The sequence below is a fragment of the Agelaius phoeniceus genome, chromosome 23 (assembly GCF_051311805.1).
Source record: "Agelaius phoeniceus isolate bAgePho1 chromosome 23, bAgePho1.hap1, whole genome shotgun sequence".
Taxonomy (NCBI): domain Eukaryota; kingdom Metazoa; phylum Chordata; class Aves; order Passeriformes; family Icteridae; genus Agelaius; species Agelaius phoeniceus.
This window is the reverse complement of record NC_135287.1, coordinates 4,928,384-4,983,419: the sequence shown is the minus strand read 5'-3', so window position 1 is coordinate 4,983,419 and position 55,036 is coordinate 4,928,384. Positions and strand designations below refer to the sequence as shown.

The following is a 55,036-nucleotide window of genomic DNA, read 5'->3' as shown; positions in this document are numbered from 1 at the left end:
CGGCCCCAGCTGCCTCTGAACAACTCTCACCTCCTGCCACAGCTCCTCTCACAGCCACAATCCCCACGGGAAGCTGCCCTGCAGGGAGACGAGGCTGGTGCTGGAGGTACCGAAATCAGCTCCAGCAAAATTCCCGACCAAAAAAAAAATAATTTCTGAGCATGAAGAAAATGAAAATCTTCCCCAAAGCCCAGGGAGATTCATTTCCTCAAACTGCAGTGGGAACTGGCAGCCGAGAGCTGCGTGGAAAATCAAATCAAAACACGCAAAACAGGAATGAACACAAAACTCTCCCGCTGCCCATTTACTCAACTGCAAGGCAGGCAGCAATGTTAGAATTCTCCAGGGCACAGTTTTTGCCTGGAGAAGGCAATTCATCCAAATTGTCATCCAATATTCTCACAAAGTGTTTTATCTGCCTTAGAATGGCTGGAGAGGAAAAGCACATTTTACTGCCAGCCTGTGAAATGAGCTGGGAGAAGAGAGAGTGAAATTTCATTTTAGTAACCTCTGCCAGGCCAGGTCTGGGGGTTTTTTTTCAAAAGTTTCATTTCTGAATAAAAAAGCCTCATTTTTAGAGGTGTTGGGAAATCATTCACTGCTCAGTCACACACGGAGCAAATGGGACACAAAATCAGAGACAGTTTGGGTTGGAAGGGACCTTAAATATTATTCAGTTCTCATCATGGGATAAGTGAAAATTGAATGTTTGTGTTTAAATCCAGGGAGAGAGTGCATGAGATGGATCTGCTTCAGTTCTGTATTGGCTAACAGGGAAATACTTTCTTGGCTAATGACTAAAACTGGTTTAGTAATTACATCTGGTCATTAAATTAGTAATTAGTTAGGTAATTAAATGCTGGCAGGTGGAGATCCCAAAGCTTTGTCACACAGGTGACCTGTCCAATGACAATAATTGATTTATATCCCTACAACCATACTGGCAATGTAGAAGTATTAAAAAACCATTGCAAAAAAAAAAAGGAAAATTAACACATTACTCTGTGCAAAATGTCCCTGCTTTGCTTCATGTCACAATTTCCAGTTTGTTTTTCCCCCTGCTGTGTGGCAGGGGGGTTTCCAGGGGCTGCCAGCGACTCTGTGGCTCTGAAGGAAGGAGAAAATCTGAACCTCAACTGCACCTTCAGCACCCTCAGCAGCAGCAACTTCACCCTGCAGTGGTTAAACCCTCGGAATTTCACCATTTTCCTCAATGCCCAGCAGGGTGAGTGTGGAACCCAGAGCGGCGGCGCTGCCCAGCAGGGCTGGGGACGCTGGGCTGGCCCCGCTGCCACCCGGGCCAGGGCGGTGCCCAAAGTGCCAATGGGGGGGTGTGGCAGGGTCCAGAGGGTCCTTTGTGGTCACCAAAATTGGTGCCTTTTGGGGCCACCCCAAAACAGAGGCCAGACAAAATTAAAAGAATACAAAACACTGGGTTTCTGTCTATTGAAGGGCCTTCAGGTACACTTAGGGCAGACAAAACCCACCCAAAAATGGACAATGGGTCACAGGTTTCACACTTTTATAAGTTTGGTCCATTTGCATTTTGGGGGTGAATCTGCCAATTCCAGCTGCAGCTGATGAAGTCATTGACCCCAAGTTTGCTGCCCCCAGCTCCCTTTTGTTCCCATCTCTGGGGCCTGAGGCAGTGAGGTGTCCTTGATTGCCAGGCCTGGAGAGGAATTGTTGTGTCTGCCCCAAATGGGGAAGCAGCAGCTCCCACTGTGTGTGGAGTTGAGAGTTCTACACTAAAGAACTGCAGGGCTACAAATAGATGGAAAATATAATAATATACTATTATTAAATACAATTTATTATTATTGGTAGTAGTAGTAGTAGTATTAACATTAGTATTAGTATTAAATATAATATCATCTCTTTCAAATAGATGGAAAATAGAAAAGCCGAAATCCTGGAGAGGAATTGTTGTGTCTGCCCCAAATGGGGAAGCAGCAGCTCCCATTGGGTGTGGAGTTCAGAGTTCTACACTAAAGAACTGCAGGGCTACAAATATGTGAAAATATAATAATATACAATTATTAAATACAATTTATTATTATTGGTAGTAGTAGTAGTAGTATTAACATTAGTATTAGTATTAAATATAATATCATCTCTTTCAAATAGATGGAAAATAGAAAAGCTGAAATCCTGGAGAGGAATTGTTGTGCCTGCCCCAAATGGGGAAGCAGCAGCTCCCACTGTGTGTGGAGTTCAGAGTTCTAAAGAACTGCATTAATTTAATTCTAAATTAAATAAATGAATTCAAAAATTAAATAAATTAAATAAATTAATTAAATCTTAATCATAAAATTAAAATAAATTAAATAAATTATTAAATTGCATTTATCTCAAATACATTTAATTATTTATTAATTAAATTTATTGAATAAATTTAGTTATAAAATTAAATAAATTTAGGTATAATATTAAAATTATTTGGATTCGCCCAAATTGCTGGGATTTCCTTCCAGCTCAGTATTCTGTCAAAACCTCAGCTAAAAAAAAAAAATTAAGATAAAAAGAGAAGTTTTGAGGTCTCTTTCCCCCTGATGTTTGTACAAAGCCCCAGTTTCAGTTCAATTTAAGGGCAGAAAGTTGCATTTTCTGTGCTGCAGCTGTGGGAAAAGTTCATGGACTTGCTGGGCTGACCCTGAGGGCTCCTGCAAATTGTGCAGCAGGAGGGAAGAATTAAAGATCAGAAAGTCAAGAGAAAGGAGAGCAGAGATGCCCTAGGAGATGCTTTCATTTACAAACCTGAACTTTTCCAATCCCATACAATAAAAACCCTCCCCAAGCTTTCTCCCTGTGCTGAACCAAGCCCTGTGGGTGCTGCATTTTCTGCTCCTGGCAGTTTTACGGGACCAGAGGTACAAACTGCTGCGCTATTCCAAGGAGGAATTGTCCATCCAGCTGTCCAACCTGAGCCAGCAGGACGAGGGGATTTACAGGTGCTTCTGCTACACCAGGCACGTCAAAACCAAGAGCCAGAAGGTTGAGATTGTGGGTAAGTGCCCTCACCTGCTCTGGCTTTTTACCTAGAGCAGGACAGAGCCAGCTCCTCAAATCCACACCTGAATTTTTCCATCCATTTCTCCATCAATTTTCCCATCAATTTTTCCATCAATTTTTCCACCAATTTTTCCACCAATTTTCCCACCAATTTTTCCATCAATTTTTCCATCAATTTTTCCATCAATTTTTCCATCAATTTTTCCACCAATTTTTCCATCAATTTTTCCATCAATTTCCCCACCAATTTTCCCACCAATTTTTCCATCAATTTTTCCACCAATTTTCCATCAATTTTTCCATCAATTTTTCCACCAATTTTTCCATTTTGTTTTTAGCTCAGCCCCCTCCTGTGGCAGCAGCTCCCTGGCCACAGACACCAAGCACAGACTTTGCCAGAAAAACCCTGGGAAGCTGTGGGAAACTTAGAGGAAAAGAATTCAAACAATTATTGTCTCTCTTTCTGTAGCCATTTCTTACAGATATTGCTCTCTAAAATTCAAAGAATTCAAACAATTCAAACAATTTAAAAAAATATTATCTCTCTGTAACCATTGATCATAGAGCTGGTTCTCTAAAATTCAAAGAATTCAAACAATTCAAACAATTAAAGAAATTTATTATCTCTCTGTAGCCATTGTTCATAGAGCTGGTTCTCTAAAATTCAAAGAATTCAAACAATTCAAACAATTAAAGAAATTTATTATCTCTCTGTAACCATTGTTCATAGAGCTGGTTCTCTAAAATTCAAAGAATTCAAACAATTCAAACAATTAAAAAATTATTATCTCTCTGTAACCGTTGTTCATAGATGTGGTTCTCTAAAAATCAAACAATTCAAAGAATTCAAAGAATTCAAACAATTTATTATCTCTCTGTAACCATTGCTCATAGATCTGGTTCTCTAAAATTCAAACAATTCAAACAATTCAAACAATTAAAAAAAATTATTATCCCTCTGTAGCCATTGTTCATAGAGCTGGTTCTCTAAAATTCAAAGAATTCAAACAATTCAAACAATTAAAGAAATTTATTATCTCTCTGTAACCATTGTTCATAGAGCTGGTTCTCTAAAATTAAAAGAATTGAATTAATTCAAACAATTAAAGAAATTGATTATCTCTCTGTAACCATTGTTCATAGATGTGGTTCTCTAAAATTCAAAGAATTCAAACAATTCAAACAATTAAAAAAATTATTATCTCTCTGTAGCCGTTGCTCATAGATGTGGTTCTCTAAAATTCAAAGAATTCAAACAATTCAAAGAATTCAAACAATTAAAAAAAATTATTATCTCTCTGTAACCATTGTTCATAGAGCTGGTTCTCTAAAATTCAAAGAATTCAATGAATTCAAACAATTATTATCTCTCTTTCTGTAGCCATTTCTTACAGATATTGTTCTCTAAAATTCAAAGAATTCAAACAATTCAAAGAATTATTATCTCTCTTTCTGTGACCATTATTTATAAATAAGGTTCTCTAGGGTGTGTTTTTGAGAGCCACCAATAATGTGGGAGAGGTTTTCACTTTGAGGCCAATCAAGTCTTAGGTCCACCATCGTTTCTACAAAAACTGTCGATTTCTAACAATAAAATCTTAGGTTTTCCATTGTTTCCATTAGAACTATAGATTTCTAATAATAAAGTCTCAGGTTTTCTATAAGAACTGTAGATTTCTAATCACAAATTCTTAGGTTTTCCATTGTTTCTATAAGATCTGTAAATTTCTAACAATAAAATCTAAGGTTTTAATTGTTTCCATTAGAACTGTAGATTTCTAATAATAAAGTCTTGGATTTTCCATTGTTTCTAGAAGAACTGTAGATTTCTAACAGTAAAATCATAGGTTTTTCCATTGTTTCTAGAAGAACTGTAGATTTCTAATAGTAAAGTCTTAGGTCCACCATTGTTTCTATAAGAGCTGTAATAATAAATTATTTCTAATAAGTTAATAATAATTTAATAATTTAATAGTTATTATTTCTAATAATAAAGTGTCTTCCATGCCTTCTGGATCATGGAGTCAATGCTAATTATTACCCCCTCCTTTTAATTATTACCTTTTAATCATGCTGATTAAAAGGAAAAGAAGAAATAACGCTGATGAAAAAAAGAAATAATGCTGATAAAAAAAAGAAATAATGCTGATTAAAAAAAGAAATAATGCTGATGAAAAAAAGAAATAATGCTGATAAAAAAAAAGAAATAATGCTGATAAAAAAAGAAATAATGCTGATAAAAAAAAGAAATAATGCTGATAAAAAAAAAGAAATATTGCTGATGAAAAGGAGTAGAAAATGCCCCTAAACTGATCCTAAACCTTCCTGCTGCAGCTGCTCCATCCCAGCCGGTGCTGGAAATGTCCCAGGATGAGGAAAGAGGCCTCAACCTCTCCTGCCTCACGCAGGGGGGCAGACCCCAGCCCCAGATTTCCTGGCTGTTGGACAACGGCATTGAGCTCCCAGGTAAGAGCTCAAAGCTGCTTTGAGGATTAAAATTCTTATTTTTGGTCAGTTTTGGGTGGTTTGGAGATGCTGGAGGGGGAAATCTCAGCTGGGCTGTAATTCATGGCTGCAGCTTGGGGCAGGTGTGGGGAACAGGCAGGACGGGGATAAAATAAACCCCAAATCCTGGGATTGCAGCACTGAACTGGGATGAAATAAACCCCAAATCCTGGGATTGCAGCACTGAATTGGGATGAAATGAACCCCAAATCCTGGGATTGCAGCACTGAATTGGGAAGAAATGAACCCCAAATCCTGGGATTGCAGCATTGAATTGGGAAGAAATGAACCCCAAATCCTGGGATTTCAGCACTGAATTGCACTGGGATGAAATGAACCCCAAATCCTGGGATTGCAGCACTGAATTGGGAAGAAATGAACCCCAAATCCTGGGATTGCAGCACTGAATTGGGATGAAATGAACCCCAAATCCTGGGATTTCAGCACTGAATTGCACTGGGATGAAATGAACCCCAAATCCTGGGATTGCAGCACTGAATTGGGAAGAAATGAACCCCAAATCCTGGGATTGCAGCACTGAATTGGGAAAAAATGAACCCCAAATCCTGGGATTGCAGCACTGAATTGGGATGAAATGAACCCCAAATCCTGGGATTGCAGCACTGAATTGGGAAGAAATGAACCCCAAATCCTGGGATTGCAGCACTGAATTGGGATGAAATGAAGCAAAACCCTTGGAATTTCAGCATTGAATTGGGAAGAAATGAACCCCAAATCCTGGGATTGCAGCACTGAATTGCACTGGGATGAAATGAACCCCAAATCCTGGGATTGCAGCACTGAATTGGGAAGAAATGAAGCAAAACCCTTGGAATTTCAGCATGGAATTGCACTGGGATAAAATGAAGCAAAACCCTTGGAATTTCAGCATTGAATTGCATTGAGATGAAATGAAGCAAAACCCTTGGAATTTCAGCACTAAATTCCACTGGGGTAAAACAAATTCACACCCCTGGAATTTCAGCACTAAATTCAACAGGGATAAAATGAATCCAGAATCTTGGAATTTCAGCACTGAATTCCACAGAGATAAAATGACTCCAGAATCCTGGAATTTCAGCACTGAATTCCACTGGGATAAAATAAAGCAAAAAATCTTGGAATTTCAGCACTGAATTGCAGTGGGATAAAATGAACCCAGAATCCTGGAATTTCAGCATGAAATTCCACAGGGATAAAATGAGCCCAAACCCCTGGGACCTCAGCTCTAAATTCCCATGGGATAAAATGAACCCAGAATCCTGGAGTTTCAATAGGAAATTCCACAGGGATAAAATGAACCCAGAATCTTGGAACCTCAGCACTGAATTCCACTGGGCTAAAATAAAAAGCCAGAATCCTGGAAACTCAGCTCTAAGTGTCAGTGGAATAAAATAAACCCAAAATCCTGGAAGTTCAGCACTGAATTCCACTGGGATAAAATGAACCCAGAATCTTCAAACTTCAGCACAAAATTCCACTGGGATAAAAAAAAAAAAAAAAGCCAAAATCCTGGAGCCTATTTTAAACCAATTTCATTGGAATCTAATAACCCCAAATCTCTGTAATTTCAGCATTAAATTCCACAAGGATGAAATGAACCCAGAATTTTGCAACCTCAGCACAAAATTCCACTGGGATAAAATAACCCAAAACTCCTGAAACCTCAGCATTGAATTCTACTGGGATAAACTGAACCCAAAATTTTGGAACCTCAGCACAAAATTCCACTGGGATAAAATAAACCCAGAATCCTGGAACCTCAGCTCTAAGTGTCAGTGGAATAAAATAAACCCAAACCCCTGGAATTTCAATAGGAAATTCCACAGGGATAAAATTAATCTAGAATCTTGGAATTTCAGCACTGGATTCCACTGGGATAAAATAAACCCAAACCCCTGGAATTTCAGCAAAAAATTCCACTGGAATCAATTAAATATTAAATTAAATTCCACTGGGATAAATTAAACCCAGAATCATGGAACCTCAGCACTGAATTCCACTGGGATAAAAACAAAAAAAAAGCCAAAATCCTGGAGCCTATTTTAAACCAATTTCATTGGAATCTAATAACCCCAAATATCTGTAATTTCAGCATTAAATTCCACTGGGATAAAATAAACCCAAAATCCTGGAATTTCAGCATTAAATTCCACAAGGAATTTAATAATATGAACCCAGAATCTTGGAACCTCAGCACAAAACTCCACTGGGGTAAAATAAACCCAAACCCCTGGAATTTCAGCATTAAATTCAACAGGGATAAAAGAAACCCAAAATTTTGGAACCTCAGCACTGAATTCCAGTGGAATAAAATAACCCAAAACTCCTGAAACCTCAGCATTGAATTCTACTGGGATAAACTGAACTCAAAATTTTGGAACCTCAGCACTGAATTCCACTGGGGTAAAATGAACCCAAACCCCTGGAATTTCAGCATTGAATTCCACAGGGATAAAACAAACCCAAAAATTTGGAACCTCAGCACTGAATTCCAGTGGAATAAAATAAACCCAAAATCCTGGAATTTCCAACCCCCTAAATTCTACAGGGACAAAATGAACCGAGAATCTTGGGAATTTTGTACTGGATTCCACTGGGATAAAATGAACCCAAACCCCTGGAATTTCAGCGCTGAACTCCACTTATTTGGGATAATTCCACTTTATTTGGGATTGAAAAACCCCCAAAATCCTGGAGCCGTGGTTTTCAAAGCCTTTCTTCTCCTTCAACCTGTCTGCTGCTCAAATAACTGCCATTCTGGCAGGGCTATAAATAACATTATTCTACAAATCACTGCCTTTAGCAGCTCCAGTGCACATCTGCACAAAAAATGTGAGAAAAACACGAATGGTTTTTTTTCTTTCACGCACCAACAAGCTCTGAGTTGTGTTTTGCATCATCCAGAAATGCATTTAAAGCTGAACCTGGCCCTAAGATGGTTTATTTTTAAGTAAGAGCTCTAGAAAACAGCAGGGAATTGTGTGTTCTGGCCTGAGTATGGATGGAAATTGGAGTTAACAACGAGAATGAATCGGGTCTGAATAAAGTAAAAAACGAAATAAATCTTAATAAGAAGAGTAAATCGGGTTGGCAGATGAAATCTGGAGGGTTTGAATGTACAAATAAAAAGGTGTTCTGGAGTAATGCATGGTGGAAAAGCAGGTTTGTAAATGCTGCCTGTGTCTGGAAGAGCTGGGCCGAGTGTGAGGGCCTGGCAATACCAGCTGGGAAGTCACAAAAACCCCAATATTTCTAGAAACTGATATTTTATCCCCATGGTTTTTTATCTCTGTCCCTCACAGTGTTTTTCCCAAAATTAGGGCGTTCCCCAAGCCTGAGATCACCCTGATAAAGTGAATTATTTGTGACTTCACAGCACGCAGTTCAGACACTATAAACACCTCCTGCAAGCCAGAGCTGCATTTTTCAAATATTTTAACAAATATCCAATATTTTAACAAATATCCAATATTTTAACAAATATCCAATATTTTAACCAATATTTTAACCAAAAATCTCTCCTTGCCTTTGGAGCAGAGGGAAGACCTGAGCTGGCACCTCCCAGCCCCAGGAAAGCCCCTCAGAGCTGGGGCTGCTGCCTTGGTTCACCTGGGGCCGCCCTTCAGAGCAGCCACTTTTACATGAAAAGATGAGAGGCACAAATTTCATTGTCTGAAATATAAAAATTCATTGCCCTAATTCACTATTGCTCCAATTCCTGTGTTTTTCTCCATTTTTTTTTTTTTTGAAGGCTTGGAGTGACTCTCCTTCCTCCCCCTTCCATCCCCAGCTTTAATCACTTCCTGCAAATATTTACACTAATCAGAAAACAGCTAATAAATCTTAATTACTGACAGCACCAGGGCTCAGCAGGGGCAAAGCAGCTGTGATTACTGACAAAGATGATTTCTGAAACCCTTTTGGAGCTCTCACCTGGCCCTGCTGGGGAGGCAAAAGAGGCTGAGAAAGGCTGGTCTGGAAAGGTTCGTTTGGGAAGGTTTATTTGGAAAGGTCCATTTGGAAAGGTTCCTTTGGAAAGGTTCATTTGGGAAGGTTCATTTGGAAAGGTCCATTTGGAAAGGTCCATTTGGAAAGGTTCATTTGGGAAGGTCCATTTGGAAAGGTTCCTTTGGAAATTGGGAATTTCTTTCAATCCAGGGCAGCAGAGCAAGGGGCGCATCAGAGGCTCTGCATTGTAAACAGGGATATTTGTGTCCTTCAGGAAATATCTGAAACACCTTCCCCTCCACCAGGGCTGTTCAAACACATCTCTGCTTACATCAAATACAAATTTATTTTTCATTTCACCAGCATTGCCTGCAGGCCTGGGAATCCCACCTGACTCCCCCTAATTCCTTGTGGCAAAGCAAGGAATCCTCTGGGTAAATTCCAACAGCTGGAAAAGGGGAAGAGTCAAACCTGTGCTGTAGGAGAACATGATTTCAGGGGGATAGAAATGATTTTATTTTATTTTATTCTTTATTTTATTGTATTGTATTGTATTGTATTTTTATTTTATTTATTTATTTTATTGTATTGTATTTTGTTGTATTTTATTTTTATTTTATTTTATTTTATTTTGTTCTTTTTTATTTTATTTTATTTTTATTTTATTTTAATTTTATTCATTTTTATTCCTTTTTTCCTTTTTTTAAATTCTTTTTTATTTTATTTTATTTTATATTATTATTTTATTTTATTATTTTTTATTTTATTATTTTATTTTATTTTATTCTTTATTCTTTATTCTTTATTCTTTATTCTTTATTCTTCATTCTTTATTCTTTATTTTATTTTATTATTTTTTATTTTATTTTATTGTTTTATTATTTTATTTTATTTTTATTTTATTTTTATTTTATTCATTTCTATTCTTTTTTTTTCCTTTTTTAAAATTCTTTGTTATTTTATTTTATATTATTATTTTATTTTATTATTTTTTATTTTATTATTTTATTTTATTTTATTCTTTATTCTTTATCCTTTATTTTATTTTATTTTATTATTTTTATTTTATTTTATTATTTTATTTTATTTTTTTATTTTATTTTATTCTTTATTCTTTATTTTATTCTTTTTTTATTTTATTTTATTTATTTTATTTTATTCTATTTTATTTCATTTTATTTCATTTTATTTTATTCTATTTTATTTTATTTCATTTAATTTTATTTCATTTCATTCTTTTTTCTCCCCACGGACTCGCAGGTGACACCAGGCACCAGCTGGGAGCTGATGGCAAGAAATGGATCAGCAGGAGCACGCTGAGGATCCTCAGCTACAGCCCCGGAGCGACAGCCACGTGCATGGTGCAGCACCCTGCACTCGGGCCACAGCGCCTGGGGGCCTCTTTCCCCCTCCAGGGCCTCCCCAGCTCGGGTACTGCAGCTCTGCCTCTCCAGTTTCACTGCCCTGAGATGGTGAAAATGATACAGACCCCAGGAATTGTGGGGTCTGCTTTAAAATGAGGAACCTGGGGCAAAAAATGGGTTTGGAGCTGCCCCTCAGTGGCAGAGCTGAGCAGCAGCTCCTGCCCCAAGCTCCCCACGGCCGAGTGTTTCATTTTATTCCTCATTTCAGAGCAGCAAGGGCGGGAAAGGGCTGGAAAAATATTCTGAGGGCAGGAAAGGTGAGGGTGGGACTGGAAGGGAGACCCTTGATCAGCCAGAAAACCCAGTGAAAAATCCAGAGCATGGAGCAGGGCAGAAAACCCAAATAATCCAGAGTATGGAGCAGGGCAGAAAATCCAATAAATAATCCAGAGCATGGAGCAAGGCAGAAAATCCAAATAATCCAGAGCATGGAGCAGGGCAGAAAATCCAATAAACAATCCAGAGTATGGAGCAGGGCAGAAAATCCAAACAATCCAGGGCATGGAGCAGGGCAGAAAATCCAAACAATGCAGAGCATGGAGCAGGACAGAAAACCCAAACAATCCAGAGCATTGAGCAAGGCAGAAAACCCAAATAATCCAGAGTATGGAGCAGGGCAGAAAATCCGAACAATCCAGAGCATGCAGCAAGGCAGAAAATCCGAACAATGCAGAGCATGGAGCAGGGCAGAAAACCCAATAAAAAATCCAGAGTATGGAGCAGGACAGAAAACCCAATAAAAAATCCAGAGCATGGAGCAGGGCAGAAAACCCAATTAAAAATCCAGAGTATGGAGCAAGGCAGAAAACCCAAATAATCCAGAGTATGGAGCAGGGCAGAAAATCCGAACAATGCAGAGCATGGAGCAGGGCAGGGTGGTTTTTCAAGGATCTGCTCGGTGGCAAAGCTTCTTCTGATTTTTGTCATTTTTTGGGGGTTTCTTCAGGCTGCAAACAAGCAACCAGACTTGCAGAGGACGCACAAGTTCCCAGCCCTTCAGAGAATCCAGCAGGTTCCAGTTGTCCAGGGAATCCAGAAGGTGCCAGCCCCTCTGCATCCCCAGAGAATCCAGAAGCTTCCAGCCCTTCTGCATCTCCAAAAGATCCAGAAATTTCCAGCAGCCCTTCTGCATCCCCAGAGAATCCAGAAGTTTCCAGCAGCCCCTCTGGACCCCCAGAAAATCCAGAATTCTCCAGCCCCTCCGCATCCCCAGATGATCCAGGAGCTTCCAACCCTTCTGCATCCCCAGAGAACCCAAAATTCTCCAGCCCTTCTGCATCCCCAAGTGATCCAGGAGTTTCCAGCCCTTCTGCATCCCCAGAGAACCCAGAATTCTCCAGCCCTTCTGCATCCCCAAATGATCCAGGAGCTTCCAACCCTTCTGCATCCCCAGAATTTTCCAGCCCTTCTGCATCTCCAAAAGATCCAGGAGTTTCCAGCCCCTCTGCATCCCCAGGGATTCCAGCAGTTCCCAGCTCAGCACCAGCCCAGCCAAACCTCACCGGTGTCACTCTGAAGGGTGAGTTTGGTCTCAGCCACCTGAGTTTATCAAATCTGAAATGACAATTGCAGAAATGCTGCCGGGCACAGAGCTCCATCCCACATCCCAGAGCAGTGTGGGACCCAGCACGGCGTTTCCTGCTTGTTCTCCCTTTTTCCCGGCCAAAATTCCTCTCCTTGGAGGAAGAAAGGCGGGAGCAGGGTGGGGAGCCAGGCTGGGATGCTCTGGATGGGCTGCACTAGATGGCACTGTGCAACAACTGTTCACAGAACTCACAGAATCACAGAACTCACAGAATTACAGAATTCACAAAATCACAGAATCACAGCATTCACAGAATTACAGAATTACAGAATCACAGAATTACAGAATTACAGAATCACAAAATTACAGAATCACAGAATTACAGAATTCACAGAATCACAGAATCACAGAATCACAGAATTACAGAATTACAGAATCACAAAATTACAGAATCACAGAATTACAGAATTCACAGAATTCACAAAATCACAGAATCACAGAATGACCAGGTTGGAAGAGACCCTAAAGGTCACCCAGTCCAACCCAGCCCCAACCCCTCAACTCAACCCTGGCACCCAGTGCCACATCCAGGCTTTGTTAAACACACCCAGGCATGGGGACTCCACCACCTCCCTGGGCAGAACATTCCAGAACTTTATCACCCTTGCTGGAAAAATCTTCTTCCTGCTATCCACCCTGTATTTCCCTTGTGCAGCTCGAGGCTGTGTGCTCTGGTTGTGTCAGTTCCTGGAGAAAGAGAGAAATTCAAGCAGCAGCAGAAGAGGATGATTTTAGAAAATCCCAGAGAATGGAATGGGGTAGCAGGGAGGAAATTCTGGGAAGCACAGCTGGAAAAATCAATCTCTTCTAGCGACCAGTGTAACTGGTGAAAAGGACCACTGGAAAATTTTGGAAAGGGAAAAGTACAGATAACTAAAGGAAAGGAAAAGGAAATATATATATATATATATAATATATATAAATAAATATATATAAATATATAAATATATATATATAATATATATAAATAAATATATATAAATATATATATATAAGGAAATCTATAAATATATCCTTTTATATATAAATAATATAAGTAAATAATATATAAAAAAAGGAAATATATAAAAGGAAAAGGAAATATATAAGGAATATATATATATGTATACATTTTCCTTTTATATATTTCCTTTTATATATATTTATATATATATAAAAGGAAATATATAAAAGGAAAATGTATACATAATTGCAAAATGTCTCTTTGCTCCAATCAGATTTCCCCTGCAGGAAAGAAACTTGATTTTTCAGGAATGCATCCTTGGGGTGAAATCATCCCTGTTTGAATTCCCAGAAATTCCCAGCACGTTTAACAGCACCAACCTGTGTTACAGAGCAAAATCCCGAATCCAAAGGACCCCTGAGGAAGGAGAAGAATCTCCTGCTGCCCATCCTGGTGGCTGCTCTGATCCTGGTGCTGCTCATCATCGTGCTGCTGTTCATGGTGAAGCTGAAGAAAGCTCACGGGGTGTGGAAGAGAGGTGGGGAGCGGGAACTGGGGGCTCGAGGCCATCCCTGGGGTGCTCAGAATGAGAAATCGACGCTTTGTAACTCCTCTCTTGGGATTTTGGGGGGATGATGGTGTATGGGATGATGGTCATCTCTCTCAGGCTGAGAAATCCCCAATTTCTAACTCTTCTCTCAGGATTTCTGGGAGATGATGGTGTATGGGATGATGGTGATCTCTCTCAGGCTGAGAAATCCCCCTTTTCTAACTTTTCTCTCAGGATTTTTGAGAGATGATGGTGATCTCTGTCAGGGTGAGAAATCCTCAATTTCTAACTCTTCTCACAGGATATTTATGAGATGATGGTGATCTCTGTCAGGCTGATAAAATCCCCATTTTCTAACTTTTCTTCTCAGGATTTTTGGGAGATGATGGTGATCTCAGGCTGATGAGATCCCCATTTAGTGACTCTTAGGATTTTTGTGAGATGATGGTGTATGAGATGATTGTGTATGAGATGATGGTGATCTCTGTCAGGCTGATGAGATCCCCAATTTGTGACTTCTCTCAGGATTTTTGGGAGATGATGCTGTATGAGATGATGGTGATCTCTCTCAGGCTGATGAGGTCCCCATTTTGTAACTCTTCTCTCAGGATTTTTGGGAGATGATGGTGATCTCTCTCAGGCTGAGAAATCCCCAAATTGTGACTCAGAATTTTTATGAGATGATGGTGATCTCTCTCAGGATGAGAAATCCCCATTTTCTCACTCTTCTCTCAGGATTTTTGTGAGGTGATGGTGATCTCTGTCAGGCTGATAAAATCCCCATTTTGTGACTCTTCTCTCACTATTTTTCTGAGGTGATACTGATCTCTCTCAGGCTGATGAGATCCCCAATTTGTGACTCTCAGGATTTTTGGGAGATGATGGTGATCTCTCTGAGGATGATAAATCCTCAATTTGTGGCTCTTTTAGGACTTTTATGAGATGATGGTGTATGAGATGATGCTGATCTTTGTCAGGCTGATGAGATCCCCATTTTCTAACTCTTCTCTCAGGATTTTGGGGAGGTGATGGTGATCTCTCTCAGGCTGATGAGATCCCCATTTTCTCACTGTTCTCTCTGGATTTTTATGAGGTGATGGTGATCTCTGTCAGGCTGAGAAATCCCCATTTTCTAACTCTTCTCTCAGGATTTTCTGCTCAAGGCAGAGGGTGAGAAGGAATAATGGAAAAAAAAAATCTCGTTCTCATAATTCAATTTTGTGGTGTTTTAATTGTTTAAAAATTCATTTATATTTTTTTGTTATTTAATTTTTTTAACATTTTATTTAATTAAATTTAAATAATTTAATAATTTAAATTAAATTTTGTGGGTTTTTTCCACAGAAAATGATGTTTCAGAACAAACACTGGAGAGTTATAAATCCAGATCTAACGAAGACAGTCCAGGCCATGAGAAGAATGGACAAGGTCAAAAACTTTAATTAACATATTCTTGTAAATATGTTCTTGTTTTCAACAACAACTAATCCTTGTTTTATTTAATTATAAAAAATAACTATCACAATAATATTATAAATGTTACAGTATTATAATATTCAATTAGTATTAAAATACTTAATTATAATAAGTATTTAAGTTTATTTAATTAACTATAAATAATTATCATAATAATATTATAAATGTTATAATAATTATCATAGTCTAGTAATATTATACTATTTAATTATCATAAATAATTCTTGTTTATTTACTTATAATAAATAATTCTTGTTTTATTTAATTGCTGCTGACCATGGCCAGAGCAGGTGGGAACCATAAATACTAAATACTAAATACTAAATAATACTAATACTAATGCTACTACTACTAATAATTTATTAATAATAAATTATAATTTATTATTATATATAAATAAATTTATTATTTGTATTATAAATAATAAATTATTAATAATAAATAACACATCATAAATATGTGTTGTGTTTTAGCTGGAAATCCCAAATCCAACATGCAATATGTAACAGAAGGACACACAGAAACCCCAAAGAAGGATCTGGAAACCCCAGAAAAAAATCCTGAAAGGCCAGAGAAGAGCCCAGGTGACAAAACCACGGCAATAAATGAGGAGATGTTCACGTGTGGAAGGGAGACAGATGTGTAACGATGGCAGAGCTGCAGGAAACTGCAATTTCCTGATATTTACAAGAAACTTTTCGGGGATCTTGATTTGAGGGAGCAGGGGGGACAGGGAGCTCCATCCCAAAGCCACCTGGGGGTGCTTTGGTCCTGGAGACCTGGCCTGGGTCACCTGGGACCTTCTGAGCACATCAGGAACCTCTGCCATGAACAGCTCAGCACCTCAGGTGTCCCTGGAGACCTGGCCTGGGTCACCTGGAACCTTCAGAACCTGTCATGAACCTCTGCCTTGAACAGCTCAGCACCTCAGGTGCTCATGGGACCCCAAATCTGGGTCACCTGGGACCTTCTGACCATGTCAGGAATCTCTGCCACCAACAGCTCAGCACCTCAGGTGCTCCTGGAGACCTGGCCTGGGTCACCTGGGACCTTCTGAGCACATCAGGAACCTCTGCCATGAACAGCTCAGCACCTCAGGAAACCTGGCCAGAGTCACCTGGGACCTTCTGACCATGGCAGGAGCCTCTGTCACCAACAGCTCAGCACCCTCAGCGCCCTGGCAGGACATCCAGACCCAAATCAGGATATTTATTATTGATTTTGTCACCTCCTCTGTGACCACAGGTGCTACAAACCCACTGTGACTTTTCTTTTCTCCCTGGGACTCCAAACCTGTCACCCAGCAGGGCAGGGAGGTGGGGCTGGAGCTCCTGGAGACCTGGCCTGGGTCACCTGGGACCTTCAGAACCTGTCATGAACCTCTGCCTTGAACAGCTCAGCACCTCAGGAAACCTGGCCTGGGTCACCTGGGACCTTCTGAGCACATCAGAAACCTCTGTCATGAACAGCTCAGCACCTCAGGTGTCCCTATAAACCTGGCCTGGGTCACCTGGGACCTTCAGAACCTGTCATGAACCTTGAACATCTCAGCACCTCATGTGCTCATGGGACCCCAAACCTGGGTCACCTGGGACCTTCAGAGCACATCAGGAACCTCTGCCATGAACAGCTCAGCACCCTCAGCGCCCTGGCAGGACATCCAGACCCAAATCAGGATATTTGTGGTTGATTTTGTCACCTCCTCTGTCACCACAAGTGCTACAAACCCACTGTGACTTTTCTCCCTGGGACCCCAAACCTGGACTTGCAGCTGGGTTTAACCAAGCTGGGAAGCAGCCTGATGGTCAAAGGGTTAAAAATAAAAAATAACAGAAATCTAAGCCAAATGGTTTGATGGTTCTGTGAAGGGGATGTTCCCCATGGGACGGCCCAAATGGGGCAGCAGAAGAGCTGGGACTCCTGCAGGGCTTTACAGGAGCCCTTCCTGCTCCAGGAGGGTAAAAGCCAACCCCTAAAATAAAGAAAATGTGAATTACAAATATTTTTTGTCATTTGCACAATCACAGAATAGTGATTTGTTTAGTTAATGTGAATGACAATGATTTTTGCCATTTGCAGAATCACAGAATAGGGATTTCTTTATTTAAATTACAACGATTTCTGCCATTTGCAGAATCACAGAATAGGGATTTCTTTATTTAAATTACAATGATTTTTGCCATTTGCAGAATCACAGAATAGGGATTTCTTTATTAAAATTACAATGCTTTTTGCCATTTGCGGAATCACAGAATGGTGATTAATTCATTTAAATGTGAATTACAATGATTTTTGCCATTTGCAGAATCACAGAATAGTGATTTATATTTAAATGTGAATTACACCGATTTTTGTCAGAATCACAGATTAGCGATTTACATTGAAATGTGAATTACAATGATTTTTGCCATTTGCAGAATCCCAGAATAGTGATTTCCATTGAAATGTGAATTACGATGATTTTTGCCATTTGCAGAATCCCAGAATAGGGATTTCCATTGAAATGTGAATTACAATGATTTTTGCCATTTGCAGAATCCCAGAATATTGATTTATTCATTTAAATGCGAATTACAATGATTTTTGCCATTCGCAGAATCCCAGAATATTGATTTACATTGAAATGTGAATGACAATGATTTTTGCCACTTACAGAATATGAAAAATGCGTTTTTCTCACAGAGTCCCAGAGCGTTTGGGGTGGGAAGGGAGCTCTGGAGAGGGCCCAGCCCAACGGCCCTGGCCGGGCAGGGTCACCTGGAGCAGGGACACGGGGACACAGCCAGGTGGGGCTGGGGTGGCTCCAGCACAGGGGGAACCAAAACCTCCCTGGGCTGTTCAGGCTCTGCCGCCTCCACGTGGGGAATTCTTCCCTGCACTGAGAAGCCCAGAACGGGACGCTGTGAATCTCATGAAATAAAACTCATTCAGGACTGTTCATTCTCACTGGAAATAGGAAAAAAATGTGGAAACTGGGGTTTGAATACCCAGTGAGATAAAAGGGCCTGTGTGTTCCGTTCCAATGGAAATAATGTCATATTTCAATGGAAGCAATTCCATATTTCAATGGAAACAATTCCATATTTCAGTGGAAATAATTCCATGTTTCCAATGGGAATAATTCCGTTTTTCAATGAAAATAATTCCATGTTTCAGTGGAAATAATTCCATTTTCCAATGGAAATAATTCCATGTTTCAGTGGAAATAATTCCGTTTTCCAATGGAAATAACAATTCCACGTTTCAGTGGAAATAATTCCGTTTTCCAATGGAAATAATTCCATGTTTCAGTGGAAATAATTCCCTTTTCCAATGGCAATAACAATTCCAGGTTTCAGTGGAGCGCGGCGGCTCCCGGGCGCTACCACAGCGCCCGCGGGGGGGGGGGGGGAACCGCGCTCCCCCCGCCCCGGTGGGTGCGGCCGGCGTCCGCGGGGTTGCCGTGGCAACGGGGACAGCGCGGCACGGCCCGAACCGGGCCCGGCCCGGAACGGCGGGGACAGGGACAGGGACACGGGACAGGAACACGGGACACGGACACGGGAACGGCGGTGAGAGGGACACGGGACAGGGACACGGGACACGGGACAGGGACACGGGATACGGGAAACAGGAACGGCGGTGAGAGAGACATGGGACAGGGACAGGGACATGGAACAGGGACACGGGACAGGGACACGGGAACGGCGGTGAGAGGGACACGGGACAGGGACACGGGAACGGCGGTGAGAGGGACACGGGACAGGGACACGGGACACGGGACAGGGACACAGGACACGGGGACGGCGGTGAGAGGGACACGGGACAGGGACACGGGACGGGGACACGGACACGGGATGGGGACACGGGAATGGCAGTGACAGGGACAGGGACACGGGACAGGGACACAGGACACAGGAACGGCTGTGAGAGGGACAGGGACACGGGAATGGGCCGGGAACAGCAGGGTGAGGGACAGGGACATGGGACAGGAACATAGGACAAGGACACGGGAAAAGCAGTGACAGGGACAGGGACACAGGACAGGGATGGGAACACAGAATAGGAGAGAGGGACACAGGAGCAGAGAGGGTGACAGGGACAGGGACATGGGAGGGGACGAAGGACAGGGACATGGGACACAGGAGAGGGGATGGAGGACACGGACATGGGACAGGGGCACAGGACAGGGCACCAGGGGATGGGGGACTGGGAGAGGGGACAGTGGTGAGGGGACAGGGAGGCAGGATCGGGGACAACCGACCAGATAAGGGACAGGGAAGAGGGGACCAGGGCCAGGGGAGTGGGATGAAAAGGGCTGTGACAGAGGACATGGGAGAGTGAACAGGGATGGAGAGAGGGAACAGTGACAGGGGACAGGGAACTGGGACAGGGAACTGGGACAGGGGACAGGAGAGAGGAGATGGGGATGGGGGACCAAGACAGGAGATCAGGGACAGGGAGTGGCACAGGGGACCAGGTGAGGGCACAGGGAATGTGGGGTTAAGGGTGGGTGAGGACACTGGGGACAGGGGACAGGACTGGGTGAGGGACATGGCAAAAGGGACACAGGAGAGGGGACGGGGGCTGGGAGGAGGCAGGGACAGGGAGCTGGGGACAGGGGAGGCCTTGGGGACACGGTGGCTTTCCTCTGGGGCTGAGGTCCTGCTCCAGGCCAGGATTCCCCATTCCCTGCCCATCCCAGGGCTGCCCTGGTCACTGCTGGGAGCAGGGGACACAGGGGACAGTCCAGGTGTCAGAGCTGCCTGCAGGGTGATCTCAGGGTAAAATATCCAAAATTCTTTATCCCCAGGTGCTGAGGTGACACTGCCTGCGCACCTCTGACCGTGCTGGTGCCAGGTGTGCTGGCACTGGAGCACATCTGAGAGCAGAACAGCTCAGCACAGACAGCTCAGCACTGAAATCTCAGCACAGACAGCTCAGCACTGAAATCTCAGCACTGAAATCCCAGCACTGAAATCTCAGCTCTGAAATCTCAGCACTGAACAGCTCAGCTCTGAACAGCTCAGCACAGAACAGCTCAGCAGAGAAATCTCAGCACAGAAATCTCAGCTCTGAAATCTCAGCTCTGAAATCCCAGCTCTGAAATCTCAGCTCTGAAGTCTCAGCACTGAAATCTCAGCTCTGAAATCTCAGCACTGAAATCTCAGCACGGAAATCTCAGCTCTGAAATCTCAGCACTGAAATCTCAGCTCTGAAATCTCAGCTCTGAAATCTCAGCTCTGAAATCTCAGCACTGAAATCTCAGCACTGAAATCCCAGCACTGAAGTCTCAGCACTGAAGTCTCCTTTTCCTCCCTCCCACCTCACCTGGGGAATATCTGGAAGTGCAAACAACTTCTGAGCACTTCAGCTGAGTGTAAAGAAATTCTCATCCTAATTTAGACAGAGCTCCAGTTCTCCCTGTGCTCCCTGTCCCATCTTCTGCTGATTTTACGTGGCCAGAGGGTCTAAAGTTGCATGAAGAGAATAAACAGAATTCATTTTAACTCTCAGAATTAACATATAACAGATGCTTTGCCTCAGTTTAAGTTTCTTTGGCACAAGCTGGTTTTGCATTATTTATTACCACCAATAGTTGAGATTTCATAGCAGTAAATTCTCAGATCTTGACATTATTGCTTAAAGGAAAATCAGTGGGAAGAAAGGAAAATCAGATGAGAGTAGAGAATTGTTTGAACAATAGAAGGTGAAATTCTGAGCCTAAGCCAATGGTAGCAGCTTTTAAATATTATTAAAATGTTTTATGTGTTCTCCAAACAAAATGCAGCTTTTAAATATTATAAGAATTTTTTATGTGTTCTCCAAATAAAATACAGTTTTAAAATAGTAATAGAATGTTTTATGTGTTCTCCAAACGAGGTGCAGCTTTTAAATATCATTAGAATGTTTTATGTGTTCTCCAAATAAAATGCAGTTTTTAAATATTATTAGAATGCATTTTATGTGTTCTCCAAACAAAATGCAGCTTTTAAATACTATTAGAATGTTTTGTGTTCTCCAAAAGAAATGCAGTTTTTAAGTATTATTAAAATGCATTTTGTGTTCTCCAAACAAAATGCAGCTTTTAAATAATATTAGAATGTTTTATGTGTTCTCCAAAAGAAATGCAGCTTTTAAGTGTTATTAAAATGCATTTTATGTGTTCTCCAAACAAAATACAGCTTTTAAATAATATTAGAATCTTTTATGCGTTCTCCAAAAGAAACACAGTTTTTAAATACTATTAGAATCTTTTATGTGTTCTCCAAAAGAAATGCAGTTTTTAAGTATTATTAAAATATTCTCTGTGTTCTCCAAACAAAATGCAACTTTTAAATATTAGAATGTTCTCTGTGTTCTCCAAAAGAAATGCAGTTTTTAAGTGTTACTAAACTGTTCTCTGTGTTCCCCAAATGCAGGGCTGCTGTGAACCATCGGTGCAAAGCAGGGCATGAACCCTTCAGCCATGAAATTCATTTCAGTCTCCTCCCCACACACCCTCCCCTCCACCAACATCCACGTCCCTCCAAAAACCCTCGTGCCCCCCGTTTTCCAAGCTGCCAGCTGGGACAGGGAGAGGAGCTCAGCCTCCAGTGCTGAGGATTCCCAGGATTCTGGCTCCGAGAGCCTGGAGAAGCAGAGGCAGCACCTGCAAACTCAGGAGCTGGTAGGGCAGGAGGTTGGTGACATCCTGGAGGGTGACAGCCTGGATGGGGACAGCTTGGAGGGGATGAGTTCTGAAGAGGAAGGAGCTGAGTACAGCACAAAGAAGGAAAGGAAACCAAAGATTTGTGGCAGTGGAAGGTAAGGCAAAAACTCGAGTGGAGTGGAATAATTCTGACACTTTTAACCTGATGTTCCTCAAGGCCACGTTTAGACATCCTTCAGAAAGTATTAACTGGGTACATAAAATAAAATTGAATATCCTGTCATATGCATGGGAGGTTTAACCCTGGATAAATAATTGGGAATAATTCTTGAGTTTAAAGGGATTACATTAAACCCCAAGTAATAGCAACGTGCAGTTTCAATTTAATAGTCTACTTAAAATAAAATGACAAACAAATGAAGGCTAAATGATTAATAGCATGCTTTTATTCACCTCCTCAACAAGCAAAATGGCCAGTTATTGAATATTTTATTGTGAGTGCAAATGATGTTAATTGTACTAGAAACATGCTCTAATTTTTAGTAATTTTTTTGGACTGAATACTGTGCTGAATGTGAGGCTCTTCATTAAATGGAAATTTGATTTTATTTTGTTTGAACTCAGCCCAGTGAGTACTCCAGTGCAGCCCATTAAGCAGAGCAAATATCACAGCACATCCATATGAAACCCCCTCTCTACATCCATTACCAACCTCGGAATCTGAAGAGGAAATGCTGCAGCTGCTCTCTGCTCCCCACACTTTTGTTGAGGAGCACTGAGTCCATGCAGCCTCCCCCTGGAGCTGGGGGCAGCAATAAAAGGTGCCCTTTTTGTCTGGGGATGATTGGGGATGAAGGAGCTCTTCACACTCATCCTCTCCCCGTGCAGTGACCCGGGCTGAGCCCCGCTGCTGGGTTCTGAGCACACATTTCAGCACAAAGGGGCTCCCCAGCCTCATCCTCTGCCATTTCAATCACTGCAATCAGCTCAAATATTTCTGTACTCGCTGCAGAGCAGCCTCACCTCGTGCTGTTTACCTGCAGCCCCTTGGCCAGCTGGCAATAATGATACTGTCCCAGGTGGGAATCAGCTCCAAGAGACCATGGCAGCCATGCTCACCTGGAAAGCAAGGAAAACCTGATTATTTTCTTATTTGGAGCCACTTGAAATATAGGCAGAGGCATGTTGCTCGTTGAGAAAGGATGAATAAATGATTTAATTTTTTTTTTAATATCATTAGGTTGGGGAATCCAGCAGATTTGTGTAACAGGAGCTGAAGAACCAACCAGGTTTCAGTGGCTGTAAATGTCCCCAGGCAGAGTCACCCAGAAACCAGGGCTGTACTGCAGGTCCAGGGAAGAAAAAACTGTGTAAAAATAAATAGAAATATAGGCAGAGGCATGTAGCTTGTTAAAAAAGGATGAATAAATTAATTATTATCTTTTTAATATCATTAACAAGGCCACAGATTGAGGAATCCAGCAGATTTCTTGAATAGGAACCAACCAGGTTTCAGTGGCATCCCCAGGGCTGCACTGCAGGTCCAGGGAAGAAAAAATGGTGTAAAAATAAATAGAAATATAGGCAGAGGCATGAAGCTCGTTGAGAAAGGATGAATAAATTATTTAATTTTTTTTTTAATATCATTAGGTTGGGGAATCCAGCAGATTTCTGTAACAGGAGCTGAAGAATCAACCAGGTTTCAGTGGCTGTAAATGTCCCCAGGCAGAGTCACCCAGAAACCAGGGCTGAACTGCAGGTCTAGGGAAGAAAAAACTGTGTAAAAATAAATAGAAATATAGGCAGAGGCATGTAGCTCGTTGAGAAAGGATGAATAAATTATTTAATTTTTTTTTTAATATCATTAGGTTGGGGAATCCAGCAGATTTCTGTAACAGGAGCTGAAGAATCAGCCAGTGGCTGTAAATGTCCCCTGGGCTGTACTGCAGGTCCAGGGAAGAAAAAATGGTGTAAAAATAAATAGAAATATAGGCAGAGGCATGAAGCTCGTTGAGAAAGGATGAATAAATTATTTATTTTTTTTTAATATCATTAACAAGGCCACAGGTTGGAGAATCCAGCAGATTTCTGTAACAGGAGCTGAAGAACCAACCAGGTTTCAGTGGCTGTAAATGTCCCCAGGGCTGTACTGCAGGTCCAGGGAAGAAAAAATGGTGTAAAAATAAATAGAAATATAGGCAGAGGCATGTAGCTCGTTGAGAAAGGATGAATAAATGATTTATTTTTTTTAATATCATTAACAAGGCCACAGGTTGGAGAATCCAGCAGATTTCTTTAATAGGAACCAACCAGGTTTCAGTGCCTGTAAATGTCCCCAGGGCTGCACTGCAGGTCCAGGGAAGAAAAAACTGTGTAAAAATAAATAGAAATATAGGCAGAGGCATGAAGCTCTTTAAAAAAGGATTATTTATTATTTATTATTTTTTTAATATCATTATCAAGGCCACAGGTTGAGGAATCCAGCAGATTTCTGTAACAGGAACCAACCAGGTTTCAGTGGCATCCCCAGGGCTGCACTGCAGGTCCAGGGAAGAAAAAATGGTGTTCAAAGTTTTGTTTCTCCCCCATTCCTTCCACCTGCACAGCTCCTGGAAGCCTCTTTGGATGGATTTGACTCCTGCAGTTGCTTTTCCTCCCATTGGATCAGATCTTAAACAGAAATTGGATCAATTGGGGATTTTTTAAGGCAGAGCATCTGGCTTTGCTTTATGACAAATGTAACTCAGGGCAATAATTTGGCCACTTATTAAAAAATTGCCAAACAGACAGAGTTTCCATTTATGTTTTTCTACTCTAATCACTGCCTGTTTTTTGCTAAAAAGTGATTTAAAATCTTTTCTAGAAGGAGTTTTTTAATCAAAGCATCAGGATGTTGCACAGGAATGAGGAGAGAAAATAAGAACACAGAGCTGGAGGCTGTTCTTGTTTGGACAGTCTCAAAAGGACACTTGAAAACTGATTTTACCAGGAATTTCACTTTTATTTCACTCAGCAGAGCCTTTGAAGAAGGAACAACACAAATTGCCTTTTGTAGACTTGTGTAATTTTTAAGGAGACAACAGAACAATGCAATTTATCATTTCACCTTTCAGCTGATTCTACAAGGATTTAAAAATTTCTGTGCAAAATTTAGGATAATGATTGTATTCCACTGTGATCTGAGTGTTAGACCCATTTATCATTCACTGATGGTGGAAATTAAAAAGGAAGAGGAAGTCCTGCCTAGGTTTCCTACCAAAAAATCTTTGATAAAACCCTTCTGATGCTGATTCCATACTGAATCCACTGAAACAATTCATTTGGCCACAGCAGGACATCTGTTTGCACACTGAAATAATACAGAATTTGTACCATTTATGCAGAAATAATCTGATTTTTCTTTCTTTTTGTTTTTTTAATTAGGAAGAAACTGCCTGTGGACAAATATTCCAGCCTGAGGTACAATCCTCATTGGAAGAATGCAACAAAGGGAGATTTTTTTGAGGCAGAGGAGTCACCCCGAGTTTTTGGAGGAAGCAGTGGGGACTTTTCAGTGGATTCATTTTATCTCCATCCTGATGGCTCCCCAGAGGATAACCAGGATTCACTCCCAGAGTTTGAGCCAGAATTATTCAGCTTCCATGGAGCAAATGTGGCCAGCAGCAAACCTGATGGGCCACAAGCCAAAAGGGAGGAACCTGCAGATGGATTCCATCCCAAAAATAATCCTGGCCACGCTTTTCCTGCTCAGAACCAACAGGATCCACCCCAAAGAGCAAAAAAGGACTTTGTGAAAAAAAATAAACGGACTTTGGGCTTACAGTCAGAGAGGATTAATTCCTATCTTGAGCTGCACAATAAAAAGCAGCAAGTTCTCCAAGGGCAGGTGGGTGAATGCATAAATTCCCTAATTTCTATGGATTAGGTCTGTCTGGTGTTGAACTCTCAGCTTTGCAGAGGGGAGAAGCAGATTTGAAATCCATGATGCCAGGGAGTGACAGCTTTGGATTTCCAGGGAGAATCTTGCTCAGCCTTTGTGGGATAATCACAAATCCCCAGCTGCTCCCAAGCCCAGGGCTGGCTTTTGATGGATGCATTTCATCTGAAAACTTCTAAATGTGTAAAATTTAAAATTCTAAAATTATTAATTATTACAATTATTAAAATTATAATTATTAAAATCTTGTTCAGCCCTTGTGGGATAATCACAGATCCCCAGCTGCTCCCAAGCCCAGGGCTGGCTTTTTATAGATGCATTTCATCTGAAAAGTTCTAAATGTATAAATTCTAAATGTGTAAAATTTAAAATTCTAAAATTATTAATTATTAAAATTATTAAGTATTAAAATTTATTAAAATTATTAAAATTATAATTATTAAAATCTTGTTCAGCCCTTGTGGGATAATCACAAATCCCCAGCTGCTCCCAAGCCCGGGGCTGGCTTTTTATAGATACATTTCATCTGAAAAGTTCTAAATGTATAAATTCTAAATGTGTAAAATTTAAAATTCTAAAATTATTAATCATTAAAATTATTAAGTGTTAAAATTTATTAAAATTATTAAAATTATAATTATTAAAATCTTGTTCAGCCCTTGTGAGATAATCACAAATCCCCAGCTGCTCCCAAGCCCGGGGCTGGCTTTTTATGGATGCATTTCATCTGAAAAATTCTAAATGTATACATTCTAAATGTGTAAAATTTAAAATTCTAAAATTATGAATAATTAAAATTATTAAGTGTTAACATTTATTAAAATTATTAAAATTATAATTATTAAAATCTTGTGGGATAATCACAGATCCCCAGCTGCTCCCAAGCCCAGGGCTGGCCACGTCCCAGCTGCCTGGTCCTGGCCAGGGAAGATCTCACACTGATTTTTAATCTTGATTCTAAGGAAATTCTGTGCTCTGCACTGCCCCTTATCAGTGGCTGCCTCTCGTTTATTCTGCTTGGCCAACATGAGTTTGATAATGAGTTTGATAATGAGTTTGATAATGAGATTGATAATGAGTTTGATAACGTTCCCATGTTAATGTTAGCATTAGCAACATAACTTTGATGGTGATTCTCTCTGCTGTGCCTTATTCCAGATTCATTTTATAAATTTAGAATTTGTACACTTAGAATTTTTCAGATGAAATATATCCATAAAAGCACTGAATTTGGATGTTTAAAGCTGGCATCTTGTGGCTTTTAAAGTAATTATTACTGACAAGAAGTTCTGACTATGCCCATTCTGGAAGTTTTGACTGATGCCCATTCTGGAAGTTTTAGAATTTTAAATTTTATAAATTTAGAATTTATACATTTAGAATTTTTCAGATGAAATGTATCCATAAAAGCACTGAATTTGGATGTTTAAAGCTATCATCTTGTGACTTTTAAAGTAATTATTACTGACAAGAAGTTCTGACTTCACATATTCTGGAAGTTCTGACTTTGCACAGTCTGGAAGTCCTGACTTCCTTTTTTAGAGCATTTAATAATTTAATTTATAATTTTAGAATAATAAATTTTACACATTTAGAATTTATACATTTAGAATTTTTCAGATGAAATGTATCCATAAAAGCACTGAATTTGGATGTTTGAAGCTGTCATCTTGTGGCTTTTAAAGTAATTATTAGTGACAAGAAGTTCTGACTTTACATAGTCTGGAAGTTCTAACTTCCTTTTTTAAAGCATTTAATATTTTAATTTATAATTTTAGAATTATAAATTTTATAAATTTAGAATTTATACATTTATATAAATTTATAAATATTATATATAAATACATTTATAAAAGCCCTGAATTTGGACGTTTGAAGCTGTCATCTTGTGGCTTTTAAAGTAATTATTAGCGACAAGAAGTTCTGACTATGCCCATTCTGGAAGTTTTAGAATTTTAAATTTTATAAATTTAGAATTTATACATCTAGAGTTTTTCAGATGAAATGTATCCATAAAAGCACTGAATTTGGATGTTTAAAGCTGTCATCTTGTGACTTTTAAAGTAATTATTACTGACAAATTCTGAGTTTACACAGTCTGGAAGTTCTGACTTTGCACAGTCTGGAAGTTCTGACTTCCTTTTTTAGAGAATTTAATAATTGAATTTAGAATTTTAGAATTATAAATTTTATACATTTAGAATTTTTGAGATGAAATATATCCACAAAAGCACTGAATTTGGATGTTTAAAGCTGGCATCTTGTGACTTTTAAAGTAATTATTACTGACAAGAAGTTCTGACTTTACATATTCTGGAAGTTCTGACTTCCTTTTTTAGAGGATTTAATAATTGAATTTAGAATTATAAATTTTATAAATTTAGAATTTATACATTTATATAAATTTATAAATATTATATATAAATACATTTATAAAAGCCCTGAATTTGGATGTTTGAAGCTGTCATCTTGTGGCTTTTAAAGTAATTATTAGCGACAAGAAGTTCTGACTTTGCACAGTCTGGAAGGTCTGACTTCCTTTTTTAAAGCATTTAATAATTGAATTTATAATTTTAGAATTATAAATTTTATACATTTAGAATTTTTCAGATGAAATGTATCCACAAAAGCACTGAATTTGGATGTTTAAAGCTATCATCTTGTGACTTTTAAAGTAATTATTACTGACAAGAAGTTCTGACTTTACATATTCTGGAAGTTCTGACTTCCTTTTTTAGAGGATTTAATAATTGAATTTAGAATTTTAAATTTTATAAATTTAGAATTTATACATTTATATAAATTTATAAATATTATATATAAATACATTTATAAAAGCCCTGAATTTGGATGTTCGAAGCTGTCATCTTGTGGCTTTTGAAGTAATTATTACTGACAAGAAGTTCTGATTTTACACAGTCAGGAAGTTCTGACCATGCAGATTCTGCAAGTTCTGACTTTGCACAGTCTCAGCCAACTTGTGGCAAGGTTTGAGAGGAAATGTAATTACAGTTCCTAATGAACCATTAGAAACGAGTTCATTGCTTTTCCTTGCTGCTTATTATGCATCATGGGAAGGGGGGGTCACTGAATTGCTCCACACAGAAAATTCTTACCTTGGGGAGCTCCAGGGCCCTTGTGCTCCCAGTGACGGCTCTGCCAGGGCTAATGAAGAGTTGACACAAATCAGAGGGGATTTTCTGACTTCATTCCAGTGGCAGCAATGATGGACAGGGTTGGTTTTTTTCTTTTGTAGAGCTATTAAGAGCACTTGTGTTTTTTCACTTCTAATTTGGATGATGGTAAAAATAATGAGTGTGGATGGATGCTAATTAGAGCGGTGTTGATATGATTATGTTTGCTATTCAGGGAATTCTGGAAATCTTTCCTGGCTAAGTGTTGGAGCCGGGGATCAGGACTTCATTGTGCAGACACTGTTTAAAACTATGGAATAGGCAAAGGAATCAGTTAAAATCAGGGTTATGAGATAAGATTATCTCGCTGGAGCGGCCTTGGGGACAGCAGAGAGGTGGCACAGCAGGCAGAGGGGTGCAGGAAAGTTTCTTCATGGCCTTGAGAAGTTACAGGGAAATTGTGGAATCCCCATCCCTGGAAGTGTTCCAGGACAGGGCTGGGAGCAGCCTGGGCTGGTGGAAGGTGTCCCTGCCCATGGCAGGGGTGGGACAGGGTGGCCTTTGAGGGAGATCCCTTCCCACCCCAGCATTCCATAACTCTGTGGTTCCATGAGCGGCGTCACCACCGCTGGCAGCCACCCCTGGAGCTGCTGCGGGACAGGCAGAAGTTCCTGATTAATTTATTGTTCATTAACAGCTCATTTAGTGATTCCTAAGCAGATAACCATGGCTCAGTCTTGTTGGAAGGGGTGAAAAAGGCCCTGAGGGGACATGGTGGTGGTGCAGGGGCCAACTTTGGTCACCCCACCTGGAAAGCTCCATCCAAAAGTGCAAAACCACCAAGGATCTGTAAAAGCAGATGAGCCACATGTCAGCAATGCAACTGTGCTTCCCTAAACTGATTATTCTGAGCTTTGCAGAGGATTGGAGCTGAATGTATTGATCTGCTCACTGCTGGGCTGTGGCAATGAAATGGTGCTTGCTCTGAGGGCAGGACTTTGTGCACAGCTGAGTTAAAACACTTCCAACCTCATTGTGCAAGATTTACATTTACAGATTTCCCAAAACACACCCCAAACCCCTGCTGATCTGTACATTTCCTAATAATTCATGCACCATTTTCTAGTGCATCAAGTTCTTTGCAGCATTGCCTGATCCCTACAGAACCCCATGATGAGTTTCTCTGATAGAGAAAGGGAGCGAGGCAGGAGGAGAAGCAGTGCCCAGTGCAGCTCAGCTGCGCTCAATCCGAGTTGCTTTCCTACCTCCAAGCCCCTCACTTCAAAGCCAGGAACATAATGTACAATTTTTTAATGGCTCTAGAGCAAGGCACTCAGACTCTCTGTGCACTGAGCCTTCCCTCGGTGTAAACACCTAATCAAGATTGCCTGTGCTTCAACAATAGCAGCCAAATGCAATTCGAGAACCACAAGGCTTTGAAGTCCTCCCTGCAAAGGCTGGTTTGCCAGTCTGGGATAATGACATGCCATGATTGCTGCCTTTGTTGTATCTTTTCAGTGGAGAAGCAATTATGGGCCTCAATTTAACAGAATAGGCATTACACAGCTTATGATTCTCAAAATGCAATTTCATTTGATCATTTTCTCAATTTGATTGGTATTAATAGAATGGTTCACAAAAAAAAAAAAAAAGGGGAAAAAAAAGAAGAAAAAAAAAAAAAGAAAAAAATGCTGGCAGAGGTTGTGTCCTGTTCCTCTTTCAAAGAGATAATGTAGAAGTATGTTTGTGTGTTTTACCTGCCCAGCACTCCATCAATGCACCGAGTCAGTTGGTTCCACCAAAAACACCTTATTCACTGCAAAGCTCTGGCTGTCCACAGCTCAGGAAAAACTCCGTGGTATTTTTTAATTTTCTTGTGAATTTTTCCAGGGATTTACGTTGAATTTGGAGCCATGAGATCACCCATAAATTCAGCAATAAACCCTGCTCACCTTTTCTTTCTGCCCTAATCTCTTATCCCCAAAGTGAGAGGCTCAGCTTCCCATATTTTTTTCCCCACATGAAAAAACTGATTCCTTTGCCTATTCCATATTTTTAAACAGTGTCTGCACAATGAAGTCCTGATCCCTGGCTCCAACACTTAGCCAGGAAAGATTTCCAGAATTCCCTGAATAGCAAACATAATCATATCAACACAGCTCTAATTAGCATCCATCCACACTCGTTATTTTTACCATCATCCAAATTAGAAGTGAAAAAATCATTTTCAGTTGATAATTCATAAATATCTTTTATCTTTTGGTCATAAATATCTTCCCACTGCCCCTTCTCCTGTGGGACCACTCTGGGGTGAAGCAGAGATTCCTGTCACAGTCACGCTTCCACTAAAATACTCAGCAGGATGGTTTGGGACAAAAAAACAGAGACTAAAAATTGGATTTCCTGCAGTTTTATAGATTAAAAAAAGTTTATTTCAAGGAAAAAAACTCAATTATTGCTATATTTACAAGGGGATCACTCATCTTTGTGCAGTGATAACCGCACAAACTCAGAAAAAACTTGCTCCAAACAAATTTGCAGCCGTGGTTATTGGAGCTGTCCTTGTTTGTGAGCTTCTTTTGCCATCTCTGTGCACTCCAGACTTTATCCCTGCAGCTCCCCCTGTGCTTTTCAGCCCCATTATTGTGTTTTTCCAGCTTTTCCTGCGAGCCTCTCTTGCAGAGGCCGGGATGTGTGATTGCCTGGCCAGGGCTGGTTTCTGGCTGCTTTTCTGTTATTAGGTGCATTTCCTCCATGGAAATGGAGCAGCTCAGACGTTTGAGAGTTTCTGTGCTGCACAATTTTCCTTTCTTTTATTCCTCTTAAAAGTAGAAGGAATCATCCCTCCCTTTAATTGGGTTTGGCTTCTTTTTTTTTTTCCTTTAACCATTTCCTTGTCATCCGTTCCACCGTGCCAAAATTTAACATTTTAATTTTAATAGGCCGCAGATCATTCCTCATTATTTCCCCAAGATTTTGAGATCTGTTCCCCCGATTGCTGTGACCATGAACATTCCTGGTTTTTAGGTCACAGATCCTCCACCAGCTGATGAAGAACCACTCCAGAGTGTCCCAGCATTCCAGCCTGGGAAAATGAAACCTGAAGAGAAATGGTACCCAAAAGGACAGCAGCTCAAGGTTCCTTTTTGAGAGAATTTAATAATTAAAATTCAGTAGAATTTACCGTTTTAGAATTTGAAATTTTAAAAATTGAAATGGATCTATAAAATATTTAATATAGAAAGAGTATATATTTATATTTAAATCATATAAATATTATATATGATATATTAATGTTTTAATGTATATAAAAATATTTTATAAGTTGAATTTTTGGGTTGAATCCACCATGAGCAGGGTTAGATCCAAGCATCTCAGAGATATTTTGATGTGAGTGATGGAACTTCCACCTGAATATCTCAAACCCAGCTGCTGGTGACTCGAATTTTGGGTTGATTCCACCATGAGCAGGGTTAGATCCGAGCAGCTCAGAGGGATTTTGGTGAGGGATTTTGGTGAGTGAGTTTTTGGAACTTCCACCTGAATATCTGAAACCCAGCTGTTGGTGACTCGAATTTTGGGTTGGATCCACCATGAGCAGGGTTAGATCCAAGCAGCTCAGAGGGGTTTTGGTCAATGATGGAACTTGCACCTGAATATCTCAAACCCAGCTGTTGGTGACTCGAATTTTGGGTTGAATCCACCGTGAGCAGGGTTAGATCCAAGCAGCACAGAGATATTTTGATGTGAGTGATGAAACTTCCACCTGAATATCTCAAACCCAGCTGTTGGTGATTTGAATTTTGGGTTGGATCCACCATGAGCAGGGTTAGATCCAAGCAGCACAGAGGGATTTTGGTGAGTGATTTTGGTGAGGGATTTTGGTGAGGGATTTTGGTGAGTGAGTTTTTGGAACTTCCACCTGAATATCTCAAACCCAGCTGTTGGTGAATTGAATTTTGGGTTGGATCCACCATGAGCAGGGTTGGATCCAAGCAGCACAGAGGGATTTTGATGTGAGTGATGGAACTTGCACCTGAATATCTCAAACCCAACTATTGGTGATTTAAATTTTGGGTTGGATCCCCCATGAGCAGGGCTCAATCCAAGCAGCTCAGAGGGATTTTGGTGAGGGATTTTGGTGAGGGATTTTGGTGAGTGAGTTTTTGGAACTTCCACCTGAATATCTCAAACCCAGCTGCTGGTGAATTGAATTTTGGGTTGGATCCACCATGACAGGGTTAGATCCAAGAAGCTCAGAGGGATTTTGATGTGAGTGATGGAACTTGCACCTGAATATCTCAAACGCAGCTGTTGGTGACTCGTTTCAGGAGCAGCCCAGGTCCTTGCAGAGACAAAAAGCAGAGCCCAAGCAGCCTCTGAGGGGCAGAACCTTGGCAAGGAGCGATGGCCCAGAGCCCCCAGGAGCAGCAGGAGCAGCGAATGCCCGGGTGCAGAGGCAGCAGCAAACCCCAGGGTTCCAGGCTGCCCCCCCTGCCCTGGGGCAGGAGCCCAGCTCAGCCCCCAACCCAAATTCTGCTCTTGGCCCAGCAGGAAAACCCCAGAGTGGGTTAAATGATATCCCAAATTCAATCCTTACCACGCCTGCCTATTTTCTCCCAATATTTCAGAATTTTTACCCACCAGAGGTTTTAGATCCTGAATGTCCCAGTCAGGAGGACAAGAAATACCAGCAGGACTCTCCAGCTGGAATTCCACAGCAATTCCCAGCCAATGCCGTCCCTGGGCAGGATTTTCCCAGGAAAAACAGCAGCAGTGACCAGGCACATCCAGAATTGGAGAATATTTCATCTGATTTTAATGCAATTTTTCAAGAAAGAGTGAAGGATCAAGCACCTCTTCCAGATTTCAAAAATCACATTCATGAGGATCACAGGTATCAGAATAGTTTGTGGTGAGGATTTAAGTGATAAAATAATATTATCATCACCCTGTGATGCCCAGAGAAGAAACAAAAAAATGCTTTAAACTCCAAAGTATAAAGTTATTTTGCTACAATCCTACCATTATAATTTATTTCTAATTGAAGTTTCATTATAGGTATTGATTTTTAAATCTGGCATTGGAAAAGGACAGTTCAGAGTTTGTAGCAAAATTGGCTTTGCAGGATGGATATTCAGGGGCAGTTCTGTCCCTAAAGGGGGGAGCAGGAAAATCCTCAATTGTGAAGAATTTCACCTGTCTTAAAAAAAAAAATATGAAGGTTTTATTTCACATAAATGAATAATTCTATCAGTACTCAGCAGGCCTGATCCAAAAGCTTTCATTTGCTTTAATCACCTTTGCATCAGGCTGAAATTTCCCCATTTGTGGGGTTTTTTTCCATTTATTTTCCATAAGCTTGGGTGCAAGCCAAGTCATTTATTATGAAATCCTCACCTTCCCATCTCCCTGCTCCCTTATTCCATGTTCAGGTTGTTTGCTGTGTGTAAATTCAGATTTTTACTCTTCCCCCCTCATTTTTTAAGGCCTTTTCCATGTTTTGCTCACAGCTCACCAACACCTGCTTGTAGAATCTCCCATCTCATAGAGAAGAAGGAAAAGCCAAGAATTTCTGATTTTGAAGATGATTTTGCTGGCACCTGGCTGTGGGGTTTGTTCCCACCTGCCCTGCCCCAGGGAGACTCAGGAAAAGCTGAAGGAAATCCAAGGAAAATGAGAAGAAGCAGCTCAGAGGGGTCTCTGCTGCAGAGGGAAAAACAAAACCAGCCCAAAGCCAGCAAGAAGGTGAGAAAATAGATGTGGGTTGAGTGGTTTAACATTTCTATTCCCCCTCCAACATTTCTTCTTAATAATCCAAAGTTTAAAAACAAAAAAAGAATACAAATAGGGACTGAGAAATGTTGTAAGAGCACGTGGACACACAGCAGAGCATTAAAAATCGTGGAACAAAGGTAGAAACAGACACTGAAATCATTTTAGAGCAGAGGGATCCACCTGGTTCTGAGAGTTCAGTGAAATCATTTTAGTTCATTTGGTTCACTGGAATAATTTCAGTTCATTTGGTTCAGTGAAGTCATTTTAGAGCAGAGGGATCCACCTGGTTCTGAGAGTTCACTGAAATCATTTTTGTTCATTTGGTTCAGTGAAATCATTTCTGTTCATTTGGTTCACTGGAATCATTTTAGAGCAGAGGGATCCACCTGGTTCCAAGAGTTCACTGGAATCATTTTCGTTCATTTGGTTCAGTGAAATCATTTTTGTTCATTTGGTTCAGTGAAGTCATTTCTGTTCATTTGGTTCACTGGAATCATTTTTGTTCATTTGGTTCACTGGAATCATTTCAGTTCATTTGGTTCAGTGAAATCATTTTAGTTCATTTGGTTCAGTAAAATCATTTTAGAGCAGAGGGATCCACCTGGTTCTGAGAGTTCAGTGAAATCATTTCAGTTCATTTGGTTCACTGGAATCATTTTAGAGCAGAGGGATCCACCTGGTTCCAAGAGTTCACTGGAATCATTTTCGTTCATTTGGTTCACTGGGATCATTTTGGAGCAAAGGGATCAGTCTGGTTCCGAGAGTTCAGTGAAATCATTTTCGTTCATTTGGTTCAGTGAAATCATTTTGGAGCAAAGGGATCAGTCTGGTGTAGCTGCAGGGACACACAGAGCAGGGTTTGTCCTGTCCTTTACCCACAGATAAAATGATTTTGATTCACCAGGGTCAGGCTGTTTGTCAGGAGCAGCAGGCAGCCTCAGATCTGAGCCATCCATTACCCTGCTCATGCTCCTTTCTTGCCCAGCTCAAATCTCCTGCTTTCCAAGGCATTCCAAGCCCAGATCTGCAGGATTTGCAAAGCTGACAGCACAAACCTCATCCCAAAGCTCCTGATGGTCCTTATTAAAATTTGGATTTCTGTCTCCTCTGCAGGCCCACTTGTGCTGGTGTCAGCACTTAGCACAGCAGAAAGCTGCCCGTGACAAATTCAACATTTGAGGAGTTTGCTCCAGGTCTCAGGGCAGACAAACTAAGCTGGAATAATGACTCCATGCACTTTGGGCATTGCTGCCTGAGTGCCTCTAAGAAGAATTAGGATTATGGTGGGGACTGCAGGGCAGGGCTCCTTCTCTTTCTTTTGTTTCTTGTCCTGTGCTTGCAGCAGTTTTCTCACGCTCCACATGTGAGGAATGCACAGAGAGCCAGACTGGTTGTGCTCCCAGCAAAATCCAGCTTTTCCTCATAAACAAATGCACTCAGTGCAGCAAGTGGGGAACTCCCCTGATTTTGTGGGACACAGAGAAATTAACTCCTCACTGTACCTCAAATTAAAAATTATCCTCACTGTACCTCAAATTAAAAATTAGTGAGTTATGGCATGGGAGAGCAGGGATAGCTGACAAAAAGAAACCTCAAATAGCAAATTTAGTGCATAAAATGAATTTCTCTGCAGCTGAGTTTAACTTGAACTGTGTTTTGTAGAAATGCCCATTTTATGTGCATGTAGAAATTGGTGTTCCTGCCTTACTGTGTGGTTGAAGTTACCACAGAGCTGATCATAATGAGCTTCACTCACAAGTTTTTAAACATAATTCCCTTCTAAAAATGTGGTCTTAAAAGAGAATAAAAATATTATGGGGGCATTGGAGTCCTTGTGTGATGTCCTGAAGTGCTGGATGGCATCACCCACCACTCCTGCCCTTGTAAAGCCTTTGCTGTGCAGCAAACATGGATTTTTCTTGTGTCTGTGGGCAGCTTTCCAGTGCAGCTTTCAGAACAAGGAAAGGTTGTTCTCACTAACATCATTTGCCTGATTTTTGCCACCAAAGTCAGGTAATTTCATCTGCTTCTCTCACAAAAAAATTTCTTTGGAGTCTCATTCTAACCACAGTCAGATGAGCGGCTTTGAGCTGTTTCACAGTAAAGCTCACAAAAGGTCATTTTTGATTGAGAAAATATCACTTTGTGATTGGGATAATTGGCAATTTCCCACCTGGATCCAAAGGAAATTCTGTGTCATTTCACTTTTCCCATTAAGTCCTGTTGGTCACTTATTTAAAATGAGACATGCCAGGGCTGCAGCTGAGATTGCAAATAAAATCCTGATGTTTCCACTATAAAACCTTCTTCAATTATTCCCTCTGTGAAATCATATCAAGGAAAATCTGTTTGCTGTTTGGTTTTCAGCTGGGGAGCTCCAAATTCTACTTCAATCTGAGTATGAAGCTTGGAGGCCTTGGACCTGACTATGAAACAATCAAAGAGAAAGTGAGTAAACCAAAAGTGGATTTAGGCAGGGGAGAGTGGCAGAGAAACCATAATTTATGATTATCTGGGACTTTAAATCCTTGCTTGAGAGAGATATCCTTGGAGAAAGTGAGTAAACCAAAAGTGGATTTAGGCAGGGGAGAGTGGCAGAGAAACCATAATTTATGATTATCTGGGACTTTATATCCTTGGCTAGCTGGAGATCCTACAGGAAAATTCAAATAAAAGCAAAGACAGCTGTCCTGGGGATAATTTTTACCCTCTCATTTTTAAAATCCAGAAATGGGAATTAATCAGGGCTAATTGGACATCAGGAAATTACCCACTCAAGTGGCTGAGTTGTCATTCCCAGTGTAAAGATGCACCAAATGTTCCAAGTGGAAATCAAAGTTGTACAAACACGAGAAAATACCTGGCTGCATTCTGGTGAAACGGGGACAGATTGTTCAGGACAGAATAAAGATGGAGCTGTCACATTTCTGTGCTGAGCTCCAGCCTCCATTCAGTCCAGGGGAAAAAGCTCTTAAAAGGGAAAAGCCACTAAAAGAAGCTGTGCCATTTATCAGGGCTTCCTGTTGTGTGCTGAGGAGGGATCAATGGCAGAGGCAGGCTGGACAGCAGCAGAGCTGGAAATGGAATAGTGGTGGGAAAAGGAATATTGGTGGGAAATGGAATATTGGTGGGAAATGGAATATTGGTGGGAAAAGGAATATTGGTGGGAAATGGAATATTGGTGGGAAAAGGAATATTGGTGGGAAATGGAATATTGGTGGGAAAAGGAATATTGGTGGGAAATGGAATATTGGTGGGAAAAGGAATATTGGTGGGAAATGGAATATTGGTGGGAAAAGGAATATTGGTGGGAAATGGAATATTGGTGGGAAAAGGAATATTGGTGGGAAATGGAATATTGGTGGGAAAAGGAATATTGGTGGGAAATGGAATATTGGTGGGAAAAGGAATATTGGTGGGAAATGGAATATTGGTGGGAAAAGGAATATTGGTGGGAAATGGAATATTGGTGGGAAAAGGAATATTGGTGGGAAAAGGAATATTGGTGGGAAATGGAATATTGGTGGGAAAAGGAATATTGGTGGGAAATGGAATATTGGTGGGAAATGGAATAGTGGTGGGAAATGGAATATTGGTGGGAAATGGAATATTGGTGGGAAATGGAATAGTGGTGGGAAAAGGCTTGCACTGGTGTGTCCCCCCCAAACCACTGAATTCCAGGCCCCTTTTCTGCTTTGCTCAGAAAGAAAAGCTGAAGCTGCAGAAGGAATATTCCAGGCAAATCAAGGAATATAACATGAAGAATCTGACTGTGGTTCAGAGGCTGCCTGCAAAGGCCCAGGTGTCCTCAGTGTCCCGGCAGAAGGTGAGGGCTGAGCCCTTCCCTGGGTGCTCCTGAGGGGGACAGGGAGCGCTGCAGGCCCCAGCACAAAGCTGGGACCCCAATCATATCAGAGTTCCTCCTTTCCTTGCGTTTGTTCCCAAAAATAAACCACCAAGAGACACAACTTTATTGGCTGGGTGGCAAAATGGGTTTGGATTCTTTTAGGAGCCTTCAACAGGAACGTGAGATTACGCACGGGAGACGTGAGGTGTTCCCAAATCCCTGCAACACACAGGCACCAAAACCCACCCAGGTTAAACCAGGGCTCTGCCAGCTCCAGCATTTCTGTAAAACTCTTTCCATTCCCTCTCCAGTTCCACGTTCCAGGCATCATTTTGCTTTTTAATTTGGTTATTTAAGTGCATTGTCCAGGAGAACCTGAGCTTGTCCTGATAACCTGCAACACTTCCTGCCTGAGAGCAAGAGCTTAATGAGACTGGAAAAAAAATGTTTATAAATTTAATGAATTCGTGTTGCTCTTTCTTTTTTCAAATAAAAACACTTCCTCAGTGTCTAAGGTGGCTTCCAGTGGTGCCAGGAAGCAAATCTTGGGCTGGGTTGTGTTGCAGTCACCGCTGAAGAACCTGGGATTGAATTCTGTCAGAAACAAGCTCAGGAATTCAGAGATATCTTACTCAACCCACCTAAATATTCTTGTGGAAATCTCAGCCAGGGTTTCCCTTGCTCAGTCCCCCCAGTTTTTGCTGTTTTTTAGGCTCTGGAATATGCCAAGAAGATTCCAAGACCGAAGACGTTCATAGCAAAGCAATGGGAGCAGGAGGTGAAGAAGGCTCTGCCCCAGGCCCCAGCTGGACCCAGGTTACCCAAAATCCCATCCCTGGAATCCCTGTGGAGCAGGCACGAGAAGGAGAAGGAAGCTGTGGCTGCTTTTGAAGCCCTTCACATCTTGTAGGTACTTGGGGGAGCTCAGGGATCGAGGCAAAAATGCCTGAATTGTTTTTATTTTCAGCTGGGACCATCACATTTTCATTTCCCGGTCTGCTGAAATTTAAACTGGTTTAAGTTTAATTATTTTTAAATGTTAGAGTTGGTTTTAATTGTTCAACTTGTACCTATTTTGTTAATAAATTGACCTTTTGCATTTTTAGCATTTTAAATATAGTGCTCCTATAGTTCTTTTATTAGAAAATGTTTTGTTAGAAATTTAGTCCTCTGTTCTTTTTCTTTGAAATAAAGGATCTGAAAATTGCATCTTTTACACCAATAATCTCTTGCCTTGTCACAGCTGGATCATTTTTGAACATATAAACAGACATATCTACAAAACATTAAAAATAAACTTCTGTTTCATCTGATGATATTAACACCAGCAATATTTCTCTTTCTGAAATGCAGAAGAGACTTTTGGCCAGAAATAAAAGCAAAAATAATCCATTGCTGCTAAAAAGAGAACAAAAATATGCTCCAAACACATCAGTTGGTAACGATGCAATGCTAATTATTTAATTGTTACTCTGTTATCTCTTAGTGAAGAGTTTCCACAAAAAAAAATAAAAATTCTGAAGCTTCATTTGGGACAAGAAAATTCCAAACAAGTCCTGGCTGAGCATGCAGACAATCTGGGATTAGCCAGGAGCAGTTGGAGAATATATTGGGTAACTGAAGATAATTGAGAGCTGCATGTTTGAGAGGAAACAGCTTTTAACAGATTAAGGCTGTAAAAATAACAACAAACAGATGGCTTTCTTTGGGTGCTTCCATTTCTTTAACTTAGCAAATGATGAATTAAGTCACCATATGAAATGTGATTAGAGCACACAGCCAGGGAATTTGGGCTAAAACCTCCTGAAAAGAGGCTGGAGAAAGGAATAAAAAACCCAACCACCTTGTGATGATGTGGAATTGCTTTATCCCATTTATTTTGTCTTTTTTTCAATGGGGGCTCACAATTTAATGTGGGGAAAAGTGGTTCCAATTCTGCCCTTCCTCATGGCCTTGTTGAAACCCTCCTGAGGGGCAGGAACCTGCAGGATCAGCCCCTTGGACTCACAGCTGGAAGTTCAGGACATTTTGGGAATATTGAGGCAATCCCAACCATTTTGTGATGGTGTGGAATTGCTTTATCCCAGTTATTGGGTGTCTGTTTTATGGGAGGCTCCCAATTTAATATGAGGAAAAGTCCCCTCCTGATGAGCAGGAAGCTGCTGGATCAGCCCCTTGGACTCACAGCTGGAAGTTCAGGACATTTTGGGGAATATTGAGACAAACCCCAACCATTTTGTGATGGTGTGGAATTGCTTTATCCCAGTTATTTGGTCTCTTTTTAGTGGGGAGCTCCCAATTTAATTTTGGGAAGGTGATCCTGATTCTGCCCTTCCTCATGGAAGAGGGACCTGGCCTTGCTTCAAACCCTCCTGAGGGGCAGGAGCCTCCCCTCCACTGCTGAATTGGACTCACAGCTGGAATTTCAGGACATTTTGGGAATATTGAACAAACCCCAACCACCTTGTGATGGTGTGGAATTGCTTTATCCCAGTTATTGTGTGTCTGTTTTATGGGAGGCTCCCAATTTAATATGAGGAAAAGTCCTCATTTTGCTTTATCCCAATTTGCCCTTCCTCATGGCCTTGTTGAAACCCTCCTGAGGGGCAGGAACCTGCAGGATCAGTCCCTTGGACTCACAGCTGGAATTTCAGGACATTTTGGGAATATTGAACAAACCCCAACCACCTTGTGATGATGTGGAATTGCTTTATCCCAGTTATTCAGTGTCTGTTTTATGGGGGGCTCCCAATTTAATATGAGGAAAAGTCCCCTCCTGATGAGCAGGAAGCTGCTGGATCAGCCCCTTGGACTCACAGCTGGAAGTTCAGAACATTTTGGGGAATATTGAGGCAATCCCAACCATTTTGTGATGATGTGGAATTGCTTTATCCCAGTTATTTGGTCTCTTTTTAATGGGGGCTCCCAATTTAATTTTGGGCAAAGCAACCCCAATTCTGCCCTTCCTCATGGAGGAGGGACCTGGCCTTGCTTCAAACCCTCCTGAGGGGCAGGAACCTGCTGAATCAGCCCCTTGGATTCACAGCTGGAATTTCAGGACATTTTGGGAATATTGAGAAATATTAAGAATATTTTGGGAAGCCTTGGTGGAAGAACCATTGTCCAATATGGGAGCACGGGTCAGGCTGCAGGGGAAACGTTTCCCACGACATTTTTGTCACTTAGAGTATCCAATTCCAGCTTCTGAACAGAACCTTCCTCTTCCTCAGCCTCTTTCCCCTCTCCTTTGGGCCCTGCCAGGCTGGGAAATGTTTCCATGCTCTTCTTGCCCACTTTTATTTTTCAACCAAACTGTAACACTTTGAAGCATTTCTGCTCAGGGCACCTCAACTTGTTGTTCCTGCTTAAAAGTGATAATCCCCCCTTAATCCAAACCTCAAGTGCCTGTTTTAATGAAACCTTCAGATGAATATCAAAGAGCTATTTACTTGTATCTAATATTTTAATTAGATTATATTCTCAATTTAACCCATTAAACCCCCTTTGATGAGCTCCATGTTCAGTGTTTAGCCCCAGATGCTGGAGGTAATGAATATTGGACCTTTGATTTAATGAGAATTTCTGCCTTTCCAGCCTGACTCCCTTTGTATCCCCTTTTTTTTCTTTTTTTTTTTGCTTTTCTGGCCTATAGAATTCATTTAATTGAAGAAGTCTCTTATCACCACACATTAAGGAACCTAAATTAGCATCCCTTTTCTGATGAGAAAATGCAAGCAGACATTTTCTCTTTGATCTGAGGGCTGAGTTGAAGTAGGCAACAGCCCCCTGAAAATGAGCTGATGGCTGCATTATTTGGCTGCCATGCAGATGTGTCCATGTGGTGCAAAATGCTTAATGTCTTAATTGGTCACCTTCCTCCCTGGCTGGCATCCTCTTCCCAGAAATTAGGGCAGAAATCTGTTCATTTGTTGGGGTTTTTTTTAATAAAATAATGAATTTTTTAGGAAATATTTAAATATTGAACCTGTGAGAAAGCTGGATATAAGGCTGCATCTGGAGGAGCACATTTTAAAAATAATAATAATAATAATAATAATAATAATAATAATAATAATAATAATAATAATTATTATTATTATTATTATTATTATTATTATTATTATTATTATTATTATTATTATTATTATTTTAACAGCCACTTATTTTTTTATAACACTGCTCATCATCTTCTCACAAACCATCACCTCACAAACCATTTAGAAATTCTGGTAGTTTGGGTGTTTTTAAATCCCACAAAATGACATTTTTACGTGGAAAGAAAATTTTTCAACCTACCTCAATAGAAATTCAGATTTTCCCTGCACTTCACAGAGATGGTGGCACAGAAAAAGAGACCAATGAGCATCCAGCTGCTTAAAGTCAAAGGCCAAAATTTAATGTATTTCAGATTAGGAAGGCAAAATATTTAATTAAAAATCAGCCTTATAAACGTTGAATTAATTATGAATTAATTATTGAGGGAGGAGTCTGTGTGCAGCACCCAATGGAAATTCCCAACATTTTCTTGGCAACACCAACATTTCTCAGCATTTGAGGATCTGGAAGTGTTGCAGCTGAGATCACCTTCAGTGGGCAAAGCCTTGGTGTCAGTTCCACCAAAAAAATGTTCCTGTAATAAAATCCCCATTGTGTTCTTCCAAAAATAACCAAATTTGGCTTCCCAGCACCTCACAAAAGTCATGAGCAGGCTGCTGGCACCCTGGAGAACATTAATTTAATCCTTAAATACATTAAACAAGGCAAAGCCTCACAGCCATCATTCCAGCTCTAAAAATCAGCTGAGGAATGAAACCAGATGAGGTTTGGCCCAAGGCCTGCAGTCCCTGAATGCTTCCAACAGCCACCAAGGAGCTCTGCTCTCACAAACCAGGCCCCTGATTGCTGCTATTTCCTTCCAGGGAGCCAGTTTTTCCTTCTTTGCCAAAAAAAAATCTGATTTTTTTTTCTAAATTTTGATTCATATGAAACCAATGAAGTGGGAGGTTTACCTCTGATTTAGACTGTGCTTTGTTTTTCCCTCACATCGCTCCTATATCTAATTTAAAAACAAACAAACAAAAAACCCAAACATTTTCCATGTGAGAAAAAGCAGGAATGTGGAGAAAGGAGCAGCTCTGGTGTGAGGAGGAGGAATGGTTTCAGTGGTTTCAGTGGTTTCAGTGGTTTCTGGAATGGTGTCAGTGGTTTCTGGAGTGGTTTCAGGAATGGTTTCAGGAATGCTTTCAGGAATGGTTTCAGTGTTTTCTGGGATGGTTTCAGTGGTTTCTGGGATGGTTTCAGTGGTTTCAGGAAGGGTTTCAGGAATGGTTTCCTGCAGTGGTTTATGGAGTGGTGTCAGTGGTTTCTGGAATGGTTTCAGGAATGGTTTCCTGCAGTGGTTTCAGGAATGGTTTCAGGAATGGTTTCTGGAATGGTGTCAGTGGTTTCGGTGGTTTCTGGAATGGTTTCAGGAATGGTTTCAGTGGTTTCAGGAACTGTTTCAGGAATGGTTTCCTGCAGTGGTTTCAGGAATAGTTTCAGTGGTTTCAGGAATGGTTTCCTGCAGTGGTTTCAGGAATGGTTTCTGGAGTGGTTTCAGTGGTTTCAGGAATGGTTTCAGGAATGGTTTCAGTGGTTTCAGTGGTTTCAGGAATGGTTTCAGGAATGGTTTCAGGAATGGTTTCAGTGGTTTCAGGAATGGTTTCCTGCAGTGGCTGCAGGAATGGTTTCAGTGGTTTCAGGAATGGTTTCCTGCAGTGGTTTCTGGAGTGGTTTCAGTGGTTTCAGGAATGGTTTCCTGCAGTGGTTTCAGGAATGGTTTCCTGCAGTGGTTTCAGGAATGGTTTCTGGAGTGGTTTCAGTGGTTTCAGGAATGGTTTCCTGCAGTGGTTTCAGTGGTTTCAGTGGTTTCAGGAATGGTTTCCTGCAGTGGTTTCTGGAACAGTTTCAGGAATGGTTTCAGGAATGGTTTCTGGAGTGGTTTCAGTGGTTTCAGGAATGGTTTCAGGAATGGTTTCCTGCAGTGGTTTCAGTGGTTTCAGTGGTTTCAGGAATGGTTTCAGTGGTTTCTAGAAGGTTTCAGGAATGGTTTCCTGCAGTGGTTTCAGGAATGGCTGAAACGTGAGCCGCTCACCTTCACTCCTGCCACCACAAACCCGGGTGTTAAAAGCTCCTTAAACCCAAGTTCTTCCCTGAGCACTGACCCTGCCAGGGAGGGAAGGCACCTGTGGGTCAGGACCAGGCATCTGCACCCTCCTGCCTTCCCAGGCATGAACCATGGCAGCAGCTGCTCCACCCCACAGGGCAGCCACCGACGGCGCAGCCAAGCTCCAGAAACAAAATCAACCCAAGAGACAAGAAATCCAGAAACAAATCTGAGAAACAAGAAATCTAGAAACAAATCTGAGAAATAAGAAATCTAGAAATAAATCTGAGAAACAAGAAATCTAGGGGGAAAATCCAATAAATGAGAAATCTAGAAACAAGGTAAACCCAAGAAACAAGAAATCTAGAAATAAATCTGAGAAATAAGAAATCTAGGAAAAAAATCCAATAAATGAGGAATCTAGAAACAAGGTAAACCCAAGAAACGAGAAATGTAGAAACAAAACAAAGAAATAAGAAATCTAGAAACAAATCCAAGAAATCTAGAAAGAAACCCAAGAAATAAGAAATCTAGAAATAAATCTGAGAAATAAGAAATCTAGAAACAAATCTGAGAAATAAGAAATCTAGGAAAAAAATCCAATAAATGAGGAATCTAGAAACAAGGTAAACCCAAGAAACGAGAAATGTAGAAACAAAACAAAGAAATAAGAAATCTAGAAACAAATCCAAGAAATCTAGAAAGAAACCCAAGAAACAAGAAATCTAGAAATAAATCTGAGAAATAAGAAATCTAGAAACAAATCCAAGAAGCAAGAAATCTAGGGAAAAAATCCAATAAATGAGAAATCTAGAAACAAGGTAAACCCAAGAAATGAGAAATCTAGAAACAAATCCAAGAAATCTAGAAAGAGACCCAAGAAACAAGATATCTAGAAACAAAACAAAGAAATAAGAAATCTAGAAACAAATCCAAGAAATGAGAAATCTAGGAAAAAAATCCAATAAATGAGAAATCTAGAAACAAGGTAAACCCAAGAAATGAGAAATCTAGAAACAAGATCAATACAAGAAACAAGAAATCTAGAAATAAATCCAAGAAACAAGAAATTTAGAAAGAAGACGAACCCAAAAAGCAAGAAATCTAGAAACAATATTAATACAAAAAACAAAAAATTTGGTAACAAGATGAACCCAAGAAACAAGAAATCTAGAAACAAGATAAATACAAGAAACAAGAAATCTAGAAACAAGATAAATACAAGAAATCTAGAAACGAGATAAATACAAGAAATCTAGAAATGAGATAAATACAAGAAACAAGAAATCTAGAAACAAGCCCCAGAAATGAGACATTTAGAAACTAGGTAAATCTAAAAAACCAAGAAATCTAGAAACAAATCCAAGCAACAAGAAATCCAGAAATAAGGTAAACCTGAGGAACAAGAAATCCAGAAACGAGATAAACCCAGGACCAAAATCTGCCCCTTTTTAAGCCAGGACCATCCAGGCTGGAGTTGTTTGCAGTTGGCTGAGGTGATGCTGTTGTTGTTGTGCTTAGAAGAGAGGAGAAGCTCCCTCGGGATGTCAGTGATAAAAAATGCACAAAATCCAGCAGGGAGTAGAGAGAAATGAGGAGAGGAACCATAAAAAGAATTTTACACCATGCCCAGGTCATTGCTGGGCTTGGCCATGGGTTATTTACACCTTCCCCGCCTCCTCCATGGGTGTGTAACAGCAAGAAATTCAAATTATTTGCTCTATAAATGCCCTTAAAATCTGTATCTGAGCTGGTTTTATGGAGGTCTGGCTAGAAAATGAAAAAATTTGGGTTGGAATTGCTTTCCAAACCCAAAAAAGTTGAAAATGTTTGAGGCAGCATGCAGGGAAATGCTGAAAATCAAAACAGAAAGCAAAGGATCATGGCAGGATTTCATAGATTGGGGGTTGATTTTCTATAATGAAAACAACAACAAAAACAGCATTAACCACTGGTGAATTAAATTAATCACCAGAACACAATTTCATTTCAGAACAACTCACTGAAGAACTTTGATGAAAATCAATCTTCTTGAAAAATGGGAAATCCACCGACGAAATTTCCTGTTCCCAGCAATTATTTCCTGCGAGTCACTTCCACTGCAGCATTCCCCAAGTGCACACATTAATTTTATTTTTTTACAAAAGAGAGAGAGCTCGAAATCTCTCCCCTTCTCCTCAAGCTTCTTGGGAAGAGCAAGGAAAAATCAGCTGCTTGGAATAAGTCAGGATCCAAGAATAAAACCTCATTTCACTGATTCCAAGTGAAAAATTCTCAGAATAAAACCTCATTTCACTGATTCCAAGTGAAAAATTCTCAGAATAAAACCTCATTTCATTGATTCCAAGTGAAAAATTCTCAGAATAAAACCTCATTTCACTGATTCCAAGTCAAAAACATTCTGAGTAAAACCTCATTTCACTTATTCCAAGTGAAAAATTCTCAGAATAAAATCTCATTTCACTGATTCCAAGTCAAAAAATCTCTGAATAAAATCTCATTTCACTTATTCCAAGTCAAAAAATCTCTGAATAAAATCTCATCTCACTTATTTCAAGTGAAAAAAAATCTCATTTCACTTATTTCAAGTCAAAAACTCTCTGAGTAAAACCTCATTTTATTTATTTCAAGTCAAAAAATCTCTGAGTAAAACCTAATTTAATTTCTTTCAAGTGAAAAAATCTCAGAATAAAACCTCATTTTATTTCTTTCAAGTGAAAAAAATCTCTGAATAAAATCTCATTTCACTTATTTCAAGTGAAAAAAATCTCAGAATAAAACCTAATTTAATTTATTTCAAGTGAAAAAAATCTCAGAATAAAACCTAATTTAATTTATTTCACGTGAAAAAATCTCAGAATAAAACCTCATTTTATTTCTTTCAAGCGAAAAAATCTCTGCCAGAAAAAAAACCTGCCTGCCCAGCCCTTCCTTTTCCCCAGAACCATCTCCATTCTCCAATAACCTGTTCCCAAAAGGTTGCCCAGACCCTCTGGAAATGCCATTTTTCCATCTCCAGACTCTCTGGAAATGCCATTTTTCCATCTCCAGACTCTCTGGAAATGCCATTTTTCCATCTCCAGACCCTCTGGAAATGCCATTTTTCCATCTCCAGACTCTCTGGAAATGCCATTTTTCCATCTCCAGACTCTCTGGAAATGCCATTTTTCCATCTCCAGACCCTCTGGAAATGCCATTTTTCCATCTCCACAGGGATTCCTCTGGCAGCGAGCGTCTCCTTCAGCTGCCTCCATTTCAGGGCTTTTTGCACCAAACTTCCTGGGATAAGCAAATTCCCAAATCTTCCCGTTCCCTGCAAGGCTCTGGTGTCCAGCAGGGATGGGGACCCCCCTGGCAATGGGAATATTCGGTTTTTAATGGGATTTTTTAGCTTTCATTGTCAGCCAAGGCGCCCAAAAGCACCCAAAGGTGCAGATGGTTGTGGGGTTTGTTTTATTGATCCTCAGGAACGCTTTGGGATGGGAGTTCCTGGAGCGGCACGGGAGCAGCAGCAGAGATTTGAGGGGTTTTTGAGTCGTATTTTGAGCTTTTTCTCATAAATCTGACATCACAGAGCAGAGCCAGGACAGCCCCGAGCCATCCCCGAGCCTGGAACAGCAGCGGCAAATGTGGTCAAAAAAAAAAAAAAAAAATCCCATAAATATCGTGTGGATCCCATAAATATCATATAAATCCCATAAATATCGTGTGGATCCCATAAATATCAGATAGATCCTATAAATATCGTGTGGATCCCATAAATATCATGTGGATTCCATGAATATCGTGTGGATCCCATAAATATCATATAAATCCCATAAATATCGTGTGGATCCCATCAATATCATATAAATCCCATAAATATCGTGTGGGTCCCATAAATATCATATAAATCCCATAAATATCGTGTGGGTCCCATCAATATCATGTGGATCCCATGAATATTGTGTGGATCCCATAAATATCATATAGATCCTGTAAATATCATGTGGATCCAATAAATATCATGTGGATCCCATAAATATCATATAAATCCCATAAATATCAGATAGATCCCATCAATATCATGTGAATCCCATAAATATCGTGTGGATCCCATAAATATCGTGTGGATCCAATAAATATATAGATCCTGTAAATATCATCTAGATCCCATCAATATCATATAGATCCCATAAATATCGTGTGGATCCAATAAATATCATGTGGATCCCATAAATATCATATAAATCCCATAAATATCAGATAGATCCCATAAATATCATGTGGGTCCCATAAATATCATATAAATCCCATAAATATCGTGTGGATCCCATGAATATTGTGTGGATCCCGTAAATATCATGTGTATCCCATCAATATTTTGTGGATCCCATCAATATCATATAGATCCCATAAATATCATATAGATCCCATCAATATCATATAAATCCCATAAATATAATGTGGATCCCATAAATATCGTGTGGATCCCATAAATATAATGTGGATCCCATAAATATCGTGTGGATCCCATAAATATCATATAGATCCCATCAATATCATATAGATCCCATAAATATCATGTGGATCCCATAAATATCGTGTGGATCCCATGAATATTGTGTGGATCCCGTAAATATCATGTGTATCCCATCAATATCGTGTGGATCCCATAAATATCGTGTGGATCCCATAAATATCCTACAGATCCCATCAATATCCTACAGATCCCATCAATATCGTGTGGATCCGATCTTAATTTTAACAATTCCCGATGAAACCTGCGGGGGTGGGGGGGGAGGCTGACAATAATCCCAGAGCAAAATACACAGAAAAAGTGCGAAATTCCCAGGTTTTTCAATTGCCATCGCTTCCCTGCCCACGGGATTTGGGAGAAAGGGAGAAAGCGGAGCTGGGAGTGGCATTTCCAGCCGGCTCTGCTTCAAACCCCGCCGAGAAACGCGGTTGCTTCCAAAATCCTAATTTTTTAGGGAGATTGGTGGCATTTTGTCCTGAAAGAATTTATTAAAAACACGCAGCTTTTCCTGGGTAGGTGGATGGGTGTTGGGGGTTTTCTTCTAAGCACAATGTGTGATTCTTTATTTTTCAGGTAAAAAACTAGAATGGCAGACTCACAAAAAAAGAGGAAGCGAACACGCACATTTCAATCATCTATATTTTATATATGAAACAGGAAAATTAAAGGTTTTCCCCTCACAAAACGACATGTCCCATCATCCAAAATGCCCTGAAAGTGCCAAGAACGCCAGACAACCAAATGAAATTCCCGAGAAAAAAAACCAAAAAACAAACCAACAAAAATAAGGAAATAAATTCAATCACTCAGGAGACCCCGCCACGCCGCCGTGGTGCTGCTGCAGCAGGGGATGCTGAGCCAGAATTTTCAGAATTTTCAGCAAATTTTCAGAATTTTCAGCAGAAATTTTCCCGGGAAAATTCCCAATCCCAATCCCAACATCTCCTCCCAGAGATGCTGAAGCTCCGCCGCGCTCCCGGCGCATTTCCCAGCCAGCAGCTCAGCCCAAAACCAAAACTGAATGATAAAAAAAATTTAAAAAAAATCAGAATTTACCTGGAAATGAACCCAATTTCCCTGGCAGGAAGGTAAAGGCAAAGCGGGGCTGCTCCAGCTGAGCGCAGGGAGGCGGGAGGGGACGGGAGCCGAGCGCGGGAGCCGCTCCGGGGCTGTTTCAGAGGAAAATGGAATTATCCGGCATCCACACCGTTAAACCGGGCAGGAACCACGCTGCCCACGCTTCTCCAAGCTGTAGAAATTCCCTTTTTTCTGCCTGGGAGCGCCGTTTGCTCCACGCAGCCGAGGCGAGATCGAGTTCTTGATGATGCTCCCCCTTCGCTTCCCCACAGCGGAATGAAATAAACGGGATTTTTATTTTTTTTTTTTTGCCTTACCTGTTCCTTCGGAGGGTTTTCCTTACAAATCTTTTTTATTTACGCACGGTTGGAAAAGCTCTGCCCGACCTCCCGCGCTGGGGATGGAGACGGCGAGCGTCGGGAGAGCGGCGAGGATTCAGGGATTCGGGGAATAAAGGGTGAAATCCGCCCTGCCTGCCTCTCCCAGGAACCACAACATGCTGCCACGAGTACACATTTATTTCACACCCGAGGAAAAGTTCGGGGAACGAGGAAAAAAAACTCCGACGTTTCGGAGGGAAAGGGGGAACCTAAAACACCCTCGGCTCCTTTCATTTCCGAGCAAAGCCCGGCCTTGGGGCGATGCTGGGGGCACCGCGGGGTCCCGGCCCCCTCGGGGACATGGCCAGGGAGGGGAAGGGGCTCCCCCACACCCGCGCCCCCTTCCCGAGCCCGTCGGGGGCCAAGGAGAGGCAGCAGAGCCCGCTAGAGGTGGTGGGGGCAGATGTCGCCCTCCTCCAGGATGTCCACCTCGTCCTCGGGGTCCTGCAGCAGGAAGGGCCCGGGGGGGCCCTTGCGGGGCTCGGTCCCGGCCGGTTCGGGCAGCTCGGGCTCGGGGGAGCTCTGCTCCCGGCTCTCCTCCCCGGCCGCCTGCTTGGGGTCGTCCTGTGTCTTCCGCAGCTGCTTTTTGTGCTTCATGCGGCGGTTCTGGAACCAGGTTTTCACCTGGGGAGAGGAGGGAAAGCGGGGGAAAGATTGGGGGGGAAAAAAAAGGGAAAAAGAGGGGGAAAAATTAAAAGGAGAAGGATGCTGGGTGTGATATGGATGTGGGGATGCTGGAGGGGATGCGGGGATGCTGGAAGTGATCCGGGGAATGCCGAAAGGATGGGATGTGGGGATGATGCTCCTCGGGATGCGAGGATGCTCTTTGGGATGTGGGGATGCTCCTCGGGATGTGGGGATGCTGGATCCATGGGATGAGGGCTGGGAACAGGTGCCGGGGACAGGATGCTGGAAGTGATCCGGGGATGCTGAAAGGATGGGATGTGGGGATGCTCCTCGGGATGTGGGGATAATCTTTGGGATGTGGGGATGCTCCTCGGGATGTGGGGATGCTCTTTGGGATGTGGGGGATGCTCCTCGGGATATGGGGGATGCTCCGGGGTTGTGGGGATGCTCTTTGGGATGTGGGGATGCTCTTTGGGATGTGGGGATGCTCCTCGGGATATGGGGATGCTCCTCGGGATGTGGGGATGCTCTTTGGGATGTGGGGATGCTCTTTGGGATGTAGGGATGCTGAAGGGATGTGGGGGATGCTCCTCGGGATGCGAGGATGCTCCTCAGGTTTTGAGGATGCTCCCGGGATGTGAGGATGCTCTTTGGGATGTAGGGATGCTCCCGGGATGTGGGGGATGCTCCTCAGGTTTTGAGGATGCTCCCGGGATATGGGGATGCTCTTTGGGATGCGGGGATGCTCCCCGGGATATGGGGATGCTCCTCAGGTTTTGAGGATGCTCCTCGGGATGTGGGGATGCTCCCCGGGATATGGGGATGCTCCCCGGGATATGGGGATGCTCCCGGGATGTGGGGATGCTCCCGGGATGCGGGGATGCTGGACCCATGGGATGAGGGCTGGGGCCAGGTGCCAGAGCCAGTCCCCTCTCCCTACCTGCGTCTCGGAGAGGCTGAGGGCCGTGGCCAGCTCCACCCGCTCGGGCGTGGAGAGGTAGCGCTGGATCTCAAACCTCTTCTCCAGGCCGGAGAGCTGCGAGTCGGAGAACACGGTGCGGGCCTTGCGGCGGCGGCAGTGCTTCCCGGGCAGCTCGGCGTGAGCGTGGTGCTGGAAAAGCGCCGGCACCGGCATTCCTGGGGGGACACACGGCGGGGACCCGGCTGAGGGAGAGGGGACCGGGGAAAACCCCCAGAAATGTCGGACTCGTCCCGCCGCGGCTCGGGGTGGGCTCTGCCTCTGCCTCTTTGAGGTTTTTGTGGTTTTGTTCGTTGATTTCGTTTTTTGAGGTCGATTGATTGGTTTGGGTTTGGCAGTTCCCGGTGAAGGGAGCCCGGGCAGCGCCGCCACCGGAGGGGACTCGAGGCTGGCGCGGGCACCTGAACCCTCCCGGCGGGGAAACCACAACGAAATGGGCACGGAAAACACCGGGGGAGCCCTGGAAAAGCCTGGAGAGGGGGAAGCGATCCTTGACGGCCCCGCTGGCACGCGGCTTGGGAAACTTGGGAGGTTTTCTCCTTGCAAAGAGCAAGAACGGGCCCGGGCACGGGCAGAGCCTCCGCAGGGTGGGGAGAGGAGCGGCGCAGCCACAGCGGGGCTGCTGGAGATGGAGAAGCGGAACCCGCTTGGACAACGAGAGGGAAACGCGAGGTTTTATAAAATAAAAACGTTGAAAAAAGAATAAAATTAAAGGCAAAGAGAGAGAAACCCTCAAGGTTTCGGACATCCGCTAACGGAGTGGCTGCCCCGGAGCGAGCGGCTCTGCCCTGGGGGATGCAGCCAGGCTGGTGGTGAGGGATGTCCAAGATTCACCCGAGCTCCCACCCGAGTCCCCAGCTGGACCCCGCGGGTGCAGCCGCACTTACCCGAGGCGGTGAGGAAATAGGGGTGGTGGTGGTGATGCTCCGGCTTGTGCAGGGCGGGGTGCGGGTGAGGCGCCAGCAGGGTCGGGGTGGGCATCAGGGGGTACCCATAGTCCAAGAGGGGCACGCGGGAGGCCAGCGAGCCGGGGAAGTGCTCGGGGGGCACCTCCCGCAGGGGTTTGGGCTTGTGCAGCAGGATGTCCTCGATGAAGAACGAGGTGGGCCGGCCCGTCGAGACCGGCAGCACGGGCGAGGTGAAGTTGAGGTTCATGGCCCTCCTCGGGCAGCGGGCAAGGGACGGAGCCGCGCCGGGCTGCGGCAGCAGAGACGGGGGGCGGCCGGCTGCACCCCCGGGCCGGCAGGGAAGAAATGAAAATGATGATGTAAATAAAGAAATCAAGAATTTTTTTTTTTTTTTCAATCCGCAGTCAAAATAAACAGTGACAATAATATTATTGGGGAGGCGAGGCGGGCGCGTCGGGGATGCGCGGGGCGCTGCGCGCCTTTGAGGCGCGCTGGGAAGGGGGATGCGCGCTGAGCCAATGGCGAGCGGGGGGGGGACGGGCCTGCAGGGCCACCCAGAGCACCCCGGGGGCGAGGAGGGGGCGAGGAGGGGGCGAGGAGGGGGCGAGGAGGGGGCCAGGAGCCGCCCGGAGCCGCAGAGCTCCGCAGCCTCCCCCGCGCAGGGCTCCGCACCAGCGCGCCCAGCCCCGCTGCCAGCGTTTCCCCCAAGGCGCGAGGATCTCCCGCTTTGGCTTTTTGGGGTTGTTTTGGGGTTTTTTTCCCTTTTAAAAATAAATAAATAAAGAAGGAAAAAAACTTCGGGGAAAATAAAGCAGCGCTCCTTTCCCACGCTCCGCTCCCAACCTGTCCCCGGCACGCAGCTCCTCCCGTCCCTCTCAGCTCTCATCCCACCGCGGTTTTGTTCCCATCCCTTGTTCTTCCCATCCCTTCCCCGCTCTCTGTTGCGCCAACACTTTTTTTTAAATTATTATTATTTTGGGTCTTTCCTCTGTTTGTCTTTTTTCTTTTTTTTTTTTTTTTTTTGCCTTTCCTCACCCCTCTAATCTGCACCATTCATTTCCCCGGAGTCAATTTGCTCAAATGAGGGTGATACACCACATCATAGCCGAGATAATTTCGGTTCGCATCTCGGAAAATTGCTCTAATTATTGATGTTAAACTCAGGGAAATTAAAAGAAGGCGCTTCTCCTTCATCTCCTGATTTTAAGCTCTAATTTGTTGAAATCGAGTTGTCATCACAATTCCAATCACTCCCGTTAATAGTAAAAGTGTTCTAATAGAGGCAGAATTCGCACAACCCATGCTATTAGATAATTAAGAAAGATGTTAGAAAGACAAGTGCTAATCCTTGGGCACACGGACAGCGTCTCCATCTGATCCAGCAGGTAGAACAAATTAATTACCCGAATCAATTAGTCCTAAAAGTACAGTTCTGCGGCAAGTGCAAGCCATGCCTTCCATATGGATGAGCTGGTAAATGGTAAATAGATGAGGAAAAAGCTGGGGAAGAATAGGAACGGCGAGCGCGGGGCTTTAATGAGCGCGGGGCTCGCGAGTTGCGCAGCGCTGCCAGCGCCGGGCACGGCCCCGGGCCGGGGGACAGCGGGGGCTCCTTCAGCAGCTGCCAA

General features: G+C 42.0%; 3 protein-coding genes across 7 annotated transcripts; 2 read left to right on the top strand and 1 right to left on the bottom strand.

Moving 5' to 3' along the window:
• Positions 1–1,015: 1,015 nt before the first annotated feature.
• Positions 1,016–16,923, top strand: CRTAM (cytotoxic and regulatory T cell molecule). Its single transcript, XM_077189963.1, has 8 exons — positions 1,016–1,225; positions 2,855–3,007; positions 5,347–5,478; positions 10,729–10,899; positions 11,839–12,411; positions 13,812–13,958; positions 15,315–15,398; positions 15,920–16,923. Exons 1-8 carry the CDS (start codon positions 1,030–1,032, stop codon positions 16,090–16,092), a joined length of 1,629 nt encoding a protein of 542 aa, XP_077046078.1. The 5' UTR covers positions 1,016–1,029; the 3' UTR covers positions 16,093–16,923.
• A 3,690-nt stretch (positions 16,924–20,613) lies between these two features.
• JHY (junctional cadherin complex regulator) lies at positions 20,614–39,998 on the top strand. Of its 5 annotated transcripts, none has more exons than XM_077190036.1 (9): positions 20,614–20,805; positions 21,848–22,232; positions 25,501–25,963; positions 32,176–32,286; positions 33,780–34,045; positions 34,662–34,896; positions 37,294–37,374; positions 38,630–38,752; positions 39,486–39,998. In XM_077190036.1, the coding sequence occupies exons 2-9, from the start codon at positions 21,880–21,882 to the stop codon at positions 39,681–39,683; spliced, it is 1,830 nt and encodes a 609-aa protein (XP_077046151.1). In that variant the 5' UTR covers positions 20,614–20,805; positions 21,848–21,879; the 3' UTR covers positions 39,684–39,998. The 5 variants fall into 5 exon arrangements, with proteins under 5 accessions (XP_077046151.1, XP_077046147.1, XP_077046148.1 ...); XM_077190032.1 differs by having other exon boundaries at positions 33,480–34,045; XM_077190033.1 differs by having other exon boundaries at positions 20,614–21,135; positions 33,480–34,045.
• Positions 39,999–50,504: 10,506 nt separating this feature from the next.
• BSX (brain specific homeobox) lies at positions 50,505–53,701 on the bottom strand. The gene is made up of 3 exons (XM_054647294.2): positions 53,388–53,701; positions 52,462–52,658; positions 50,505–51,518 (listed from the first exon to the last, which is right to left on the bottom strand). Exons 1-3 carry the CDS (start codon positions 53,653–53,655, stop codon positions 51,279–51,281), a joined length of 705 nt encoding a protein of 234 aa, XP_054503269.1. The 5' UTR covers positions 53,656–53,701; the 3' UTR covers positions 50,505–51,278.
• Between the last annotated feature and the right edge of the window lie 1,335 nt (positions 53,702–55,036).

Excerpts from the sequence above, each read along its gene's own strand:
- CRTAM (XM_077189963.1), top strand. The coding sequence starts at position 1,030 with ATGTCACAATTTCCAGTTTGTTTTTCCCCCTGCTGTGTGGCAGGGGGG. Across the intron at positions 5,479-10,728 it reads CAACGGCATTGAGCTCCCAG|GTGACACCAGGCACCAGCTG; the intron begins GTAAGAGCTCAA and ends ACGGACTCGCAG. Across the intron at positions 15,399-15,919 it reads CCATGAGAAGAATGGACAAG|CTGGAAATCCCAAATCCAAC; the intron begins GTCAAAAACTTT and ends GTTGTGTTTTAG.
- BSX (XM_054647294.2), bottom strand. The coding sequence starts at position 53,655 with ATGAACCTCAACTTCACCTCGCCCGTGCTGCCGGTCTCGACGGGCCGG. Across the intron at positions 52,659-53,387 it reads CTATTTCCTCACCGCCTCGG|GAATGCCGGTGCCGGCGCTT; the intron begins GTAAGTGCGGCT and ends GTGTCCCCCCAG. Across the intron at positions 51,519-52,461 it reads TCAGCCTCTCCGAGACGCAG|GTGAAAACCTGGTTCCAGAA; the intron begins GTAGGGAGAGGG and ends TCCTCTCCCCAG.
- JHY (XM_077190032.1), top strand. The coding sequence starts at position 21,880 with ATGAACCCTTCAGCCATGAAATTCATTTCAGTCTCCTCCCCACACACC. Across the intron at positions 34,046-34,661 it reads CACATTCATGAGGATCACAG|CTCACCAACACCTGCTTGTA; the intron begins GTATCAGAATAG and ends TTTTGCTCACAG. Across the intron at positions 37,375-38,629 it reads ATGAAACAATCAAAGAGAAA|AAAGAAAAGCTGAAGCTGCA; the intron begins GTGAGTAAACCA and ends TGCTTTGCTCAG.